The sequence below is a fragment of the Oryctolagus cuniculus genome, chromosome 5 (genome assembly GCF_051225735.1).
Source record: "Oryctolagus cuniculus isolate XC-2025 breed Fujian yellow rabbit chromosome 5, ASM5122573v1, whole genome shotgun sequence".
Taxonomy (NCBI): Eukaryota; Metazoa; Chordata; class Mammalia; order Lagomorpha; family Leporidae; genus Oryctolagus; species Oryctolagus cuniculus.
This window is the reverse complement of record NC_142871.1, coordinates 65,071,958-65,143,857: the sequence shown is the minus strand read 5'-3', so window position 1 is coordinate 65,143,857 and position 71,900 is coordinate 65,071,958. Positions and strand designations below refer to the sequence as shown.

Genomic DNA, 71,900 nt, shown 5'->3' with positions numbered 1-71,900 from the left:
AGAGAGAAAGGTCTTCCATCCACTGGTTCACTCCCCAGATGGCCACAATGGCTGGAGCTGGGTCGATCTAAAGCCAGGAGCCAGGAGTTTCTTCCGGGTCTCCCACATGGGTTCAGGGGCCCAACGACTTGGTCCATCTTCTACTGCTTTCCCAGGCCATAACAGAGAGCTGAATCAGAAGAGGAGCAACCGGGACTAGAACCAGCACCCATATGGGATGCTGGCACTTTAGGCCATGGCTTTAACCCACTGCACCACAGCGCCAGCCCCTAAGAATTCTTTTTTTAAAGATTTATTTTATGTACTTGGAAGGCAGAGTTTCAGAGAGAGAGGGAGACAGAGAGAGAGCTCTTCCATATGCTGGTTCACTCCCCCAAATGGCCACAATAGCTAGGGCTAAGCTAGGCTGAAGCCAGAATCCAGGAGCTTCTTCCAGGTCTCCCACATGGGTGCAGAGGCCCAAGAACTTGGGCCATCTTCTACTGCTTTCCTAGGTACATTATCAGGGAGCTGGATCAGAACTGGAGCAGCTGAGACTCAAACTGGCGCCCATGTGGGATGTGGATGTTGCAGGTGGTGACTTTACAGGCTATGCCACAATGCTGACCCCAATAAACACTTTTACAAAAGGCCATCTATTGGGGGAAAAGGAATCCAGATCACAATGTTTGCCATTTTCAGTTTCAAAGTTATGAGGATTTCTTTGATGGGCTGTGACAGTCTCAATGGGTCCCAATGGAGACTCACCAAAATGGAGAGAGCTGGGCTAGTGAGCCAGGCTCACCATGAGGTACCAAGTGTTTGTGGAGAGGGTGACTCCACACCTGCATGTGGAAGCTCCTCTTGAGCTGCCAGTGTCAACGTCCAAGGTGCCAATTCAGTAACCCATCTAGACCCTGAATAAATGTGTTTAAGGTTTTTTTATTTATTATTTATTTGACAGAGTTGTAGACAGTGAGAGAGAGACAGAGAGAAAGGTCTTCCTTCCATTGGTTCACTCCCCAAATGGCCGCTACAGCTGGTGCTGCACCAATCGGAAGCCAGGAGCCAGGTACCTCTCCTGGTCTCCCATGAGGGTGCAGGGCCCAAGCACTTGGGCCATCCTCCACTGCTCTCCCTGGCCACAGCAGAGAGCTGGACAGGAAGAGGAGCAACCGGGACTAGAACCCGGCGCCCATATGGGATGCCGGCACCGCAGGCAGAGGATTAACCAAGTGAGCCACAGCGCCGGCCCCAGAGTTTAAGTTTTAAAAGAAAATCTTTCGAGCCGGCGCCGTGGCTCAATAGGCTAATCCTCCACCTTGCGGCGCCGGCACACCGGGTTCTAGTCCCGGTCGGGGCGCCGGATTCTGTCCCGGTTGCCCCTCTTCCAGGCCAGCTCTCTGCTATGGCCAGGGAGTGCAGTGGAGGATGGCCCAGGTGCTTGGGCCCTGCACCCCATGGGAGACCAGGAAAAGCACCTGGATCCTGGCTCCTGCCATCGGATCAGCGCGGTGCGCCGGCTGCAGCGGCGGCCATTGGAGGGTGAACCAACGGCAAAGGAAGACCTTTCTCTCTCTGTCTCTCTCTCTCACTGTCCACTCTGCCTGTCAAAAATTAAAAAAAAAAAAAAAAAATCTTTCCCACACTGACTCCTATCTAGTTCCACTCTGAGAGAGACACATCCATAGGCGACTGCTTGAAGTCAAAATCAAAAATTGAAAGGGACAAAGAAACCAACATTTTAATCTAAGTGAAAAACTAGTTCTTAAAAGATTAGCCTGACTTGGCAGGCGCCGCGGCTCACTAGGCTAATCCTCCGCCTTGCAGTGCTGGCACACCGGGTTCTAGTCCCGGTCGGGGCACCGGATTCTGTCCCGGTTGCCTCTCTTCCAGGCCAGCTCTCTGCTGTAGCCCGGGAGTGCAGTGGAGGATGGCCCAAGTGCTTGGTCCCTGCACCCCATGGGAGACCAGGAGGAGCACCTGGCTCCTGGCTTCGGATCAGCGCGGTGCGCCGGCCGTAGCGCGCCAGCCGTGGTGGCCATTGGAGGGTGAACCAACGGCAAAAGGAAGACCTTTCTCTCTGTCTCTCTCTCTCTCACTGTCCACTCTGCCTGTCAAAAAAAAAAAAAAAAAAAAAAAGATTAGCCTGACTTAAGGCTAACTGTTCTTGTGATATTGATAAAATAATTAGCTTTATCTGTAAAGGAAGCTGTGTGGCCTGGTGTTGTGGCACAAAGGGTTAATCCATTGCTTGTAACATCTTCATCCAGTATCTGAGTACCAGTTCAAGTCCTAGCTGCTCCACTTCTGATCCAGCTCCCTGCTGGTGCATCTGGGAAGCAACAGAAGATGGCACAAGTGCTTGGGCCCTTGCTACCCACATGGGAGACGCAGATGGAGTTCCTTGCTCCTGGCTTTGGCCTGGTCCATACCTGGCTATTACAGCCATTTAGGAAGTGAACCAGCAGATGAAAGATCCCTCTCTTTGTATCTCTCTCTTCCTCTCTCTGCCATTCTGTCTGTCAAGTAAACACAAAATAAATTTTTAGATTTTATTATAAGTAATTTTTTTAAGATTTATTTTATTTATGTGAAAGACAGAGCTACAGAGAGAGGCAGAGACAGAGAGAAAGGTCTTCCATCTGTTGGTTCACTCCCCAGATCGCCGCAAAGGCCAGAACTGCGCCAATCCGCAGCCAGGAGCCAGGAACTTCTTCTGGGTCTCCCACGTGGGTGCAGGGGCCCAAGGATCTGGGCCATCCTATACTGCTTTCCCAGGCCACAGTAGAGCTAGATTGGAAGAGGAGCAGCCAAGAGTAGAACCAGATCCCATATGGAATGCCAGCACATCAGGCCAGGGCTTTAACCCGCTGTGCCACAGTGCTGGCCCTATAAGTAAATATTTTAAAGATTTTTGGTTTATCAAATTATAAATACACAATTTTTAAAGATTTATTTTATTGAACCAATAGAAGATCTCTCTCTCTCCCTCTACCTCTCCCACTCCCTCTCCCTCTCCCTCTCTCAAGTAAAAGGCATAGTGATAGAGAGAGAAATCTTCCATCCACTGGTTTACTCCCCAACTGGTCTCAACAGACAGGTCTAGACCAGGCCAAACCCAGGAGCAAGGAACTCCATCTGGGTCTCCCACATGGATGGCAGGGGCTCAAGCACTTGGGCTATCTTCTGTTGCTTTCCCAAGCACATTAGCAGGGAGCTGGATCAGAAGTGGAGCAGCCGGGACTCAACCTAGTACTCCAATATGAGATGCCAGGCTTAACCCCCTACACCACAATGCTGGCTCCATAATTTTTTTAAATGGGTGGACATGAATTTAAAAAAAAATTGGGGGGCCAGCACTGTGGCATAGCAGGTAAGGCCACCGCTGCAGTGCCAGTGTTAGGTAGGAAGTCAGTTATGAGCTTATGTGTGTGTGACATAAAGGCCTAAAGAGAAGACATCTATGTCCAGCATATGCATCTGCTGACAATGTTTCAGGGGCAGCCCGGTATTCACATTCTGCCCTGCCCCCTTCTACCTGATAACCTGCCAGGTGGAGATCCCCCCCACCCTTCTGCCTGACAAATCTTCCACAATCTCCCAGACCGGCATCCCATATGGGTGCCAGTTCAAGTCCCAGCTGTTCCATTTCTGATCCAGCTCCCTGCTATGGCCTGGGAAAGCAGTAGAGGATAGCCCAAGACCTTAGGCCCCTGCACCTGCGTAGGAGACCTGAAAGAAGCTCCTGGCTCCTGGCCTTGGATCAGCGCAGCTCCGGCCATTGTGGTCATCTGGGGAGTGAACCAATGGATGAAGGACCTCTCTCTCTCTCTCTCTCTCTCTCTTTCTTCCTCTGCCTCTCTGTAACTCTTACTTTCAAATAAATAAATAAATCTTTAAAAATAAAATAAAAATTTTAGAAATTAAAATTAAGTTAAAGAAGTTGCCATTCAGAGCGGGAGAGGATAAGGAGGGCTTCTCCCTCCTGGTCCAAACCAGGCATCAAGAGCGGAAAACAGTGGCTGAGACCATGCTTATTTCAACACTGAGCTTTGCAGAGAAACAACACAAGGAGATGGAAGAGACTCTTTTTCTTTCCCCAATTGCCCTGGTGTTGACATTAGGAAGATAACATTTGATTCCAAGTGACCCTAGAATCCACTTATTTGTCATCTTGGAAACAATAGGTTAGCCATTTTCAAAATAACTGAACAACATAAACAAACAGTTGCTTTGACTAATCTGGGATCTACTGCTGCCATGAAGTCACCTTCGGGACATTTTCAAAAAGGGGCATGGGGTTTTTGTTTTTAATCTCCTGACAGCGTGAAAAGCCTTGCCCGAAAATTGACTAGTGTGTAAAAGGAAGCCATCATTCACACTAATGGGGTCCTTCAACTTGTGCTCCAGGGTTGCAAGCTGCCCTAGAGCTGAAATGCGAGGCTTCTGAAACCCAGGGGCCCCAGCTCAAAGAATCTTGCTACCCTTCCAGGCACAGCCTATGAAGATGACTAAAATAAAGCACTCTCTTTCCAAGCACCTGCAAGGTGCTGACATACACACGACTCAAATGAATGGAGTGCTTAATCCTCTGCCCCGTGTCCCCACCTCCAAAAACACACCCCAAAAGCAGCCAGGCGTGCGTGTGTCCAACAATCCATCTTTTATCCACAATGCTGCTCTCAGCTTTTCACTTCAACCACCACAAGCACATGTACAAAATTTGAATCACATCCAAACACTGAAGCAATGCACCAAGAAGATGTTCAACATGTTTTATGTCTCGCCTATTATTTCTCAAATCCGGGAAATCTGGAGTTTTCATGAATTTACCCTGAAGAAGAAAAATTTGCCACAGCCACAGACAGGTTTCATAATCACTCCAAGGAAATGACAAGTTCTTCTTGGGAACGGCTCCTTTTTGCTTTCTGAAATTTGAGGTGAGAAATTTTCATTTGTTTTTCACCAAGCCACAAAAATGGGTGACGTCATTCAGCCACCACAGGAATTGATTCTCTAGGCTCTACCCAGAGACACACGCTCTCTGGTCCAGCACAGATGATGGAGTTATGTGTGGTGGGAGTGAGCAGACAGAGTGAGGGGGAAGCCGTGTCACTGCTATTGGTCTGCAGAACATTGTGTGTTCCTTTCCCCCTTCTGGTATTTTCTTCCTAAGCATGCGCAGGGAATACATGGGGCTTTTCCTGTGTATCATGTTCTCAGGTGGGACTGTTAGTCATCTAACTTGGAACCAAACGCGAGCATGCTGCTTACTGAAAATAAAGATTCCACCTCTGAAATTTCTTTTGCAACAGGGGTTGGGTCTACAGAGATATCACGGAAAACTTGTAGGAGCCACATAAGAACGGACTTGCCTATAAGTCATCTTGGTGCGGGCATTTGGCCAAATGGTTTAAGATGCTGCTTTGGACACCCACATTCCATGTCAGAGTGTCTGGCTCCCGGTACAATTGCTTCCAACTCAAGCATTCTATTAATTTGCATTCCAGGAGGTAGCAGGTGATAGCTCAAGTGGTTCGGCCCCCGCCACTCACGTGGGAGGCTTGGACCAAGTTTTATTTATTTATTTATTTATTTTTATTTTTTTTGACAGGCAGAGTGGACAGTGAGAGAGAGAGACAGAGAGAAAGGTCTTCCTTTGCCGTTGGTTCACCCTCCAATGGCCGCTGCGGCCGGCGCACCGTGCTGATCCGACGGCAGGAGCCAGGAGCCAGGTGCTTTTCCTGGTCTCCCATGGGGCGCAGGGCCCAAGCACCTGGGCCATCCTCCACTGCACTCCCTGGCCACAGCAGAGGGCTGGCCTGGAAGAGAGGCAACCGGGACAGAATCCGGCGCCCCGACCGGGACTAGAACCCGGTGTGCCGGCGCCGCCAGGTGGAGGATTAGCCTAGTGAGCCGCGGCGCCGGCCTGGACCAAGTTTTAAGTAGATGACTTCTGGCTGGCCCAGCCCCAGCTGTGCTGAGCATTTAGGGAGTAAACTAACAGAAGGGAGATAATAAACCTGTTCTAAGTGACATAGCTAGGACACCACCCAAACATGCTGAGTGCACACACTTTCAAATGCATGTGGAGTGGTTACCAAAATTGACCCTGTGTTGGCTCATAAAACAAGTCTCAGCAAATGTTCAAGGATTGAAATCACAAAGCATATGTCTCCCACTACACTGGAATTAAATGAAAAGGCAATAATCGAAAGATTGCCAGCCAGTGGGGCCGGTGCTGTAGTGTAGTGGGTGAAGCCGCGCCTGCAGTGCCAGCATCCCATATAGGCGTCGGTTCAAGTCCCGGCTGCTCCACGTCCGAACCAGCTCTCTCTGCTATGGCCTGGGAAAGCAGCGGAAGACTGCCCAGGGCCTTGGGCCTCTGCACCTACATGGGAGACCCAGAACAAGACCTGGCTCCTGGCTTCGATCGGCCCAGCAACAGCCATTGAGGCCAACTAGGGAGTGAAGCAGCGGATGGAAGACCTCTTTCTCTGCCTTACCTTCTCTTTCTATGTAACTGTGACTTCAACATAAATAAATAAATCTTAAAAAAAAGATTGTCAATAATTTTGAAAATATTTAAGGTTATTAATACACATTTTTAAAAATACAATGACTAGGGGTCTGCGCTGTGGAGTGGCAGGTAAAGCTGTCACCTGCAGTGCCGCCATCACATATAGGTGCCAGTTCGAGACCCAGCTGCTCCATTTCCCATCCAACTCTTTGCTGTGGCCTGGAAAAGCAGCAGAGGATAGCCCAGGGCCTTGGGCCCCTGCACCTACATGGGAGACCTAGAAGAAGGCCTTGCTCCTGGCTTCGGATTAGCCCAGCAACAGCCGTTGAGGCCAATTGGGGAGTGAACCAGCGGATGGAAGACCCCTCTCTCTGGCTCTACCACCCTATGTAACTCCATCTTTCAAATAAATAAAATAAATCTTTTAAAAAAATAAAATCAGTTCTGTATATAAAGAGAATTGAAAATGAATCCTCATGTGAATGGAAGGGGAGAGGGAGTGGGAAAGGGGAGGGTTGCGGGAGGGGACGTTATGGGGGGGAAGCCATTGTAATCCATAAGCCGTACTTTGGAAATTTATATTCATTAAATAAAAGTTAAAAAAAATTTTAAAAAAAAATCAGAGTGCAGCATGCTAGGAGCCAAAGAGATTGCCTCTACCTCATAGACTAGCTAGAAAAATGCTACAGCAAACACCAGAATTCATGGTGAAATGTTGAAAACCTGTCCCTGTGACTGACAGTGAAACAAGGATACCCACTAACTTCACCTCTACTTAACGTGTACCTGTGGTTGTTGTTAGTTCAAAGAAGAAAGAAAACACAACAAACCCCAAAAAAAAAGAGAAGATTTAAAGGTGAATTTACCTATGTACTTATGTACCTAAAAGTCCAAAGAATCCACAAACTATTAAAATTAACTTATATGGATTATTGGATAAAATGTAGTCAACCATATCTCCAAATAAGCAATGAGTAATTGTAAAAGCAACTAAAAGAATAAAATACTAGAAATCTATCAAAGCATGTGTAAGACCTCTAAATGAGAAGCTACAGAATTTTCCTGAAAGTTTAAAAGGCCTGACTAAATGAAAGGACGAGAGATACCCCAGGTTCATATAGCGCAAAGCTCCATCTTATGAAGATGTTGATTCCATTAAACTGGGAAGCAGGAACAGTGCAGCCTCCAACAAAATCCAGTGAGGGTTAGTTTCTGCTTGGTTTTCTCCACTGGAAATCATTCTAGCACAACTCTTTACATAGAAACGTGAAAGGGCAATCTTGAAGGAGAATAAAGTGGGAGAATTCTGGGGCCACTGCTGTGGAGTAGTAGGCTCGGCCTCCACCTGCAGTGCCGGCATCCCATATGGGCGCCAGTTCGAGTCCCGGCTGCTCCTCTTCTGATCCAGCTGTCTGCTATGGCCTGGGAGGGCAGTGGAAGATGGCCCACATGCTTGGGCCCCTGCACCCCCATGGGAGAAGCTCCTGGCTCCTGGCATCAGATCAGCCCAGCTCCAGCCACTTGGGGAGTGAACTGGCAGATGGAGGACCTTTCTCTCTGTCTCTGCCTCTCTGTGTCTGTAACTCTACCTCTCATATAAATAAAATCTTTTAAAAAAAAGAACATAATGATACTTCCAACCCTACCTCCCTTCTCCTTCCTTTCTTATTAAAATAATAAAAAAAAAGTAGGAGAATTCACCAGAAATGAAGACCTAACATAAAGCTACAATAAATGCAAAGAACAATGGACAAGGTGTGCAGAGAAGCAGGGCAGGACGGTTCTGACCATTGACAGTGGGGACTCTGAAATCCTCCCGGCCTCTGTTGGAAACCAGGAATCCAGCGTTTTCCCTTCACAAATGTTTCCATTTGAAGAGACTAAGCTTTCTCCCTCCGTTCTATCCCCCCCCCCCACTCTTTCCCAAGCAGGATGTGCAACTTACTCCATCAGTGATTCAAAGCAGGATCGGAGCCCGCAACACAAGGCGATCTCTTTGGATGCCATCCAGCCCATGGGGAGCACAGCTGAACAAGGGCAGGCTCCCTTGGCAAATCGGCTAAGCCGGGACTGTAGTGAGGACTGAGTTGCAAAGGCTGCTATGTCCTCTGAGTGCTTCAGAACACCACGTGTGAGGGTAATCAGAGATGCCCAGATTTGAAAGGATTTCATGTAAGTCAAAAATATGCTTGGGGGCCAGCGCTGTGGCAAGTGGGTAAAACCGCCGCCTGCAGTGCCGGCATCCCATACAGGCACCAGTTCAAGTCCCAGCTGCTCCACTTCCAATCCAGGTCTCGGCTATGGCCTGGGAAAGCAGTAGAAGATGGCCCAAGTGCTTGGCCCCTGCACCCACCTGGGAGACCCAGAAGAAGCTCCTGGCTCCTGACTTTGGATCAGTGCAGCTCTGGCCGTTGCAGCCATCTGGGGAGTAAGCCAGTGAATGGAGGACCTCTCTCTCTCTCTCTCTCTCTCTCTCTCTCTCTGCCTTTCCCTCTCTGTAACTCTGCCTTCAAATAAATAAATCTTTAAAATATATATATGCTTCTGTTTTATTCAGAACAGAAATAGTGGAAGAATTAAAAAAAAAAAGAAAAATACAAAGCATTGTCAGCCAAAAATCCTAGAGGAAGAGAAAAATTACTTAAAGGAAAGAGTGCAGCTAGAAGACTAGCTAGACAGAATAGGAAAAAAAATAACAGGAGATGTACTCAGATGCAACAACTCTTTGAAAGGGAACTTCAAAAAAGAGATGTAATAAGAAAGACTACTTGGGGCTGGAGGTGTGGTGCACCGGGCTAAGCCTCCATCTACAGCACTGGCATCCCATAAGGGCACCAGCTCAAGTCCTGGCTGCTCCACTTCTGATCCAGCTCTCTGCTGTGGCCTGGGAAGGCAGTGGAGGATGGCCCTGTGCCTGCAGAAGCTCCTGGCTCCTGGCTTCAGATTGGCCCAGCCCCAGCCATTGCAGCCATTTGGTGACTGAACCAGCAGCAGCAGATGGAAGATCTCCCTCTCTCTCTCTCTCTCTCTCCCTCTCTCTCTCTCTCGTACTACCTTTCAAATAAATAAAATAAATCTTTTTAAAAATGTAAGACAGACTAGTTGTACCCAATAACCCAATGGAAGGAAGAAGGCATGATTTCAAGTCTATCCTTCTATGGAAGCAGAGTTGGGTGACTACTGGGTAATGCTCTCTCAGAGTTGCAGATAGAGTCCACACACGCAGCAGCCCTGCGAACATAATGATAGCTCGGGGAGTTCTTCGGGCAGGGACCAGAGGCCGCTGTGCAGTCCTGTGTATCTGTAATGCAGTTAACACACCAGCTGAACCTGTTTCCCGAATGCAGGGTGACCTTTTTGCCCTTTAAAGATGTAAAGAATGCCAGAGACATAAAAAAAGGCCATGGAAGGCACCATCGATGGTTCACTGAGAAATCCCTTGGTGATTTCCATCTGTTTCAGATACTTGTGGGAGAAACACAGCCGTCCACCTCCACAAACTGGGAAAGATGAAGATGAGAATCCAGTCTACAGAAATTATTTTCAACCTTTCCCCAACCAACAGTATTTCAGAAGCTTTGAAAATATCTGGTATCTCCAGAAATGATACTTCAATTCTAATTGTTTACGTTAAAGAGAGAGAAAAACAAATAAATCAGGAACATCTAATATCTCAAGTGGAAGGGCAACAGGTTTCTCTGGAAAATCTTTCTGGAATAACAAAGATTACAGAAATCAAAAAGATACATAAACTGCATAAGAAGAAAGTATCAGGATATTATCAGATGGGATTATTTGTAGAATGTCAACAAAAGATGTTTTGTGAAATGTCAGAAATACCAACAAAAATTTTCAGCATTAACGACAATACTGAATTTTCTTTTCTGATGATTAAATTAAATTATATTAATTGTGTGAGATTTTAAAACACAGAATGGTTTAAAAAGAAAAGAAAGGCTACTCCTATTTGTTTTTCTTTCAAAAGATACTGTTGTTATTGCTTGTTATTGCCGGCTAGCCTTCCATTCCTATTCAAATATTTTATTTTTATATAATTGGAATAAAAACTGCAGCCACCTATTGAACCCTTACAATGTACTAGGTTCTTAATGCAGTAAGTCTCTGGCCAGCACTCCACATCCCTCCCCATTCTGCATGCCCTCCAAGGCCTCTGGATCCTGCTTCTAAGTGTTTTGCATGTAGAATTCATTCACTCCTATCAGAACTTTAAGAGGTAGATACTGCTTTTACCACTGTTTACTTATTTACTTTAATTTGTAATTCTTAGTCTTCTCCTTTATAAAGCAACTACATAAGCAATTATTTACAAAATTATGTTGGTGGCTATATGATGTGTAAAGGTGTAACTTGTGGGGCCAATGCTGTGGCACAGTGAGTTGAGTCCCTGGCCTGCAGAGCCGGCATCCTTGGTGAGTACTTGTTTGAGTCACAGCTGCTCCACTTCCAATCCAGCTCTCTGCTATGACCTGGGAGGGCAGCAGAGGATTGGCCCAAGTCCTTGGGCTCCTGTGCCCATGTGGGTGACCTGGAGGGGGCTCCTGGCTCCTGACTTCAGATCGGCTTAGCTCTGGCCTTTGTAGGTATTTGGGGAGTGAGCCAGCGAAAGGAGGACCTCTCTCACTCTGCCTCTCTCTGTAACTCTTTCAAATGAATGAAGTGAATCTTTAAAAAAAATGTAACTTATATGACAATAACACCATGAAGAGAGTAGTTGGAACCATACTGAACAGAAGTTTTATATTCTATGGAAACTAAGTTAACATTAACCCAAACTAGATTGTTTGAAAATGCTAATTGTAATCCTCAGGCAACCACTAAGAAAAGAACTCAAAAAACATAAAGACTTAAAGTGGCACCCTAAAAAATACCAATTTAACACAAAAGGAAGGCAGTGATGGAGAAGTTAGAGGAAGCAAAGTCAGGAAGACATGAAAAATAGCATGGCAGAAAAAAAACCCACTTTACGAGTTATTACAGTAAGTGTAGAGAGAGACAGCTCTCCTACCTGGAGATAACCACGTGCTGTTTACAAGAAGCATACTTTATGTGCAGAGAAGCAAAGAGATTAAAAATAAAAGGATGGAGGCTAATGGGTACAGTGGGGTAAGCCACACTTGTGACACTACCATCCCATATCAGAGTGCTGATTTGAGTCCCAGCTGTTCCACTTCTGATCCATATTCTTGCTAATGTACCTTGGAAGGCAGTGGAAGACAGTCCAAGAGTTAGGGTCCCTGCTACCCATGTGAGAGACTTGGGTGGAGTTCCTAGCCCCTGGCTTCAGCCTGGCCCAAACCTACCTGTTGTGGCCATTTGAGGAGTGAATTAGCAGATGGAAGACCTCTCTATTTCACTCATATGTGTGTATGTGTGAGTGTGTGTCTGTTACACTGCCTTTCAAATGAATAAATGAATCTTTTTTAAAAAGGAAAAAATATGCAAATAATAATAAGAGAGCTAGAGTGGCCACACTAATATCAGACACAGAAACTGTTGAGACAAAGGACATTTTATAAGACAAGGGCCGTCCAGGAAGAAGACGGAACTATTTTCAATGAACATATGCACCGAATAGGAGGGCCCCAAAATACTTGAAGCAAAAACTTACAGAATTGAAAACAGAAATAGACCATTCAGCAATAATACTTAGAGACTCCAATACTTCACTTTCAATAATGGATAGAACAGACACAAGATCCACAGGGAAATAGAAGATGGGGGTCAGTGCTGTGGCATAGTAGGTTAGGACTCTGCCTGTGGCGCTGGCATCCATATGGGTGCCAATTTGAGTCCCGACTGCTCTTCTGATCCAGCTCTGTTAATGGCCTGGGAAAGTAGAAGATGCCCAAGTGCTTGTGCCCCTGCACCTACGAGGGAGACCTGGAAGAAGCTCCTGGCTTCCGATGGGCCCAGCTCCAGCTGTTGTGGCCATTTGGAGAGTGAACCAGAAGATGGAAGACGTCTCTCCCTCTCCCTCTCTCTGTAACTCTACCTCTCAAATAAATAAATAAAGTCTTTTAAAAAAACATAATGATAGTTTTACCCCCAAAAGTTGGGCATATCTGAGAGGGAAAGTTCAGGAATTTCAGAATAAGACATTCAAAAGATAATGAAGTAACTCTCAGGGTAATACAGTTAGACGAGTACAAAGGTACTGCCTGCCTCCTAAGGAAATGTGCTAGAAAAACTCACGGAACCAGGACGGAAGAACATGCTGGAGAACTGGTGGAAATAAGGATAGCCAGAGCTACAAGGGACCCAAGAACAAAAATAGAGGTTTCATCAAGACCTGAAGCAGGTGTTCATCCGAGTGGTGGGAACATGCAACAAGAAAGATGAGGAAGACACCATGTGTTTGAACAAGAATGCTTTGGAAAGATTCAAAACTTTATGAAGCTTTATGAAACTTTTAGAAGCTTTATGTCTTCTACTACGGGAGAGATTACAAGAGATAAATTATAAAGGAATGTGTACAAACCAATGATCTGATTCATAAAGCATTGCAAAAGTAAAAGGAAAGAAGGGATGCAATTGCAGGACATGGAGCAAACTTAGAGAAGAAGAGGGACCAAAAGGAAAACAGGTTGTTCCAATGAAACTGGAAAAACGACCTCTATACATTCTCCCCTCCACAAAAGCACTTAAGAGGATTGTTGGAATCACTTCTGTAGTTAAATTTATTCCAAAGTACTTTGTGCTCATTGATGTTATCATAGATGGAATTTTTTAAAGATTTATTTAGCTGAAAGGAAGAGAGAGAGAGGGAGAGAAAAAGAGAGTAATCCTCCTTCAGCTGTCACTCCCCAAATGGCTGCAATGGCTGGGGGCTCGGCCAGGCCAAAGCCAGGAGCCTGGAACTCCGTTTGGGTCTCCCATGTGGGTGCATGGACCCCAGTATTTGGGCCATTTTACACAGCTTTCCCAGGTACATGGGAGCTGGATCAGAAGTGGAGCAAGGGCCAGTACTGGGCATAGAGGGTAAAGCCACTGCCTGCAGGTGTCCCATATGGGCGCTGGTTCAAGTACCAGCTATTCCACTTCCAATCCAGCTCCCTCCTAATGTGTCTGGAAAATCCCAAGTGCTTGGGCCCCTGCACCCACACAGGAGACCCGGATAAAGCTCCTGGCTCCTGGCTCCTGGCTTGGGCCTGGCCCAGCCCCAGACATTACAGCCATTTGGGGAGTGAATCAGCTGACAGAAAGTCTCTCTCTCTCTCTTCCTCTCTCTCTCCCTCTCCCTCTCCTTTTCTGTAATGTTGCTTTTAAAATTTAAAAAAAAAAAAAAAAAGAAGAAGAAGGAAGTAGAGCCTCCAGGACATGAACTGATGCTTATATAGGATGCTGGTGTAGCAGGCAGTGGCTTAACATGCTATTCTGTAACGCTGGCCAATAAATGGAATTTTTAAATTTTCGCTTTTGGATTGCTCATTGTAAAGGTACAGAAGCAGTGTTAACTTTTGTATATTGAGTTTGTATCTTGCAAGCTTACTGAACTCATATATAATCTCTATTAGTTAATAGATTTGAGGGTATGTCTTTGGATCTTAGGATCATGTCATCTGGAAGGAGAGATAGATTTCTTTCTTTGAAGTCTGGGTTTCTTTTTATTTATTTATTTATTTTTATTGTTAGCTACACTTTATTGGGGGGGGCTTCATTATTTATTTTTCTTGACTGCCATAGATAGAACGTCCAATATGTTTTTATTTTATTTTTTAAGATTTATTTATTTAGGGCCGGCGCCTCGGCTCACTAGGCTAATCCTCCGCCTAGCGGCGCCGGCACACCGGGTTCTAGTCCCTGTCAGGGCGCCGGATTCTGTCCCAGTTGCCCCTTCCAGGCCAGCTCTCTGCTGTGGCCCGGGAAGGCAGTGGAGGATGGCACAAATCCTTGGGCCCTGCACCCCATGGGAGACCAGGATAAGCACCTGGCTCCTGCCTGCGGATCAGCGCGGTGCGCCGGCCGTAGCGCGCCAGCTGTGGCGGCCATTGGAGGGTGAACCAACGGCAAAAGGAAGACCTTTCTCTCTGTTTCTCTCTCACTATCCACTCTGCCTGTCAAAAAAAAAAAAAAAAAAAATTATTTATTTATTTGAAAGGCAGAGATACAGAGAGAGAAGGAGAGAGAGACTGTCCACTTGCTGGTTCACTCCCTAATTGCCACAACAACCTGGGTTGGGCCAGGCTGAAGCCGAGAGCCAGGAGCTTCTTCCAGGTCTTCCACATGGGTTCAAGGGACCAAGGACTTGGGCCATCTTCCACTGCTTTCCCAGGCATATTAGCAGGGTGCTGGAGCAGTCAGGACTCAAACTTGGTGCCCATATGGGATAATGACGTCACAGGCTTTGGCTTAACCCACTGTGCTACAGCACCAGCCCCTCCAATGTGATTTTGAATAGCAGTGGCAAAGGCAGACATTCTTTTATTTCTGATCTTGTTTCTTTTAACTGATCTTGGAAGGAAAGTCTTCAGTATGCCACCAGTCTATATGACATTAGTGAAGGATTTTCAAAGGTTAAGGTAGTTCCTTCCTGTTCCCAGTCTGTTGAGTGTTTTAGTTTGCTTGTTTGTTTGTTTGTTTGTTTGCTTTTTATCATACAAGGGTACTGAATTTAGTCAAATGCCTGTTCCTGGTCTATTAAGATGCTTGCGTTGTTTTTATCTTTTATTCTATTCATACAGTATATTGCATTGGTTGAACTAGTAATTAAAAAACTTCCCACAAAGAAAAGCCCAGGACCAAATGACTTCAATGGTGAATTCTACTAAATGCTTAAAAAAAGAATTGGCACCCATAGATGGAAGACCTCTCTTTCTCCCTCTCTCTCTCTCTCTCTCTCCCCCTCCCTCTCTGTAACTCTGCCTTTCAAATAAATAAACCTTTAAAAAAAAGAATTAGCACCAATTCATCCCAAACTTCAGAAAAAAATAGAAGAGGGGGGAACACTTTGCAAATGATTCTGTGTGATGAAGATTATCCAATACCAAAATTAGACAAAGACATAACAAGAACAGGAAACCGAAAATACAATTCTTTGTGAATATAGATGCAAAACATTAGCAACCAAGTTCAGCAACATAAAAATGATCATGCACATGGCCAAATGGGCTTTATACAAGGAACACAAAGTTGGTTCAACATATGAAAAATCAGTCAATTCACCTCTGGACAGAAGTTTTCTCGCAGATGAGTTTATTTCATGGGTCATAAAATAGCTGGCATCAAAGGACAGAAATCCTGGAAAGGCTGAAAAGAAAAGAAGTTTTTCCAGAGTCTCTGCCATGCCCTTTGATAAATCCGGGTCCTGGATTCTTGGAACAGAATTTTCCTTGAAATAACTGCCCCAGGCTGAGGATGTGCTTGTGTCCTAAATTTCATGGGTGTTAGCTATTTCTCCGACAATCCTGCACATTCTGCTAATTCTTGCACTCTTGCAAAAAGTAAGGCAGATACATGAGACCTTGCTTTGAGGCCGTGAAGGCTTTGACTGCTGAAGAAGAGAAACCTTTGAGATGAAACCGAGCAAAGAGGGGCCGGCGCCATGGCTCACTAGGTTAATCCTCCACCTGCAGCACCGGCATCCCATATGGGCGCCAGTTCTAGTCCCGGTTGCTTCTCTTCCAGTCCAGCTCTCTGCTGTGGCCCGGGAGTGCAGTGGAGGATGGCCCAAGTGCTTGGGCCCCTGCACCCGCATGGGAGACCAGGAGGAAGCACCTGGCTCCTGGCTTTGGATCGGTGCAGCGCCAGCCATGGCGGCCATTTGGGGGGTGAACCAACAGAAGGAAGACCTCTCTCTCTCTTGCTCTCTCTCTCTCTCTATCTAACTCTATCTGTCAAATAAAAAAAAGCAACTGAGCAAGGAATTAGAGAGGGTGAATTTTGGACGTCATTCCTTTGTACTTTAACCTCTTTCAATTCCAGTTTGTTAGGAAATTTCATCTTTTGGATTTAGATTTATTCCTAAAAGATTGCTAATTAGAGGTTATTTTTATTTAAATGTAAGGCCTCTTACATAAGTGAAATATCTTTATGTGAGAATCTAAGCTTTCTGTAGAATCGCTGTATCAGAGAGATGCACCTGGACATAATTCAAGATGGGTAATAAAATATGAGGTAAACTTTTAGCCTTATGTTATTTGAATTATTATCCATTTTAACCCATTTAAAAGCTATCTGGGGGCAACCATTTGTCACAGTGGTTAAGGTGCTGCATGGGGGCCGACGCTGTGGCTCAATAGGCTAATCCTCCGCCTGCGGCGCTGGCACACCGGGTTCTAGTTCCGGTCAGGGCGCCGGATTCTGTCCCGGTTGCCCCTCTTCCAGGCCAGCTTTCTGCTGTGGCCAGAGAAGTGCAGTGGAGGATGGCCCAAGTGCTTGGGCCCTGCACCCATGGGAGACTAGGATAAGAACCTGGCTCCTGCCATCGGATCAGCGTGGTGCGCTGGCTGCAGCGCGCGGGCCGCGGCGGCCATTGGAGGGTGAACCAATGGCAAAGGAAGACCTTTCTCTCTGTCTCTCTCTCTCACTGTCCACTCTGCCTGTCAAAAATAAATAAATAAATAAAAGATGCTGCATGGGATACCCACATTCATATCAGAGTACCTGGGTTCAAGTCCTACTCCGCTCCGGATTCCAGCTTCCTGACAATATGCAGCTTGGGTGTTACAGCTCAAGTACTTGGGTCTCTGCCACCCACATGGGGGACCTGGATTGAATTCCCAGCTTTCAGCTTTGGCCTGGCCCACTACCTTGTCATTGTAGGCATTTGGAAAGCAAACCAGCAAATGAATTCGCTCTCTCTCTCTCTCTCTCTCTCTCTCTCACATTGCTTCTCATAGAAGTAAAATAAATGTGGTTTTTTTTTTTTTTTTTAATGAGAGCTATCTGGGGGAAATGTTCTATTGCTTATCTGCAGTCCCTGGTAGGTTTGGGGGAGCTGCCCTTCCTCAAAGCCAACCCTACATGATGAAAGGCTGAACAGTAAGGTCACGATGATTAAGCCAGGAACTTGGGCAATGGGTGAGGGTACCACGGAAAGGAACCTCTGGAGAGTGACCTGCGTGGACTTGCTCCCCAGGATTGGCGAGTTTGAGGGAAGAAGCAGGCACACTCTCTTTGGCAAGCAACCACCCAGTAGGAAGCACACTTCTCTGTTCCTTCACTCCTTGAGTGTGACAGGGGTAGAAGCAGTTTTGCAAGCAAACTAGAAAGATGAGAGTTATATTCAGAGAGTGAGAATTTGGATAGCAATTTCAGTTATCCACGTGGGAGAAATTTAGTAATGTTGGAGTAACAGTGGTGTGAGGCAAAGATAGTGTCCAGGGTGTACGGCACTGGGTTGTTGAAGTGAGAGAGGGAGGGACCGCTGGAAGGAAGAAGGGCACAGTCCAAGCCAAGGCCTGGGATCCATCATGCACACGCCTTTAACAGAAGTGGGGGAGTGGTGCAGGGGAAGCCGTGAGCTTGCTGCCTGCATCTTTGATGGAGGAGGAGGAGCTGGGACGTGGCAGATAACGGGAGTGAGGAGGAACAGTGACTCGTGCAGCTTAACACCAGGTGTCTTGGTGGAGCAGGAGCTTTAAGATGCAAGGAAGATCCCCAGCCCCTCCCCCCACACATGAGGGATAAGCATGTGGGGAAGATGGAAGCACCCAGATGAGACTGCAAATGGACAATGGATTTTGCAAGAATGACAGCTGGTGCTAGACCCTGGCTGAGGAATCAGAGTGGAATGTGGGTTTGCATAGCAGACGGCTAGACAGGGATGGGGCTGGGACAACCGTTCTCTGGAGTCAGGCTGAGGGAAAGACTCGGGACCTCCACAGTACAAAGGTATGAACTATAGTCAAATTGTTTTTGTAAGACAGAGAGACAGAGGAAGAACTAGGGAGTGAGCTCTCATCCACTGGTTTGCTCCAGGCTGAAGCCAGGAGCCAGGAACTCCATCCACATGGCTGGCGAGGACTCAGGTTACTGAGGTATCATCTGCTGCCTCTGTGGGTGCACATTTGCGGGAAGCAGAGGAGCCAGGACTGGATCCCAGGCACTCCGACGTGAGACACAGGAACCCAAAGGAGGTCTTTCAATTACTGCCGCAAGCACCCACCCTCATCCTTCCACTTTTAGAAGTAAATATGATTGCAAATCTTGTGGAATAAAAGCAAGAAATGTGTTAGAACTATGTGGCAGCTAAAAAGGAACACAGACAAGGAGTGGGGAGGGGAAGAAAGAGAGTCAAAGCCAGATAGAAACTCAGGTGTGGAGTTTTGTTGGGAGAAAGACAAACATATCAGGCAGGAAAGACCACTGTGCCAAAGGCAACCCCAACACCACTGTCACCTTTCTGACGGCCGAATCTGACCAGGACTGCCACTCTCGAAACCCTCCCAGGATGTCTATGGCTCAGAAGATAAAATCCAAACTCTCCGCTGAGATTTTCCAGACTCGGTTCCTCCCCTACCCGGCTCCACGCCATCTCACTTGTCTCCTGCTCACTTGACAGCACACACCAACAGGACAAGCCAACTCTACATCCTGAGACCTGCAAACTCTCTCCTTCAGCATCAGGGGCTTTGTACCCTCTGCATCCAATATAACTTCCCCCACCTTGTCCCCAAGCCTGGTTTACTCTCTTGTGCTTCAAGTCTTAGTCCTCAGTTTCTTTGAGAAAAATTCCTAATGTGGATTGGTTGGGTCTCCCAAGAATTCCTCCTCTCTGCTGTGTTCTGCTGTCTTATAATTGTGTGTTGAGGTGTCCCATAGCTCCTATGAAGCTGTAAGCTCTCTGAGCACAAATACCACGTGTATATATGCTCTCAGAATTATATCCATTGCACATTGCTCCACATCTGATGTGCTGCAGACAACAGAAGTCTCTGATTAAATGTATTCATCCATTCACATAAAGGCAAATCATTTAAAAATCAGTTAAGGGAATCTAGTTTGAGAAAAACCTGCCTAATGCGAATGACAACCTATATGGAAAAAGGTATGGGTGTTTCATCACAAAATGTCAAAAGTAAAAGGCACACTGTCAAGATCAAAAATTGGGGCCAGCATTGTGGCACAGCAGGTTAAGCTGCCACCTGCAATACCGGCATCCCATATGAGTGCCAGTTCGAGTCCCGGCTGCTCCACTTTCAATGGAGCTCCATGCTAATGAGCCTGGGAAAGCAGCAGAAGACCGCCCAAGTGCTTAGGTCGCTGCCACCCATGTGGGAGACCTAGATGGAGTTCCTGCCTTCAGCCTGGCTCAGCCCCCTGTCCTTGCAGCAATTCAGGAATGAACCAGTGGATGGAAGGTCAATGGATGTCTCTCTTTATATAACTCTGCCTTCCAAAAATAAATAAATAAAATAAATCCAAATGTGATGGAACCTCAGCACTTTGGTTGTAAAATTGGCCTTCAGTGTTTTTAAAATTTCTGTCTACTCTAAGATTATATTGTCTAACATATCCCTCTTTCAATAAATTGTCTCAATTTGATATGCATTATTATTTCAATAAATTGTCTCAGTTTGATTGCATTTTCTTTTCTTTTTTTCTTATGCTACAAAATAGCGATTTCTTTTATCATTTCTCGCCAGTTGAATATTCTATTGACTGCATCTCTGCTCCAGAACTTTCTGGTTCCTTTGTTCCCAGGCTTCAGGAGTCTCGTCAACACACACATCTCATCAACACAGTCTTCTCCAGCAGGTTTGCATGATGATTTCTGGGCCTGGTGTTTCTCCAGCCAGTGTGGCCCTGCCCCCTGCTACTTCACAAAGTGCGGTTCCCAGACCAGCAGCACTGGCATCACTTGGCACTCTTGTTAGAACTGCAGGTTCTCAGGCCCCACCTCAACTACTGAAGCAGAATTTGTGTTTTAATATCTGAGAAGCACTGAGCCAGACATTTAGGAAATGAGAATGTCACCATCAATCCCCAAACCTTCCAAGGGCCTGGTGTTTTGATTTCTTGTAATGTTGATTTTTTTTTCCTTATGATTATGTTTTTGACATAAATTAGTAATTTACCACTAAAAATTAGGAGATACTTGACTTTTGTCTTAGAGACATCAAAGCTTGATAGCCCTTAACCTGAGCTTTTAAAAAACTTGTTTTCTTCAGGGTGTCACACAAAGGAAGCAAGCTGAGCCTGTGCTACCTTGTATTGTCACCTGTTCCTGAATCCCCAGGCAGCAGGCTGAGTTTTATCTCTATTTATAGCTCCAAATCTGAATATATTCAGATGGCGAAGAGCAGTTGACTGCTACCATAAATAGGAGATGGAACCTTGTATCTTTCGTCCTGACCAATTAACTCATGATGCAAAGCTTCTCAATTGCATTATAGAAACATAAAACCAGAATTCCTGCTGAAGTCAGTAAAGGTAAAATCTGTCACTTCCTTTTGCCCTTATCAAGGTAAGAGATAAGGTAATCCAACCAAATTTAAGACCAAGCTGTCTATCACTACCCAGCAAACTCTTCACACGCAGATTGAATCCATTATTACTCCTTTCCCTAGTCACACACTTTTAAGAGAAGGTTTCTACATTTTAGACTCCTTTTCTATTATACAAAAGTTCTTTTTTTTTTTTTTTAAGTTTTTAATGAGTGGAACCAAAACATATCTAAAACCGCAGCTTCTGAAAGAACCACTTGTTCTTGCCGGTCTTGTACCTCTCTTCGAACTTGACCTTAGCCTCTCGTTGGGCCTTGCGTTTAAGAGCGGGGTCCCTGAAGACATCCTTGTTGACCACGGTTTTGTCCAAGGGAATATCCACAGAGTACCTGGTGGGCATGAGGTGATTGTAGTTATAAACTTTCACAAAAGACTTGATCTTCGACCGCTTGGTGATTTTTTTCTTGCCCATGGCGGCTGTCACTTTCCGGGGTAGCGGTCAATTCCGGCCACCAGATCATGGCTGTAGGGGCGGTCCGAGGTGCCATCGTCAATGTTCTTCATGATGACGGCTTTGCGTCCCGAGTAGCGTCCGGCCAGGACCAGCACCACTTTCCCGGGTTTCATGAACTTGCCCATTTCGACGGCAACCACTCCTACAAAAGTTCTTAAAGAGAATCAGTGGCACTGCAATCTTAATCAGCATACCACAAAGTGCTTGTTTTTTGATTTTGTTTTTCCAGAGCAACCAAGATCAGTTTATTTAATGGTCCAAAGGGCAGTTACCTTCTTCACTTTGGTTCCTCTCTACTGACTTCTTTGTGAGCAGTGGAAGAGAGGATCATTCTGAGGAACATGTCCACGGCCCTTGGTGTAGCCCTTTCCTGTCTTCGTAGCCCTTTTCCATCTCTCAGAGGAAAGCACCAACATTTTCCTCTCCTCTGCTCTCTGTTACTGCACTGTGGCTACAGTAGGGTTCTCTGGAATTCGTTTTGGAAAGGCTCTTCTTTCTGCCTGCTGTTCCAGAGTCCACGGGAAAGAATGAAGACAGTATGACTTTTTCAGAATGCTTTTAGACCTGCCTCCTACAAACCTTCAAAGTTTATTGATATTTCTTGATAATCTGTTAATCGGTTCCGTTTTTCTCTAATCTTTTTATAAAAACACATATTCAACATTTTGTTGGAGTCCATGGACTTAATTCTTTTTTCGTATCTTTCTGTTCCTAGCATAAATATCAGCAGATTGGGTGCCGCCAGCGTGAATCCATGTGTAATCAACAGCTAGTTGCTCGATTCTATCTTTAGTTAAGAAGAAACCAAAGATAGCACAGAGTTTTATAAAACACAGAACCAGGGTAACAAATATTTCTCCCCATGAGCATAACTTTCCAATGGATTATATAAGAGATACTTTTCCAAAACATAATCCATTGTGCTGTGGGGTAGTATTCATTTTCTTTTAAAATCCTACTTGTTTCTTTCTTGCCATTTACCACGGAAAGACAAAGCATGTTAATTTTTATAGAGCTGAGATAAATTAGCAGGCTGTCTAAAAACCACTAACATTTACTAGTTTTTAACTGATTTCTCACCACTGTACGCAGAGTCTGTAATTAAAGAAAGACATTAACAAACAGGAACTGACGTTTCACCTTTCTTTTAAAATTCTTGAGCCTGCCTAACCTCCGTCCTAATAGGTGACATTTTATGTGTGTATAAGTGTTCCTAAGAGCCTGGGGATGACTTCCTCACTTCTGTATGCTGTACCACCTTAAATACTTCTACAGATGAGTGTAGATAAATGGAGCCTTATCTGTCGTTCTATCTACAAATTCATGTGCATGCACACGTGCAAGTATTTCCAAAGAATCTTTACTAAAAACTAAGGTAACCATGGACTTACGGCTCAAGTGCTAAGTCCCAGTGCACGTGAGCTCCTCTGCTAGTTACAGTGCCCGAGAGCACGCGCAGTGATTTCGGAGCACTAGGACCGATATCCCACCTCATCATTACTCGTCTTCAAAGACTAGGAGGTCTTCACACCTTTCTTTCTGTTTCCTTTGCCAGGACCAAAAGAGGATACTATAAATGTCGTGGTGCAGAGGATAAAGCACATTTTTATGGACTTGGAAGTTAATTTCGTGTGGAAGCATTTTTATGGACTTTGGAAGCTAAAAAATAAAACCAACTAGGTTTGTAAGATTAAAAACCTTCCTTCCAGGGAGAACCATTGGGGGTTTTTGCCCTGCATGTTCACCATCAGTTTCAGTTTCCTCCAGGTATTTTTCTTCACTCTGAGAGGTACAAGCTGTCAACAATATCTGAATGAGGGCAGCTTTACATCCAGCCTCTCTCTGCTGTAAGCGAATTTCTCACTGTGCATGGGAAACCGTAATGGGAAGTCCTCTCTGCGGATCTATGTTCTTTCTCCTTTGCCAACGAAGCCAAGTTTTTGTTGCGGTATCCACGCTGCCATGAGGAATGGCTGGCCCTGGTCCGAGGAGGGAATGTTACTTAGTCTATGAGCTTTCTGGCCCTACTCATTGCTGTCCCTGTATGAAACTATGACAGCCACTCTACCATTGCTGGGAGAGGGAGGCCGCCCAGATGAAATGTGCTTGGAACTGGATCTCTGGTGACCCTATTGAGCCACTTGAATTAACCAACGTGAAACTGTCCTTCTCCTGAAACTTCTGTAATATAAAATAATAAATGACTCATCTTTCAAGCCCGTGGGATTAGGGGTTTTGATTACTTGCAACTGAACACTGATATTCTGCCTTCATTCTCATAGTCTTTCTGCAGTGGCATAGGGGAGCATTCAACATGCAGAGGGAACTTGTCAATAAGGCGAGAAAGATGACAGAGGACCCGTGCAGGAGCGCTCCGCTCATGTTTTAGCCGTACTGTTTTTTCACAGGGTTCAGTGACTCAGTCTGTGGTCCCTTGTCCTTGTGCACCACTCTCAAGTCCCTGGCATTTCTCTGGGCACTAAGGGTATGGAGGTTAGCATTACACAACCTCACCCTTCAATGGCTCATGGACCATAGAAGAAGACAGAAGTGTCTACCAAGTTTTACCTCAGTGTGATTATACACCACTTGCCACAGAAACCCTAAGTGGCACCCAATTTAACCTGGGATTGAGAGGCTAGTCTTTACTCTGGCTTGAAATAAATGATCCTCTCAGGGATGACTGTAGAACAAATCTTTTTTTTTAACGGAAGCCCCATTCTATTTTTTTGTTTGTTTAAAAGCAGAGAGAACCATCCATTGGTTCACCCCCCAAATACCTGCAATAGCCAGAGCTGGGTCAAGCTGAATCAGGAATCCAGAACTCAATCTGAGTCTCCTCTGTGGGTGGCAGGAGCCCAAGTACTTGAGTTATCACCTGCTGCCTTCCAGGATTCACATTAGCAGGAAGCTGGAATGAGAAGCAGAGCCGGGACTCCAACCCAGGAACTCTGATATGGGATGCGGCTGCCCTAACCACTGCACCAAACACCTGCCTCCAGCAGGAACTTTTTTTTTCCAAGTTATGAAGATCTTTTCCTTTATAGAAATATGGCACCTTCATGAAGTCACTTCTCTCAGAGCAATTCTAAGCTACCTTTGGAGCTGATTTTGAGGAAAGTCAGTCCTCAGCCAAACAGAAGAAGCAGGGAAGGAGCCATCCAAGTAGGGCACAGGGTCCCCAAGGGCACGAGGACTCCAAGTAACCCAGTACAACGGCGCCGAAGTGCACCCGAGGGAGTGGCAGGCAATAGCCCTAGAGAAGCAGTCGCGGCCACACAGTAATCTCCATCCTGCTTAGATCCAAGAGTCCCTGGAGGGGTTCAGGTGATGGAGGGACGTTACCCAATATGCTTCTTTGGAAAACTGCTCTGGCAGTAGAACAGAATGACACTTTTGGAAGGGATGAGGAAAGAGACAGAAAGAGAGACTCTGAGGCTGATAGGGAGATCCAACCCCACAACGGCAAGGACCTGGTCGCTGGCAGAGAGAAAACAGGAACTATGAAGATACTTAAAGCAGAGGGGTCCCTAACCTTGCAAAAGGCAGCTCTCTCTCTCTGGCCTAAGGCAGGGACCTGGAGAGCAGAGTCCTCTTTCCCTCCTGCTCCTCTCCAGCTGAGCCTCCACAAATGGCTGTACCAACATCTCTCTCTCTCCAACATTCCTGGTAGCAAGTAACTGAGGTTGATTTTTCTCTCATCAGCTCCCTAGGAAACACTGGACCGGATGGGTAGGAGTTAGGTGGTAAGGGATGCCTACCACTAATTTTAAAATAATTCGAGGAGAACCTACTGCGAGCAAAGTCCCTGCTGAGCCAGAGTTTCCACCTCCGAGAGGACCACAAGTCTCACGACTAAGCTAAGGTGAAGAGAGCGAGCCATGGCAGCGCTAGAAGCTACAGCGTATGTCCCACATGAAGTGAGGATCGGAGCTGGCTCCGGAAAACGAATGAGCATTCCAAATGAAAGGAACAGTTTGAGCAAAGAAGCGGAGTCCAAAGGAGCGTGGTAGATGCAAGCATGACACCTTCTTTTGGATAACTTCCCTTCGGCGTCTGACGCCACCTGGGTGCCTCCCAAGCGTCTGAGGCTTATCGTCGTTTCTATACAGGCGACTCTTCCAAACTAGAATGCCAAGTCCTGGCGATCTGGGACTTACTCGGACCTTTCTCACCTTTGCACTTCCAGCACAGGATCCCACACTTGGTGCACTACTCGTTTCCAAGGTCACCTTGTTGAAAGCATAGGGTCTGCCTGTGTGTGTCGGTGAAGGTGGTCTTCCATAGCTGGAGCCAGGGAGACTGGGGAGGGGAAGACAAGGGATGAAACCAGAATGGAGCTCAGAGGCGGATCATGAAACACTCCAGCCATAGAAGTAAAGAGTACGGGTGTATAGAGAACAGGAGCTGCTTTCATTGCGAAAGATTGGTGGTGGATAACCTTACAAGAATCTGTAATGATGAGCAAAAGCCCATGGAGACCAAGGAATATGAGAGACAGCATGAGGTAGAGACTCAGCAGCTGCTTAGAGTTCAGTGCCTACCACGTGTTCTCCAGGTGCTATTTACTAAATCCTCACAGTGTTCTAAAGTGGATACTATTATTCCCAATCTAGAATGGAGAACACTGGGGACCCCTGGGAACAAAGCATTCTTTTGAGCCAACAAGTATGTGGAACCAGACAGAAGAAAAACTCCAGAGCTGACCTAGAAGACACATACTATTCCTACAGGGCTGAGGGTGGTCCTACCCTGGGAAGGGTCTCTTAAGGGAAGCCACGGCAGGTGTCCATTGAAACTCACAAAAAATTACATCTTTGCAAAGACTGACCTTATGGGGAAATGTTTGAGATGCCAACTTAAAAATGTGCATAGGCTCATGTTTTTAATTTTGCTTTGTTCTTTTTTTTTAAATGGCAGTTATGGAGCTCTCTTTTAAAAGATATATTTATTTTATTTGAAAGACAGATTACAGAGAGGCACAGGCAGAGAGGGAGAAAGAGAGAGAAGTCTTCCATCTGCTGGTTCTCTCACCAGATGGCCACAACAACTGGAGATGAGCCGATTTGAAGCCAGGAGCTTCTTCTGGATCTCCTATAAGGGTGCAGAGGCCCAAGGACTTGGGCCATCTTCCATTGCTTTCCCAGGCCATAGCAGAGAGCTGGACTGGAAGTGGAGCAGCTGGGACTCCAACTGGTGCCCATATGGGATGCCAGCACTGCAGGCAACGGCTTTACCCTACTATACCACAGCACCGGTCCCTGGAGCTCTTTTTAATTTATCTATTCTTAGTTTATTTGAAAGTCAGACAGACAAAAGGAGATCTTCCATTTGCTGATTCACTCCCTAAATTCCTTCAACAGCCAGGGCTGGGCAGGGCTAAAGCCAGAAGCCCAGAACTCCACCCTGGTATCCCAGGAATATGCAGGAACTGATCTACTTGAGCAATCACCCACGGCCTCCCAGGGTTCACGGTAGTAAGAAGCTGGATCAGAAATGGAGTACCCAGGACTCACACTCAGCCATTCTGATAGGAGATGCATGTGTCAACCTTGGCAGCTCATGACAAGAGCCTCAGGTGATCACTGACATCATAAATAAGAGTGTCTATTATTAAATCAACAACAGGAGTCACTGTGCACTTGCTCCCCATGTAGGACCTCTGTCCTTCATGTGTTGTTCTATGAGAATTAACAATAAAACTAGTCTTCAAACAGTACTTTATACTTGTGTGCCTGTGTGGGTGCAAACTGTTGAAATCTTTACTCAGTGTAGAATTGATCTTCTGTATATAAAGATAATTAAAAATGAATCTTAACGAAGAATGAGATGGGAGAGGGAGTAGGAGATGGGATGGTTTGCGGGTGGGAGTGTGGTTATGGGGGGAAGAACCACTATAATCCAAAAGTTGTACTTTCAAAATTTATATTTATTAAACAAAAGTTTTATATTAAAAAAATATGACTCACTTGGTTAATCCTCCGCCTGCGGCACTGGCATCCCATATGAGCGCCAGTCCAAGTCCCGGCTGCTCCACTTATGATCCGGCTCCCTGCTAATGCACCTAGAAAAGCAGCTGAGGACTGCCCAAGTGCTTGCACCCCTGCACCCATGTGAGGGACCCAGAAGAAGCAACTGGCTCAGTCCTAGAATTGCAGCCATTTGAGGAGTGAACCAGCAGATGGAAGATATCTCCGACTCTCCTCCTTCTCTGTAACTCTACCTTTCAAATAAATAATAAATAAATCTTTAAAAAGAGACAGAGAGATTAGGGCCCACATTGTGATGCAGTAGATTGAGCTGCCACTGCTTGCAATGCTGGCACCCCTTAGTGGCACACTAGCTGGAGTTCCAGCTCCTTGCTCAATGCGTATGGGAAAGCAGTGGAAGACGGCCCAAGTACTGGGCCCCTGCCATCCATGTGGGAGACCCAGATGGAGTCCCGAGCTCCTCCTGGCTTTGGCCTGAAACAGCCTCAGCTGTTGCTATCATTTGGGTAGTGAACCAGAGACTGGAAGGCTGACTCTCTCTCTCTCTCTCTCTCTCTCTCTCTCTCTCTCTCTCTCTCTCTCTCTCTCAGCTCTGCCTTTCCATTAAGTAAATAAATCTTTTTTAAAAAAGAGTCAGAGAAATGAACCCTAAACATCCCCCTCCTCAATCATCTCCTCCTCTTTCTTACCCGTAGAGGGTTGAATGGAGAGGCACTGCTCTAAGCTTAGCCAAGCAAAGCTGTGCACACCACAACAAGATCGCCTCCCACCTCCGCTGTTGACCTTCCTGCCTCCCTTTCGAGGGCACTGTCTACTCCTGGCTCAGAAATTAACTCATCAGTGGAGCATAAAATTCCTTCTTGCCAAGAGCCCACAAAGAAGGTAACTGCCTGTTTTTTGAAATAAAAGAAATTCACTTTCTTGATGTTAAATAGGAAACATGTGTCATCTGAAAACAATGAGTAAGTCGATGTAGTGCTCCAGCAGGGGCTTCCCCTTTATTAAGATTTCATCAATATTGAAACAGACAAGGCTTGAGGAAAAGAAAAAAGTTTAAATTAGCTGTTAAAGCTGAAGGGTGCAGCTGAGACGGGCAATAAGGCATGAGTGAAAACCCAACACATTTGGTTCTCCCAAGGAGAAATGGACGTGAGCGGCTCTCTTGGGTTCTCAGAGGCTTGCATATGGTAAGGCTAAAGTGAACAGCCCTCTGGAGAGGATGCCGACAGCCAGAACCCATTAGCATCAACACAGACAGCAATGAGAAAGCATGTGACTTCGGTAGCGCAGTCCCATAAATAAGAAAATTGCTCAAGTATTCAGAACTGCAAGATGCTGAAAGCTAGGTATATGAAGAAAACGAAAGCACAACAGTAGGAAAGGGTGTAAGTCAGCAACTCTCTCACTTTTCTCTGCAAGATTATTTCACCCCACCAAAACTTACACTCCTCCCTCAACTGCAGGATTGCTGAGGGATGGGGATGAAGAACAATCATCCTTCATTACTCTTCTCCCTAAAGGAGGAGGAGACAGAGACAGAGAGAATTTCTAAATAGGTTGACTACTTTTCTCCCAGGCAACTTTTCTCCAATTGGGAGGAGAGGGGGCGGGGGGGGGGGTGGTTATAAAACAGACACAGGTGAAATCATTTTTTTAAAGTACATGACAGAACAAGATGTTTTTGGAAAACTAAGTAGTAGAACAGATAAGGCGTCAGAGTTATTCGTGTGCATAGGACTCCACGTGGCTCTATGCATGTCCAAGTAAGGAACACATCCTCATGATCTATCAGCATCTACTTTCAGAGTGAGGGGTAAGTATAAGAATGGTAGTGCCCAAACTCATCCATTAAATATTCAAATACAACCAAGAAAGAGGCCCCAGACAACTACAAGCAGCTCTCTTGTTTCGACCAGAATGTCTTCAACAGTTAGCAATGAAGACCCAACTACAGATGGTCTCAACTCTAAGGGAATTTATTTTCTTACGTAACAAAAGCCCAGTAGAAGATCAGTTCCAGAGTTGATTAATTCAGTGGCTCACCACTGTGGTCATCAACCCAGGGTCTTTCCATCTTCCTCCTTCCTCACTGGTCTGTGAGTTAGGTCTTCTCATAATCACAAGACACTTACAACAGCACATCCTCAAACACCAGTGTCCAGAGGCTTGTGTCTCTTTTTAGGAGCTAAGCTGCTTTGTTCAGAAACTCTTTCCCGTCTTCTTATCCAATACTAAATAATGGCCTATGCCTAAGCCATTCATATGAGTCCTCCATGGTCAGCTTGGCTGAGTTCCCATGGGAGAACTCAGGCTTAAGCTCACGGTTCTGGGTAAGCAACTGACAGTGCACACTAGGCTTAAAGAGAGTCCTTGCCACCAGATCCAAAATGGATAGTTTCCATCATTTTTTTCTGTTTCCTATTTTGCTCTTTGAAGAGCCTAATGAATACAAGGTTTGAAGAAATCAACACTATCTGAAACTGATTGATGCTGGGAATCTGATCTTGTTCTAAATGAGCAATATGAAATCTTCTTCCAGGTCACATTGCCCCAAAATACCAGAAAACAGTTGGACTACCTAACTTCCTTATTTAGAAAATACTGTTTTACATGAACAAGTTCCAATCTACGGGATGACAGTCATCAAGTTTTGTCTACTTGGCAGTTTTTTCTGTGGGAAAGCATAAACTCTCACCACCTATGTCATTCTAGTAAACCTGCCAACCATAGTACCCAGGGCAGAGGTAGACACGTGGTGGCCCAGGGCTTGGCAATTAGGGCACTCCAGTCCCCGAATCAGTCAGACACTTAACCCAGGCAGGGACAAAAAAATATCCTCTGAGATGTACTAGGTAGAAGCCAAGAGAATCAGTGTCATACTTTTTTTTTTTTTTTTTTTATCATTTGATGCTTGGATCCTGAGAGCCACAAGAGAAAACAGTCAAAGCAATAAAACACACACTCACACACACACACACACACACACACCCTACAGACAAATACCGGGAGAGAGAAAGAAAGAGGTAAGTGCACCCAACCTGAAGCTGTAAATGTCCCAGTGCTGGCAGATTGCGTGATTGGCCCCAAATTTTGCCTCTGTGTTTGCCATAAGCCTTTCAGTCTTCCCCACTTCCAAAGAAGAGAGTATATTTCCCCACTCCCTGGCATGGGTCTTGGCCAGATGACTGCGAATGGGATATGAGTAGATATGACACAAACAAGGACGTGGATGGGCCTTTGCCAAGACCAGGAGAAGAACATGCCTCAGCTTACCTGCTGGTCTCAGGGAGATAAGAAACACACGGAGCAGACACACGGCTCTGCATCACAGCCTCGGGAGCTTAATCTGCTGATGCATGAGCAAGCTCTGCTGAGATCAGCAGAGCTGGTCCAGCCGTCCCAGATGCGTGAGCTAAATAAATGCTTGCTGTCCCGTGTCACTGAGAGAGATGTGGTTATTTCTTACGCAGAAATGGCTGACTAATATACCAGTTATATGAGCCAATAGATGACCCCCCTTTTCTTCATTTCATATTTCTGTTTCCTTGCTTGTTTTTAGACACCAAAATGGAGGCTAGAAAATGGAAAAGTTTCTTGTCTGTTTTGTTTTCTGTTACATCCCCAAAACCAGTAACAGCGGTTGGGACGTTGTAGGCACTCACCAAGTATGTGATGACTACAGCAAGTTGGACTTGCATATCTATCACTCAAAGGAGAGCCATGGATTGGAACACAAGCCACAACTCAAATGTTTGTTGTCCTTTGATCTCACAACATGTATTTACGTCACAAAAATCACGTCAGTAGAATCCGTCCAGTGGTTTCTCCCACATTTGGAGGATTTTTCAGTGTTAACAAATTGTTGATATATCAAAGACCAACAGGAAAATATGGATGAGTAACTAATGAAGTCAGTCCCCACTCATTTCTTAGCAGAGAAAACACTCATACAGCCCTGAACTCTGCCAGCCGAGGCCACACTGTGCCACAGATTTGCACGTTAGTCCCGTTACTTACACCACTGGTGGTGATTAATTACACCAAGATGGCTTAGTATCATATGGCTGCCATTTGGTTTTGGGTTTTTACTTCTTGTTTCATGCAGAAAAATTGCAAGAATAGAACAAGACTACCATATGCCTTTGACTCAAGTTCACTGATTGTTGGCATTGGCTCCATTTGCTTTATCCTATGCGCACTCTGTTTTATTTTCTCCCTGGAGCGTGAGAGGAAAGGAGAGACAGAGACCCTCCATCCACGGGTTCATCCCTCAAATGGCCACAAAGATTGGTCTCTAATTCTTTTTTAAATGTTGGGTAGAAACCACCAGTGAGGCAGTGATGGTATCGAATTGATTGGGTTGTAGAACGTCCAGATATTTGGCTGAACTTTGGAGATTTTTCTGGATGTGTCTGGAAGGGTGTTCTTAGATGAGTTTCGCATTTGAATTGGTGGACTTGGTCAGGCAGAGTGCCCCTCTCAATGCTCCTGGGTGTCATCCGACCCACAGAGGGACTGAAACTACAGGGAGGATTCACGGGGCCTCCTGTTGGCTGACTCTGGGACACAGATCCTCTCCCACCCTCAGACTGAGATTTACGCCACTGGCTCCTCTGATTCTCAGGGCTTGGGACTTGGATGTCCCAACTTGAACTTCTGAACCTCCACTCACATGAGCTAAAGGCTTGTATTAAAACTCTCTCTATATATTTATTCTTCCCATTGGTTCTCTTTCTCTGGGTAACTCTGAATAAGACAAAAGCCAGCTGGTTCTGGCCTTTGTTGGGAGGTTTTTGATTATTGATTCAATCAATCTCCTTACCAGCTCATTTTGAATTTTCTATTTCTTCATGAAAGTTGAAGTCCTCATAGTTTGTGTGTCTCTAGGAATTCATCTGTTCCACGCAGGTTACCTAAATTGTTGAAGTACAACTGTTGACGGCATTCTCACTCCTTCCATTGCTATGATGCTGACGCGCTGTTCCCCTTTCATTTCTGATTTTGGTGACTTGAGTGTTCTTTTCTTTTTCCTTTCATCAATCTAGCTAAAGGCTTGTCAATTTTGTTGATTTTGTCAAAAATTGTTAATTTCACTGATTTTCTCTGTTGTGTTTTTGTTCTCCATTTTGTTTAAACATTCACATCACCTCCTTCTGCTGGGTTCAGGTTTAGTTTCTTCTTTTTCTAGTTCCCCAATGTGTAAAGTTAGGTTGTTGATTTGAGACCTTCTTCTTTTTCAGGTATTTACAGCTGTAAACACACCTCTTCGAGCTACACCCCACAGGTTTTGGTATGCTGTGATTTCTTATTATTTGGTTCAAGGTATTTTCTAATCAGGCCATCCATCTCTCTAGCCACTGGGAAGGACAGTGGTAGACGGGACAGCAACTACAGCGGCTCCCAGTGCTTTGGCAAAACCTCAGGATGCAGGGCTTTCTGGTGAAGCACCTGCAACTTCACATTGTTGCAGTGTTTGCTGTCTCCTTTTGGGGTTCAGCTCTATAGAAGTTTGCTGTGAGGGGCCGGCACTGTGGCGCAGTGGGTTAATGCCCTGGCCTGAAGTGCTGGCATCCCATATGGGCACCAGTTCTAGTCCTGGCTGCTCCTCTTCCAATCCAGCTCTCTGCTATGGCCTGGGAAAGCAGTACAAGATGGCGCAAGTCCTTGGGCCCCTGCACCTACATGGGAGACCCGGAGGAAGCTCCTGGCTCCTGCCTTCGGATTGGCACAGCTCTGGCTGTTGCAGCCAGTTGGGGATTGAACCACTGGACAGATGACTTTCTCTCTCTCTCTCTCTCTCTCTCTCTGCCTCTCCTTCTCTCTGTGTAACTCTGACTTTCAAATAAATAAATAAATCTTAAAAAAAAAAAAAAGTTTGCTGTAGCTGAACCAAGAAAGAGGGCATATGCAGCCTTCTACAGAAATTATGATTCCGTGAAAGATTTTCAGATGAAGAACCCTGGTGTTTTTCAGAATGCAAAATGATTTGGAGATGTAAAGAATGTCTTTGGATTGAACTCTGTAGAAGTTTGTCACTGACCTGTGTTCCAAAACTAAGAAACATGAGACATGTGGGCTGAGGAATAATTTCTCTTGATAGATAAGTGCTCTGGAAAAAAAAATGTTCTCCAATTTCTCGTGTGATTTCTTCTCTGACTCACTGGAGGTTTCCGAATGTCATTTAATTTCCACAAATCTGTGTGTCTTCCTACTGCTAATAATTTGTAGTTCCATTCTATTGTGATTATAAAAGATTCACTGTAAGATTTCAATCTTGTTAACTTATTCAGATTTATTTTGTGGTCTAACATATGGTATATTCTGGAGAATGTTCCTCACGCCCTTGAGAAAAATGTGTATTCTACTTCGTTGAGTTGAGTTTTCTATATATGTCTTTTAAGTACGATTGGTCTCCAACATTGTTCAGCTTCTTGATACCCTACTGATCTGTCTAGTCATTCTCTCAATTTTTAAGTTCTTTATAAAGATATTAACTCTTCAATATCATATTCTGCAGATATTTTCTTCCTCTTTGTCTTTTGACTGTGCTTATGATGTTTTGTGCAGAGCAAAAAAATCAAAATTAAAACACTTTTAACTGTTTCAGGATTTTGAGATATAGTCTTTCTTGACGCCCAGGGCATGGGGAAATTTATCTATTTTTTTTCTTGAAGTACTTGTAATTTTTTTAAAGATTTATTTATTTATTTGAAAGTCAGAATTACACAGAAAGAAGGAGAGGCAGAGAGAGAGAGAGAGGCCTTCCATCCACTGGTTCACTCCTCAATTGGCTCAACGGCCGGAGCTTTATCTACCCGAAGCCAGGAGCCAGGAGCTTCTTCTGGGTCTCCCACATGGGTGCAGGGGCCCAAGGACTTGGGCCATCTTCTACTGCTTTCCCAGGCCACAGCAGAGAGCTGGATTGGAAGTGGAGCAGCCAGGACTCGAACCGGTGCCATATAGGACACTGGCAATGCAGGCAGCAGCTTTACCCATATACCACAGCGCCAGCCCTGTAATCTTTTATGCTTCAATTTCTATTCACTTGGACTTCATTCCTATATATGGTATGAATTATGGATCTATATTTTTAAGTAGCAATAAGTTATTCCAATAACATGTCCATCCTGGCTCCAGTGATTTGAGATGCCATCTTTATCACATCCATGTGTACTTAGCCCCATTTCCAGACTCCTCATTAATATGTTTATTTTTGTACTAGTACTACACAAGTGCAGCAATAGGGACTCGCATGTCTTGTTTTAATGTCTGACAGGGCTAGTTCCTCCTTGTTGATTTTCCCTCTAGAATCTTCCTAGCTATTCTTCCATCTTTATTTTTCTACAGCACTTTTAGTATTAACTTGTGTCATTCCATTAACAAATCTGTGCATAGTTTTATAAGAATCAGATTAAATCTATAAATTAATCTAGAGAAAAACAATACCCATATGAGGCTCAGTTGTCCTACCCAAGAGCAAAGACCTCTTTGCATTTGTGCAAGTATACTTCATTGTCTCTCAGAAGATTCCTTCCTCTTAACAAAGGAGAAATTCACTTCTAATTGTGGAACCTCATGCTTCATTTGCTGCTAGGAGAACCCCTAACATGCTTCATCCTCAGAAGAACACCAACTATGTAAAACAAAACCATATGGGAGAAGAGTATCTTTTGTGCATTCAGGGACTTGCCTATTAAAGTAAATGAGACATAGCCTGTTCTTCTGCCCTTTAATTAGGAAGGCAAAACAAGTTACAGCAAAAAATAGACACTACCCTCAAAGAACGTTCAAGTTGATTCATTCATTCATTTAGTCAACAGATATGTTCAGGCTTCTGAAAGTTGGGTGAAATTTACATGACTTTTTAACTCTATTTTAACACTATTTTTTCACAAACTTTTTGAAGGTGCCTGGGATTTACTGACAAAATGTTCAGTCTATGGCAAGTGACTCTCTGGCTCTGAGGAAGACAAAGATCTTCTCTTCAGAAGCGTCCCAGTCTGGAGGGGAGACAAGCACTTCACCAGGCAGCCCAGCTACCCCAGACTCCAGGAACAGTGGCTCCTCTGTCGCTTCCTTCCTTTTGCTCAGGAGTGCCCTCTGGACCGTGACGCTCTCACCTACGCTGTCACTATCTTCGTCCTTTTTCCAATCCTACATCAGATTCTTCTTCTGAGAAATCTTTTTTTTTTTTTTAACTGAGAAATCTTTTCTGAACACCTTGTCCAGAATTAACGATCCTGCTCCTTAGAGTGTCTTCTGTTCATGTTGAATCATTTCTGTATGATCCTCTCTCTCCCACTGACCTTAACACAGGGATGATTAGCTGTGTTTTATTCGCTGTTGATTCTTTCACAGTGCCAAGAACAGTAAACTGCTGGGACCAGTGCTGTGGTGTAGCGGGTAAAGCTGCAGCCTGCAATGCCAGCATCCCATATGGGAGCCATTTTGAGTCACAGCTGCTCCATTTCCGATCCAGCTCTCTGCTACGGCCTGGGAAAGCAGTAGAAGATGGCCCAAGTCCTTGGGCCCCTACATCCACATGGGAGACCCTGGGGGAAGCTCCTGGCTCCTGGCTTCAGATCGGACCAGCACTGGCCATTAAGGCCATCCAGGGAGCGAACCTGCAGATAAAAGACTTCTCTCTCTCTCTCTCTCCCTCTCTCTCTCTCTTTCTCTCTGCCTCTGCCTCTCTGTTACTTTGCCTTTCAAATAAATAAACAAATATTTACAAATAATAGTAAAATGCCTTATCAAAAATATTGTTCGTTATGTTGAGATGTCCTTAATCTCAACAGCCTTCCTATATTTCCAATCTTGTGAGTTTTGGTATAAGCAGAAAATGCTGCATACTTCAAAAGCTGAAAATGTCAGAAACTCACTTTACCAAGTCTCCTTGGAAGGAGTGCCTGTTGCTTGATGAAAAGAGCATTAATTAGACCTCCATGGTTGAATCAGGAGCTAGTAACACAAAGAACCAGAAAGAACACGTGTGTCCAGTTGTGATGGTGACTGAAATGGCAGGGGTAGCAAAGGTTATTCCTAGATTCCCACGCAAGAGGAGTTGGCCAGTGGAGGAGACAGGAAACATGAAATGGGACCACAGTATCAGGGTGTGTAAATTTCCCTTAGAATGCCACCTTTTTATAAGTACTGAGAAAACCAAAACACTTCACACAAACAGCCTCGAATTCCTCTAAGAAAAAGCATTTGTCCTCAGACTACTGCTGCTACCTAGGACCCCGGACAGGGACCACTCTAGAGGTTTCAGAGCCACCTAAGGCTTGAATCCACCTCAACTGCTCATTCTCTATCCATGTGTGTATTTATCTTTCCTGTAATTCTGAGCTTTCTCTATACTGTGCTCCCTACTGGGACACTTTTGTCAACACCCTAAAACCTTTCTCCATGTACAAATATGCCAGGAAGAAGAGAAATGTAGATGTAAACACACTGAGACACAATCTCCTATCAGACTGACAAAAAATCCCAACATCTGACGACAGACTCTGTCCGTAAGACTAAGGAAAGACAAATGCTCTCATTTATTGCCAGGGGAAGTGTGTCTGTAACCTCTGGGGAGGGAATTCAGATACACTGATCCTTCAATGCATTTATATGATTCTATCCAAAGATGGATTTTGAAAGGAGAAAAAGAATAGGAAGTGGAAGAGGAGGGGTGAAAGAAAGAAGAATTTGTGTTTCCATAATTCACGTGGCATTACCCATAAAAGCAAAGGACTATAAGGGAGCCATATTTTCATCAGTGGGAACTGGCTGAATGGAGTACTATACAGACATAAAAAGAATGAGGAAAATATCTGTATATTGATATGGGTATCCCATATATATCATTTAACTATACATTATATGCAATGAATAATATTATTGCTTTTTCAGTAACAATATGTATCAAATATAATTTATATTACACATAAGTTAGGATATATTGTTAAGTTTTAGAGCAAGAAAATTATTAGATGCTTTATTTTTGTAAGAAAGGATAGCAAATTTAAATATATAATTTAAATACATATATATAATATACATATTTACTTATATGCCCAAAAGGAAATGATGCAAGGACAAATAGGTATTAATGAAAATGGTTACCATAGAGGGGGATAGACAGGCAATAGCAATGGAAGGAAAACACCTATGAAGGTATTTTTACATAGTTTTTACTTCAGAGCCATTGCAAAAGCTTTACATAACTATAAACCTAAAATTAAAAAGAAAAGACCCTTTAAAACAAATAGAAACAAAACATCTTGACTGCTTAATTGTATACCAAGTTAGTGACATAGCTACTTAGAGAAAAAACTACTTCAAGAACTTCTAAAACATAGTATTTTGATAAAAATTCCAAGTGGGTTATACTTTAAGACTAAAGTCAAAGAACTATAAATAAATTTTAAACTGCATTAGTGTAACACTGTCAGTAGTACTGGTGTTTAGAAATTATTACGACTATAAGACAGGGTATAGTAACTGAGTAATTGTGTTCATTTTTTTGGGACTCAAGATTTCCAGCACAAGGGAAAAGATATGGAACCATAAAATGAAGGTAGTTTAAGGGAAAATCCTGTATTTTAAACTTGCACTAGAAATCTTAATATAAATAATTTCTTGAATCCCCAGTGATGACCAATGGATTCGCCTGTGTTTTCTAGCTATTTTAACCTGGGAAAGCAGCAGAAGATGGCCAAGTGCCTGGGCTCCTGCCACCTACGTGGGAGACCTAGATGATAGTTCCAGACTCTGGGTTTCAGCCTGGCCTAGCGGTGGCCACTGTGGTCATTTGGAGACTGAACCAACAGATGGATGATCTCTCTCTCTCTCCCTCCCTCCCTCCCTCCCTTCCTCTCTTTCACTCTTTCTCTCCTTCTTTCTCTGTCACTCTGCCTTTCAAATTAAAAGAAAACCTTCATCACTTAAAGCAACATTCTGAAGTATTTACTAGCAAAACAACATAGAAGCTGGGATTTGCTTTAAAACACTCAAGAAAAAAATTAAAAAGAGGGAACAGATAAAATAAGAACAACATAAAGGTAGACAATACATATAGAAGTCCATTATAGTATTTTGTGTTTTCATATACATTTGACATTTTCTATCAGACAGAACAAAACTTAACAGAATAAACAAATAATGGCAAAAAAAGAAAAACACACAACCACAATAAAATCCCGGACACGGAACAGCACTGGAGCCACCAGAGGGTGGGTGTCCTCATTATATACTTGCTGTGAATTTGCCACTCCAGGGTTCTGGGCCTCACTTCCTCTATTTGCAAAGGGAGAAGCTGGATTGTGACTTCTGAAGATGCTTCCAATGCTAACGTGTTGTGAGTAGGTTACTTACTCTGAAATCCCCATCTCTGGCTCCTTCCTAAGAACCTTTCCCAACCAAGTTGCTGTAAACAAGGCAGAAGTTCCAAGAATACTTTCTCTTAGACATAGCTTGCATAGCTTACTTTCTATTCTCTCCTGCACAGAAAGCACCAGAATTAATTCCTGTATATCTGAATCAGTCAGCACTTCTGCACACACACACACACACACACACCCCACATCTGCTTCTGTTACATGTGTGTGTCCCTGTTGTATGTCAGACTGTAAACTAAGACACTGTCAACCCAGCATATGGGTGTTGGCTTTAATCATACTGATGACTTAGCACATTGTCAACATGCAGCAAATGTATAACACCATAGCACTAGGGTATAAATAGTGAACTTTCTTGGCAGTCTTGCAGCTGGCTTAACTGTCCACGGTCAGGGTACAAAGCCCTGTGTTTTCAGCTCTAATTTGCTGTTCCTTGTCCTGCCCTACACGGCTCATCTTCATCTGGTGGATGGTATTTCCAGGCACACACAGAGGAGTTTGCTGCAAAATCAACCTCATCCACAGGGTTTCGCTTTTCCCTCCTCGATAAAGACAGGACTGCCTTTTCTGTGTGAACAACATAAATTTCACAATAAACTATCTACTCATCACCATACATTTTATTGCCTTTTCTCCTACAATTTTGTCCAAAATCTGCAAGTTCATCATTCAGACACCTGATCCAAAACGGGAGTCTGGGTGTGGCAGTGATGTTTGGCATTTGTCATGAGTTCAAATCAATGCTGCTGGTTTGCGTCCTGAGATGTTGCTTTTTACCCAGCAGTGACCACATGCAAGCTTATGGATTTCTTTTCTTTCTATTTTTGGAGATTGGGGTGAGTGGAGGTTTTACTTTGAAATGTTTGATCAACTCCCATCGCATCCACATACTTTGTGCATGTGTAAAAGTCGTTTAACCCATTTTCTAAACTCTAGAAGGACCTGGTCTAAGGCTCGTAAACAATGCAGGTAGATGAATTTCATATAACTCCTGAGGCAGTATTGGCAAAAAACAAACAAACAAAAAAAAAACTTTAATCTTTAAAAAAAAAAAACTTTAATCCTTAAAAAAAAAAAAAGAATATGCCCAAGAATGGGTGATTAGCCTAGTAGTTAAGACGCCTACATCCTGTTCTATATCAGAGTACTTGGGTTTTATTCTGGACTCCAGTGGCTGATTCCAGCTTCCTGCCAAAACAGACCCTGGGAGACAGAGCAATGATGGCTCAAGTAATTGGGTTCCTGCCACCCTTATAGGATGGGAGACCTGGATAAAATTCCTGGCTCTCCAGTGCTGTGGCGTAGCAGGTAAAGCCGCCACCTGCAGTGCCAGCATCCCATATGGGTGCCTGTTCAAGTTTCAGCTGCTCCACTTCCAATTCAGCTCTCTGCTATGGCCTGGAAGGGCAGTGGAAGATGGCCCAGTGCTTGGGCCCCTGCACCCATGTGGCAGACTCAGAGGAAGCTCCTGGCTTCTGGCTTGGGATTGGCACAGCTCCGGCCATTGAGCCAATTGGGGAGTGAACCACCAGATGGAAGATCTCTCTCTCTCTCTCTCTGACTCTACCTCTCTGTTACTCTGTTTCAAATAAATAAATAAATCTATAAAAAAAATAATGCCTGCATCTCAGGCCAAGCCCTGGAGTTGTGGCCATTTAGGGAATGAACCAGCAGATCCCTCTCTCTCCCTCTCTCACACTCCCTCTCTCGCTCTCCCCCTCCCTTCCTCCCTCCTTTGTTCCCTCCCCTATCTCAAATAAACAAAAAGAAAATTGTAATGTGTCCAGAAATTTCTATCAGAGGTGTTTTTTTTTTTTTTTTTTAAAAAAAAGGACTTCCCTGCTGTTGCAAGTGACCTCACACAACTCGGCTGTCCCGTCCTTGATTGAAAACGACAGGACTGTGTATCCCGAGTGACCAGGAAACCCTTCAGCCAATGCTCTACACATAGGGCAGAGACAGCGCCCACAACTCTGGGAAGAAGAACATAAAGCGCTTAACACAGTGTCTGGCAGCCAGAGGCACACGAGAGAGTTCCTTCTGAACACTCCTTACATCCTTTGAAGTCCCTGCACACAGTATATTTTGCAATAAATATTTGTTGGATAAATACATTGAATGGTCTAACGAGAAAAATAAGTTATCCCATAGCCATGAACGCCTTAGCATGCCAATGTAATTTGTGGAGGACTTTTACACAGGGTGTTAAGCTACAGAATGCCCAACACAGACTTCTTACGCTGATTTTAAAAATTTAACAAGAAAAGAGCTCATCAAGGGAAGGTGCATTTACTCAGATGAATCAAAGACAGATCTAGAGGCAATCATGTTTCATTTGTACAGGGTCCTTCTTGAATCAAAGCACTCACCACCTATCTCATTAACCCTTACAACACCCACAGAGGCAGGGAGATGGCCAAGACCATGGCCTTGGACTGCAGGAGAGAGCCCCAGGCCCCGGACGGTGAAGAGGCTTGTCAGCCGCCACATCAAGTGAGTGACTAATGGAGTGAGCAGCGGAACTCATTCTACACTTCACCGTCCCATCTTACCACAAGGCTGCCAAACCACTTGATGGTTTTTTACTCCAAAATCCAATTTAAAATCAACCCTCCTTTTAAAAGAAATCAGCCAAGAGTAGAAGATTCGGTAACTAAGATGGGGGGAGGGGATCAGCTGGGGTTTTGGTTTTTTGGGTTGTTTTGTTTTTGTGATTCCACGGTTATCACTCCGAACGTCTGGGGGAGACAACAAAAGCCAATCACCATTGAGGAGCCAGCGTCCGCACAGGCAAATCGCTACATTTCCAAGCCACCAAACTGGACTCTAATTTGTATTTGAAAACCCAACGGCTTGGTTCTGAGTTTCCACCCAGGGCGGTGGCCGCTGAGCGGGTTTCTTCCTCGGTTTTTCGCATGCTGCTGCTTGCAGGAGGTGATGGGTTACCAAATTGTCTTTTTTTTTTTTTAATTGTATCCTCAGAATAGGGGTTACCAGAATTTTCTTATATTTCAACCTCTTAATTTCCCCCCAGAAGCCTTCAGGGTGGGTTGCAAGCCGTGAGTGTTCCTGGACTGGAAAACCAATTGCACAAACGCCCAAATGACCCAAGGCTCCCAGGAGTTCGGTGACACCGCAGTATCTGTTGCCCCGAAGTCTAAAACCCGTCTCACTGCAAAGACACGGTGGGACCGACTCTCCCGGAGGAGGGGGAAGGGCCGGGCCCGTGGACGCGGCGCTCGCCCGGTCTCCGCAAGGATGGAGTGCACCGGCTCCGGGACGAGCCCTCACAAGCCCGGGTGTCTTTAACGCCAAGCGCCTGCCGCGCGCTCCCGCTCCCGCACGTGGGCCCCGCGCCCCGTCCCCGCAGGCGCTGACCGCGCGCTCGCGCCGCAGCTTCCCGGCCAACTCCCGGCTTCCCAGAGCCTCAGCTCGGGTTTTCTACCTCCCTGGCCGACGGGCTCTTCCCGCTTCCCGTTTTCCTGCCCTGTTGGGGATCGGAGAGTGGCCGAGTCGCCGGCTTGGAAAATCCTGCGCCCGCGCGGGTCTGCGTCCGCCCGGCCCTCGCAGCCCCACGGGCTCGGGCTGCTCCGCGTCACCAAATGGGCTGACTGCCCGAGCGCGCCAGGCCGCGCTCCGGGGGCCGCTCGGCGGTGGTGGGGACACCAAGGGATTCTGCGATGGCGCCTCTCAGCCTTCCGGGCTCCCGGGGTTCAGCCCGCCGAACCCGATGCTGGGGGCCTCTTTCTTCACTCCTTCCCTAGGAAGGCTGAGGCTCGGGCCCTGGATCCCGACTCACGGGACGCTGGCCTTCCTTCCACCATCTGCCAGCTGCTGGGCCACCCTGGGCAGGTGACTTGCCCTCGCTGGCCTGGGCTTTCTCTGAAAGTGGGGCGGCGGCGGGGGGGGGGGGGTGATTGTAACACCTACCAAGGAGGACTGTAGGGAGAACAGGACAGGATGCCTTCCACGTGCCCGCGCCCAGGGATTTTTTAAGTCATGGCAGGGGCTGTTGGGCAGAATTGGATAGACTTTGCTAAATCCTGCTGCCCTTTTTCCCCCTATGCGCGCACATACACATGCACAGGCACACAGGTTCACACGTGGTGTGAGGACTCCCGATGCAGAGCAACCCAAGGAAACAGAGGAGGTAGCTGAAGGGAAACCCTGTGCTAGTGCTACTGCCAGCCCATGGTGGGTTTTTTTTTTTTATTTTTACTTTTTAAAGATTTATTTTTTAATTTATTTGAAAGGCAGAGTTGCAGAAAGAAAGGGAGAGGGGCCAGCGCTGTGGCGCAGTGGATTAGGGCCTCAGCCTGCAGTGCCAGTATCCCATATGAGTCCCTCTTCCAATCCAGCTCTCTGCTATGGCCTGGGAAAGCAATAGAAGATGGCCTGGGTCCTTGGGCCACTGAACCTGCGTGGGGGACCCGGAGGAGGCTCTTGGCTCTTGGCTTTGGATCAGCTCAGCTCAGCTCAGCTCTGCCCATTGCGGTCATTTGAGGCGTGAACCAGCGGAATGGAGGACCTCTCTCTCTCTGGCTCTACCTTTCTCTGTAACTCTTTCAAATAAATAAAATAAATCTTAAAAAATAAAAAACAAAAAGGGAGAGACAGAGAGATCTTCCAGCAGCTGGTTCACTCCCCAAAATGGCCACAACTCCAGGAGCCTGGAACTCCATCTGGGTCTCCCATGTGGGTGGCAGGAACCCAAGTGCTTGGACCAGTGCTTGTGCAAACACATCAGCAGGGAGCTGGATCAGAAGTGGAGCAGTGGAGACTCGAACCTGGGCTCACCTAGGATGTCACATGGCCAGCTCCTTGTGATGGTTTAAGTGCACTCCAGCCCACACCCAGTAGCCCCAACCTCGTAGGTATTCAGAGGAATTTCCCGAGAAAGGGGACTGGGCAGGAAGGAAAAGCCGCCTAAGGGCACAGGAAGGCAGCCACCTGCAAGCCAAGCAGATTGGCCTCAGGATAAACCAAACCTGCTGACACCTTGATCTTGAACTTCCTGACGTCAGAACTATGAGAAAGTAAATTTCTGTTCATTAAGCTACATTATTTTTAAAAAGAATGTTCCTTATTGAGTCATAAAGGACGATAACTCATTTGTTCAAGGAATCTGACTTCCTCTTCCCCTTTTCCATGGAAGATGATGATAAGGGTAGGTGACTGTGCAGACACAAACCAAGCAAAAAATGGTTTTCAGACCTTCTTTGGAAGGAGTTTTCTCTCTACTGTCAGCAGTAGCCATGCCCACAACACTTCTGAGATGCCAATGAAGAAATATCAATAACAAACCATCTGAACCGGATGCTACAGTCTAACAGACTCTAACAAATGACTTCTTCCATGTCCCCCATGTGGGTGCAGGGGCCCAAGCACTTGCGTCATCTCCCACTACTTTTCCCAGCTGGGAGCTGGATCAGAAGTGGAGCAGCCAGGACTTGAACCTGTGTCCACATGGCATGCCTGTGCTGCTGGCCAGGGCTTTAACCCACTGTCACTCTGCCTATCAAATAAAAAACTTGAAAAAAAAATAATTTTCCAAGGTCATGGAGCTATTATACAGCAGAGACATTCCTGTCCTCCCCTTGTATTGTGGATTAGTTCATGACAAAATATTTATTTGATTGCTTTCCATGTGGTAGGGACTCTTCGAGTCACTGAGAATACTGCAGTTTAAAAATAAAAAAATCCCTTCCTTATTATCTATAAATGTTCTTTAAAAAAAAGTTTGTGGGGGCTGGTGCTGTGGCATAGTGGATAAAGCCACCACCTGTGCTGCTAGTATCCCATATGGGTGCCTGTTTGTGCACCAAGTGCTCCTTTTGTGATTCAGCTCCCAGTTAATATACCTAGGAAATCAACAGAAGATGGCCCAAGTACTTGAGCCCCTGAACCCCTGTGGGAGACCTGGACAAAGCTGATTTCGGCCTGGCTTAGCCCTGGCTGTTACAGCCATTTGAGGAGTGAACCAGCAGATGGAAGACCCCTCTCTCTCTGTCTCTCCCTCTCTATATATAATTCTTTCAAATAAATACATCGTTAAAAAAAAAACTAAAAAAGTGAAAAAGTTTATGGAACATGTGTGTTACAAAAAAAATCTTTTGGAATTTCAAAAATGTTGCATTTTCAAAAGAAATTTATCTTTTAATTCATTTTTTTCCATGAGCTTTTTGAGGTACCCTCATATTGCTTTTCATTCTTGTGGACGCAGTAAAAGGAGGAAGAAAAGGAAAGCAAAAAAATACATATATATAAAAAAGAAGAAGAGGAAAGGGGGAAAAAAGGAAAGGGGAGAGGAAACAGGAAGGGACGAAGTTGTGTTGTGAATTAAATGGCCAGGAAAACTTCACCCAGAAGATTACACTGAGCTAAGAGCTGAAACCAACCTCTGCCTACCTGGGAAACCACACCCCGGGCAGAGGCAACAGTGAGTGCAAAGACCCTAAGGGTGGAACAGCAGGAAGGCTGGTGTGCAGGACAGTGGGCTTGGGCAAAGGGGGAAGGAGAAGGGTCAGAGCTGGAGGGGTCACTTCGGGGATGTAAACTCTGAAGGGCACAGGCCCTCACTCTCAATGCAGGGGGGCATCCCTGGGATTCCCTGAGCTCCCAGGAACACTCTGGCAGCTGTGCCAAGAATGCACAGGAAGGCAGCAAGGTGGGAGCAGGCAGACCAGCTAGGCAGCTGTGATGGTACCCTATGCGAGAGGCAATAGTGATGTGGGCCCACGTGTTATCGCAGTGGTCTTAAGGACCAGGGGCTGGTGTTGCCACCGCATGTTGTATTGGAACACCCGCTCAAGTCCTGGCTGCTCCACTTCCAATCCAGCTCTCTGCTGGTGTGCATGGGAAAGCAGCTTCAGATAGCCCAAGAATCTGAACCCCTGCCATCCAACATAGGAGACCACGATGGTTCCTAGCTTTAGCCTGGCTAAAGCTGTTGTAGCCATCTGGGGAGTGAACCAGTGGATGGAAGATCGCTCGCTTGTGCTCTCTCTCCTGACTCTGTTTTTTTCAGATAAATAAGTAAATCTTTAAATAATAATAAATAGGAATGGTCAACTTCTGTACTTACAGGGAAAATAGAAACACAGCACTTGCCATGGGCTCCCTTGGAGTGGGAATCTGGGCTGCTCCATGGTTTTTGACCTGAGCAAATCTTGGGGGAAAATAATGGCTTTTTTTCTTTTAAGATTTTTATTTATTTATTTTAGAGGCAGAGCTACAGAGAGAGAGGTGGGGGGGGGGGGGTCTAGTTCACTCCCCAAATGGCCACAACGACCCGGGCTGGGCCAGGCCAGAAGCCAGGGGCTTCTTCCAGGTCTTCTACGCAGCTGCAGGGGTCCAAGCACTTGGGTCATCTTCTACTGCTTTCTCAGGTGCAGTAGCAGGAACTGGATCAGAAGTGGAGCAGGGGCTGACGCTGTTGCATAGCAGGTAAAACCGCTGTCTGTAGTGTCAGCATCCCATATGGGTGCCAGTTCAAATCCCGGCTGCTCCACTTCCTGTTCAGCTCTCTGCTATGGCCTGGGAAAGCAGTAAAAGGTGGCCCAAATCCTTGGGCCCCTGCACCCACATGGGAGACCTGGAAGAAGCTCTTGGCTCCAGGCCTTGGATCGGCCCAGCTCTGGCCACTGGAGCCATTTAGGGAGTGAACCAGCAGATGGAAGACTTTCTCTCTCTTTGCCTCCACCTCTCTTTAGCTCTGCCTTTCAAATAAATAAATAAATAAATCTTAAAAAAAAAAAAAAAAGTGGAGCAGCCGGGATGCCAGTTGGTGCCCATATGGGATGCCTGTGCTACAGGTGGTGGCTTTACCTGCTACACCATAGTGCTGGCCCCAAAACAGCGGCTCTTCATCTCAAGGGGGGAGCAGGTTAGGGGCAAAGCTTCTAGCAAATTAAATTTGGGGGCCTTTTAAAATTTTAAGTAGACATAGATACCAGGTAGGCAAGCAAATAACAAAACTAGAGGCTAGAATTTGAAGATGTTCAAGGAGAAAGTATTTTTTAATGCGGGGTTGGGGGCAGTCAGGCCAACAGTGCTGATGGCAGCAAGAGAGGGGTGAAGGGTGATGGAGAGGCCAGGCTAGTTTCCCCCACTTCACTGGGATAAGAGTGAGTGGGAAGGGCACCAGGTTGTGTTGCTTCCACCGTTAGACCCTGGCCTCCTGTCCAGGGCAGTGAATCCTCTCCACCAGTGGAAGCTGGGAGGAAGCAGGAGTTTGGTGTGGCAAGCTTGGCATTAGTCAGTCAGTGCTCCAGCGCCATGCCAGTCACTTCATCTCTCTGGGAGTCAGTATTCCCCTCTATGAAATGGGCGCACTAACAGCGCCTCACACAATGGTAACCTTGTTTCAGAGTAAGAAAGGAGGTCACAAAGTCAGCTCTGCTACCTCTTCCTGTAGTTGAGGGTTCCCTGGGTCCCATCCACCTCCCTGCAGCCTCCCTTTTTCACACCAGCCTCCCACCCCCAGGGCCAGACGCCCCCGGACAAGGCAGCCAAGATCAGCGGCGGAATTCCAGGCCGGCAGGGAGCTCGGTCATCCCATCCAGCCTTTTCACCGCGTCACCACCGCAGACCCGCAATGCCAGGGGCAGGAGCCCCACAGACCCCACAGCGAGCACCCTCTCCTGACCGCCAGCGTTGCGGGGCTCCCCGGCGTTACGCCGGGGAAGGTGCTGCTGCCCGGGCGCAGGCGAGACAGGGGCCCGAGGGGCTGCGGGGCTGCGCATCTCGGCCCCCGCGCGGTGCCTGCCTGCCCTGGCCACGAAACAGCGCGGCGGAGGAAAAGCAGCTACTGTCTCTACTGTCATCGCTCAGTCTTAAAAGGGGTGGGGGGTGGGCTCTTTCCCCTTTCCCCTCTACCACAGTCGCTCATTCGTGAGGGAAGGACGAGCCCAGGTTTCTGAGAGACAGATCGTGCAAGGGACAACATGGAGAGAAACCGCCCTTGCACCCGGCCCGCGCCTCGGGACAATTGTCCGCGCCCGCCGGGCTGTCCCGTGCGGGAGGTCGCACATTGTTGCAGAAATTCGTCTCCCAGAGACTTGAGGCTAGCAAACACCTGCGTCCCGCAGCGAGGGAGGCACCCCCTGGAAGTCCTGGGTGTTAGCTACTCACCCCCAGGGCGCCATCCGCCTGTGCAAATATGGGGCACGAGCTATGGAACACAGCCCAGAAAACACACCACATTGTGGGGGTATGCATTCAGCATTACAGGAACACACACACACACACACACCCTCCCTCCTCTGTCACACGTCGAGATCTCTGCAGGGAAGCAAATGAACATAACATCAAGTCAGTTTCCCAGGGTTCCTTGCAATGGTTGATTTTTGCCCTGGGTAACAAGTAGACAGGGTTCATCAAGGGATGGAGTGAGTTCCGTGGGTATGGAGGGACACAGACCTCCTGGGAAAAGAAGATGCCATCAGAATGAAATCGTCCTGTTGGCTGGCCCAGCCTCTCCAAACTACCAACAAGAAAATGTGATCAGGGTTAAAATGTCCTTAAGTCTGGGTACCAGGAAGATTTCCTTAAACGTAAGGATGAGAGTTCAGTAATTTCGCCCATTTGCCAAGAAATTTCTGTTACAAGAAGGAAACTTTTGATGGTCCAAGAGACACGGCACAGCCACTGGTGTGTGTGTATGGATGTGTGTGTGGCTGTGTGTATATGGGTGTGTATGTGTGTATGGGTTTGTCTGCGGGTGTGTGTATGGATGTGTGTGTAGGTGTGTGTGGGTATGTATGGATAAATGTGGGTGTGTGTGGGTGTTTGGATGGATATGTGTGTATGGGTGTGTGTGTGTATGGGGGTACGGGGTGGGGTGTGGAGGTGTATGTATGGCTGTGTGTATGTATGGGTGTGGGTGTGAGTGTGGATGTGTGTATATGGGTGTGGGGGGTGTGTATAGTGTGTGTGTATGTGGGGGGTATGGGGGTGGGGTGTGGGAGGTGTGTATATGGGTGTGGGCGTGTATGGGGGTGTGGGGGGTGTGTATGTATGGGTGTGTGTGTTTGTGGGGGTGTATGTATATGTGTTGGGGGGTCTGTTTAGGGGGACAGGGACAGCAGCTCTCCAGCATGGAACTGGCTGGCTGGTGGTAGTTTTCCGTAATAGTACAGGATAACACATTTGCCTTATTTTATTTCACCAGATGGAGAAAATGCTACAATATTTTTTGAGAAAAAAAATCACTTTCTGTCTTTTTGTTCTTAACATTTAAAAAGTACTTTATGACTTTTTTTCCTAGCATAATTTTTTCTTCCTCTGAGGCCTTAAAGCATCGATTGCCCCGGAATCCTTGAATCCTCACCATATTCCAATCTTTCTCTGTAGCCAAGCTCTGCCGGGCTTGCTCCATTAGGGAACCTCATGTTTTATAAGCTGTAGATGTTGACTGCAATCTCTGAACTCCCTGGGTTTTGTTTTGTGCTTTCTTTCTTTTTTTTCAGGGAAAATTTTAAACTTAAAAACACTTAGTATTTATGGGCCATTGATTTTTTTTTATGACCCATTTAACCATGTCTTTTCTTTGACGCTTGTCCAGAGGGACTCACATCACCCGTGGCTAGATCAGAGAAACCCGAAGGAAAGCTCTCCATCATCTCTAATCTCCATCTCTCACCTCCCTCCAAAGCAGTTACAATAAAGAGAACTCACTCCCACATCCTGATCCCTGCTCTTCTTTGATCTTCCCCATCATTTTCTTATTAAAAACAACTGCTCTGTTGCCACCACCACCAGTTTCAAGTTGTCTGAGTAACTATTTTCATCCTTCAATTTTTAATTTTGAAAATCAAGTCATCTATTAGGGTTATTATGGTGGCAAATACAATATCCCCACTTGAAAAACAAGGGAAATCTGTCAAGAACAACCTATTAATTTTCCACCAGCTAGAAAGCACTAAACTGCTACTCTCTGAGTCTCTCTTTGCTTTTCCACGCTGGCTTCTTCCTGTCTCAGTCACGCCACCTTTCCTGGTTTCCTGGGCTATTTCTTCCATTGAAATTTAGTGTAATCAAAAGTGAACAAATGCTAAATTTCATTCCCATCAGCATAATATTTTTAAAAACTGCATTCTCCCACAAGTTACTAAAGTCTGGCCAATGATGCAACACACCACTAAATTCCAGCAGAAGAAAATAATAAGCCCTTGATTTTCACAGTTTTGGAATTTAGTAACTCCTAACACAGACATATTTCATTATCGCTTTATAAATGAATGGGCCACATAACTTAACAAATACAAATGTAAAAACAAAGGTGAAAAATGTTTATAGTTCAGATTCTATACATTAAGACTACAATCACATTTAGAAAAAGAAATCTTAGCAGAAGCTGAAGGAAAAAAATGCATACAACAAAGATATAACAAGATTATGTTGGTTTTTCTGTAATTCCTGGGAAGTAAACCAGTGGATGGAAGCTCATTCATGGCTCTCTCCCTTCTTTCCCTCTCTCTCTCTCCCTCTTTCAAATGAATAAATAAATAAATTTTTGTATAAAAAAGTACTTAATAAGCTGGGGGCAGGTATTTTGCCTAGTGATTAAGCCACCAACATCCTGTATCACACACCTGAGTTTGAGTCTTGGCTCCAGCTGACAATTTCAGCTTCTTATTAGTGCAGATTCTGGAAGGCAGCCATGATGGCTCAAGTAATTAGATTCCAGCCTCCCACATAAGAGACTTGGTTTGTGTTCCTGGCTTTCGCCCTGCCCAATCCTGATCATTACAAGATTTCTGGAGAATGATCAAGCAGAAAAAAAAAAAAAAAAGAATCAACACATACTACACCTGACATGTGTAGGCACTCTACAAACAAACGCTGTCATCATTCATTCATCCACTGAACAGTTGAGGTCCTGCAATGGGCACTGGGGATTCAAATATGAACATGGTAAACCAAAACCCTTCCTTGAGACCTGAATCTCTTAAGTATCAAGGCAAATACAAGGACAGAGATGATCAAAAGAAGTAACTGAAGCAACAACTCAGCTGAAGAGAGAGGTATACACCAGAGAACAGCACAGGATTGAAGATTTGAGGCCTGAACACCACGGCAGGTGGAGGAGAGTGTGTCCACAAGTAGTCAGCTCCCCATGACTACAAAACAAGCCTACCACTTAATACAGGGGTAATGAGACCCTGCCCCAATGACACTTAGCACTCCCTGCTTTCTTTCTGCCCTGTCTCACACTACCGGTTGAGTAGCTCACATCTGAAATGTCTTGGAAGCTTTTGGATTTTCAGGTATTTTCAAACATGGAGAGGGGCCAACGCTGTGGCATAGCAGGTAAAGCTGATGCCTGCAGTGCTGGCATCCCATATGGGCACCGGTTTGAGTCCCAGCTGCTCCACTTCCTATCCAGCTCTCTGCTATGCCCTGGGAAAGCAGTAGAAGATGGCCCAAGTCCTTGGGCCCCTGCACTGTGTGGGAGACCCAAAAGAAGCTCCTGGCTCCTGGCTTTACATAGGCCCTGCTCCAGCCGTTTCAGCCAACTAGGGAGTGAACCACTGGATGGAAGAGCTCTCTCACTCTCTCTGCCTCTCCTTCTCTCCGTGTGTAACTCTGATTTTCAAATAAATAAATAAATCTTTTTAAAAAAAAAAAAAGAAAATTGGGGGTATTTGCGCATACATCATGACAGAAGTGGGGGATGGAACCCAAGTCTAAATAAGAAATTATGTTTCATCCCCACCTTATTCACAGAGCCAGAGCTGGTCATATACAATGTTTTTATCACACCTACATTTTGAATGCAGTGTTACATGAGGTCAGATGTGGAATTTTCCATTTGCAGTGTCCTGCTGGCACTCAAGAAGTTTCAGATTTTGGATTTTGCATTTTCTGATGGGACACATTCATTCTGTGCCCTTCTACACCCCACTGTCTCAACCTCTCTCCTTTCTTGATGTGCAGGCTCACTCCTGCCTCAAGATGTTCAACTGCCGGTGTACCCTGCCTAGGTGATCACCCTGTTCCTTCCCACAGCTCACTCTCTTGCCTCCTTCCATGCCCCTTTACCCAGTTACCTTTTCAGCCTATCTGAAATTACCCCCCCCCACACACACTAAATGTGCTTATTTAGCTTCTCTCTCTCTCCCTTTCTCTCTCTCTCTCTCTCTCTCTCCAGTCACAGGTCTTGGTTTTGGTTCCTCAAGTAGCCAGGTGCCTAGGACCACGGCCCACGGCTGGCACACAGTAGCATAGAATGAATGGATGAAGTGGGGCTGGAATGTATGGTCAGGGCAGGAAGTGGGGGAGGGGAGATAGACATGGAGAGGCTCTGACTGCTGTGGTGAAGAGCTCAGATTCTTATCTGTTAGGTAATGGGAAGCCTTTAAAAGTGAGTGGCATGTCAGATCTGCTGTTCAGATAAGTCACTCAAGAAAAGGATTTGAAGAGAATGATAATGGCAGCGAGTGAGCTGGGAGCAGGAGGCATGAGAGAGGGGAAGAGACAGAGCGGGAGGCATCGTTAGGAGGTTCAGGCAGGCAGGATTCGAGTGAGGTTTGCAGTAGGGGTGACCCGGAGAACGAAGTGAGATCTAGAATGAGCAGATGGAGACAGGCAGGGCAGGTGATGCATGTAGCTCCATAGACAGCTGTCACCCTGTATCCCTCAGGGATTGATTCCCGGGCTCTGCTCCTCGCCCAGGTCAAGTCAATCTACAGATGCCCACATCCCCTATATAAAATAGTGTAGTGTTTGCACACAGCCTACACACAGCCTGCTGGATACTTTACATCATCTCCAGATGACTTATAACACCTAGCAAAATGCAAATGCTATGTCCAGTTTTTAGGGACATAATGACAAGGAAAAATAGTGTGTATGTAGATACAATATTTTTTTCTGAATATCTGATTGGCAGTTGGTTAAATCCAGGGATGCAGAATTCATAGATGACCGATTATTAATCTGTGGTTCCAGTGTCATTTGTGGAAGAGGGACTTTGGAGCCCAGGAGTTAGACCAGAGATATTCTTTCTACTTAACAATACTTCATCCTAATTTTAAAGGGAAAACAACTTTTCAGCTCAAACATCCAAATTTGCTTCCAAAAGCAGGGATTAAAATACAGCAGTTACTTTTTATTTGTTGAACTTTTTGTTTACTGGAGCATTAAACCTTTGACTATAATGTACACTGAAAGAAAGTTATCTCAAGAAATAATAAACTATTGAAAGTACAGCTGGATTTTAATTAACATCTGATATATCTGCTCTATGTATTCTTTCCAGATAGTAAAAAGAACACGATTTCTTGGGTGATTTAATTAATTCTTATTCTGGACCTCACTTTTTGGTAGGCGATTTTCAGCTAACTGCCTAGAGAACATAATAATCTCTTACTCCCAAGGAGCCACCATGTTTGGTTGTGAAATAACCAGTGGTATGAAACCAGACCCTTTCATTTCCTAAAAGTATACGGGAGAAGTTAAAGAAATTCAAAGGCAATATTATATATTCAGAACAAATTTGAGGAAATACTTTCGAAATGACATGTAATTAGTTAGTGGAAGTTACTATCGCAACATACAATTGAAGCAAATTGCTTCATGCCCTTTCTCTTCTTCCTAATCAAACTTCTGTATAAAAATAAAGCGTGGAAGAGGGGACCATACGACGTGGTCGCCAAGACCACAGAGGAAGTGCACTGTTTAACTTCGATATTAACAACTGTTTGCTTTGTGCCAGGCGCCGTGCTAGGCAATTATCCACCCTTTACCTGGTTTCCACTCACCTTTGAAGTGCAGGAATGGTAAGCAAACAAATAACAAAAACAAAAAAAAAACAAACACCGGGGCTTAGTAGAGCAATGTGCTAAAGGTCATTTTACTATCATCTGTTTTGAGAGGAGAGGAAAAGAGCTGCTCTCTTTCCAAGATCCAATTATTTGCTGTCACCTGGCCCGAGTGGTTACAGGTGAGCACAGCAAGAGCACCGCACGCGCCCAAGTCTGGGGCGCAGGTCGAGCATCAGAAACCGTCCGACACGGCACGTAAACGGCCGAGCCAGTGAGCGAACCGAGCCCATCCCTGCTGCAGATCTGGAGCGTTTTCCCTCTCGAGGGACCCGCATTATTTGGGATCCCGGAAGCATGCTTCCGACAGCAGCGGCGAGAACAGATGCCTGGCGATAACGCCGAGGCGCGCACGTGGCGCCGCCGGCCGCGCCCGGGTCCAGCCCCGCGCTCCTGCTACACCCACTGCCGTCCAGTCCCCTGGGACTGGAGGTAAGACGGCAGCCTTCGCGAGCTTATTTTGTAAACGAGCGCAGTTTCCCGGTCCACCCTCCCCACCGCCCCGCACAAACAAGCGACCAAGGCAGCGCTCGGAGGGCGCAGCCGCCACTGCTTTGTACTGCGATCCTGGAGACGCCAGTCATTTCGCGGAGTGCGGCGTGGAACCACAAGCTCCCGGGAAATGGGGGGCAACACCCATGTCTCCCATCCTGCCCTTCCCCGACAGCGGACCTGGAGTCAGGCCCCCCTCTTGCCCTCCACTTCCTCGGTCCTCGGCCCCCACATAAACACGTGGAACTCTTATGTCTTTAGAATGCCTGCCTCCAGCATCGCTCCCTTCAAAACACCTAACGAAAAAAGACCCCGCGGCTCTCGCGCAGGTGTGATTTTCCCCAGCGCAGAAAGTGAAAGCGGGCGCCGGGCCCGCCTGGCAGCGCGCCGGGGCCGGGGCGGGGCGCGAGGGCGCCGCGCGCCGGTCATGTGACACGCGGCCGCCCAATCCCAGCGGCCCCGCGGCGCGCGCGGGCCGGGCCTGGGAAGCTGCCGCTGCTCAATGAGAAGAGCGGGTTATCCGATGCCAAAGCGCGGGCTCTCGTACGTGGGGCTTGGCGCTGCGTCCCCCGGCCTGCCCACTTCGAGTCGGGCGCCTCTGTGCACACCCACCTTCACTAGCCCGCCTGTTTGGGCGGGAACGGGTTCATCTTGTTAGGTCTGAGTGCCCAGGTGGGCCGGGAAAGGATGTGGCCTCGGTCCTCTCTGGCTGGTTCGCCGGGGCTGCTAGTCTGCCCGCACACGGGAGCGCACAGCGGTGCCTGGCGGGAGGCTGCCAACACCTTGGTCCCACGCCACAAACCCAGGAGTCCCGCTGCGGTCTCGTTTCCTCGCGTGGCAGAGGGGCCGGAAGTACACCTGCGCTCCTGGGCTGTTGCGCGCAGACGTGCGCCCTGCGTCCTCAGAATTAACGCGGGTCCGTGGGACTCTGGGTCGCGCATGGGCCCCTTTATGTTTCGTTTCCCATCGTAAGGAACCCAAGTCGTCCTCACTTGAGGTTAGGTTTTGTCCTTTCAGCAACTCCTGGGAGGCGTTACGGCAGCACTTCGATTCTAACCCCCCCCCCCCCAAAGCCACCGGGAGACTAGCTAAATAACCCTGGTTTAAGTCACCTCGGAGCCCTCCTAGCCCCCAAAGCCAGCCGTCCCACACGATCCTGGCCCGGGGCTGTACGTGTGGCCAGCCGGAGGGCCTGGCGTGCGTTGCCAGCCGTCGCTGGCTTTCCCAGTTCCTCGAGGCGCGCAGTGCAGGGACCCTGGAAGGCTGCAGCAGGGGCCCCGGCGTCCCGGAGGGAGCTGGCGCCGCGCAGGTGCGCCGGGGAGATGAGGGCGGGCAGGGAGTGTCGGGGGGCTTTGAAACGCCAGGTTGATTGTGTTTGGAAACAGATTTTGAAGGAATCGAGGCTACGGGAAGAAAAACGCTTCTGGCTAGGATTTTTAGGGAGAAGGACTCCCAAGGTTAGGGATTTGGGGCCGTGTCATCACCTAACCCGTGAACATTGGCAGGGCGTGCAGATCGGGCGATCCTTCGGTTTTTGTAAAACGGGGTGGAAAGAGAGGGGCGTTAGGCTGGGTCACCGCGGTGGGTGTTCGAAGAGTGGGGTTCCGTGTCCCTACGGGGGGCGGGGGAGCGACACAGAGCCGGCTCTTCCCTGCTTGGGAACGCAAGCTTGCTGTGCGGCGAATACGCGGAAGGGCACGGGGAGCAAGTCTGTGGACATTCGTGGAACCCGGGCAGGGGCACTGATTCCCCGAACGTCACATACGAGCTGCGCCGGGAGTGTCCCAAAGCGCGACCGCTGTGGCGAGGGAGGCGGAGAGCCCGCGCGGCTCCAGGGATGGGACCCCGGGCAGAGGCGCACGGGGTCGGCGCCGGGGTCGCCCACCCTTCCGAGGCGCCTGAGGAGGTGACGTCCAGGTAAGACGCCGCTGCGGGGGCGGTCGGGGACAGGACTCCGGCCCGCCCCCAGGGTCGCTGTGGAAGAGGCAGATTCCACGGGGCAATCTGCTGAGCCCAGCGAGCACGCAGCAAGCGGCTCTCGATTGGATTGCAGCCGCCTAAATTGCGTAATTAAAAAAAAAAAGCCAGGAGTCCTGCAGGGACGCTTCCGCTCCAGGATGAGCGGCGGGTCCGAGGTGGCCTCTCCGTTAGGCACCACTGCCTCGGAGCCCGAGAGCTTTTTTAAAGTGGCTCGCACCAAAAAAAGAAGGGGGAAAGGGAATCGCGCCCACAATTGCTTTCTCTTGGATAAGATGGGAGGAGTGACCCTGGAGGTGGGCTCGGACGCCGGGGTTTGGTCCTGAGTTGCGCGGGGTCTCGGCAAGAGTGGGCTGGGCAAAACCGGCTCGCAGGCAAGTCCTCGCCCAGGGGGCCCCTGCCTCCGGGGACTTCCTAAGTCGAGCGGATTCCGCGGCCGGGTTTGCGAATTTCACACCAGTCCATCGGCGCGGTCCGCCCCGGCCGGCCGCCAGCCCCACCACCCTCCGCAGGCCCCACTCCCGGCATCCCGGCTCGCTGGGGATCCCTGGTTGAGTGAATGGGAGCGTGCGTTTCCCTGCGGCGCACTCCGCCTAACGCCGTCGTAGGCGCGCACTTCCCTCTCGCCGAGTCCAAAAGCCGCGCGGAGTAGCCGAACTCCAGCCCGAGCTGCGGGCCGGGCCTCAGCCTCTCCTCACCCCAGGGCCTCGGTCCGTGGCCAGTGTACAGGAAAGGCTTGGGCCCGGGAGCGTCTGGACAGGTGCCAGCCCCGTGCGCCTATCCCGCCGTGGTCCTGTTGGCTCTGGGCTCAGGGAGCCGCCTGCTGCCTCTCTTTCCCTGCCCGGGCTTGATGCGTTATTAACTCAGCCTTGTCGGCCGCCTGCGGGACGTGCCCGCAAGATTTCTGCTTCTTTTAATTCCTTTCCATTTTGAACGGTGCCTTCTAGGAATTTTTTGTTAACTTTTTAAGTAGTGAGATACGTATAGAAACAGTTAATAAAATTCCAAAACAGCAACGAAAGGAAAAGGTCCTACTTGAGGGGTGTTTTCTTTAGCAGTCGATACTGAAGCTGGTGAAGCGAGGTGGTTAAGGAAAACCTTTAGCTGCAATAGAATAAACAAGACCCAGCAGGTGGGAAAAATAAGCAGATGTACAAGTAGATACGCGGTGCCCACGACGGAGAACCTCTGTTCCCACTGCCAGCCTTCCTTCCAGGAAGAACATTTGTGGAGGAAAATGGGTTATTTTCACAGTAGGACTTCTCCCTTTGAATTAAGCTTTTTTTTTTCCAGTCAGTCAGCTACTCTTGGTCCTTTAATTAGGAGGCCAAATGAAGTTTCTAACAGATGTTGTCAGCCACAAACTCTGATCCAAAATAATAAGTGTAATTAATTTTTGGAGACATCTTTAGTTTATAAGGCTTGAAATTAAAATGTGATGTTTTGAAACATTGTGGTACAACAAAATACCGGGAAACATTTGTTCCAGCGCCATGGAGTGGCACCATTTCCGCCATCTGTTCTGGAAAAGCCTTCTGTGGGCTCGGGCCCCTCTGCTTGCTCCCTCCAGCCCCTCTTCTAACTTGATTGCTGTCTGATTTAGGACATTCCACTGAAAACATAGTTCCTGATTTTAAGAAGTCGGCAAAGCAGTGTGAAATCCTTAAACTATAACACGGTCCTCATCAGATCAGCTAACTCCTTCTTTATCTCATCATCTGGGCTTATCAAGAATATGCTTCAGCAGCTATTCTTCTTAACATCGCTTTGTAATGTGTGCAATTTAATCTGAATTAGTGGTATCCACCTTCTAGTACCCAGAAATACAGCACAGAAAATGGGATTCTCTCTAATAATTTTCAGATCTGTGTCATAAACATTGGTTCTGCCTGGTGCAGGAAAAGTTCATTAGTAAGCATTTCTAAATCGAATAGACAACATTAAGACAAAATATTGAGCGGAATGCCCACCCAATATATAATATCCATTCACTTTGTAATTCTTAGACCGTATGTGATGTGTTAAAGATTTGTCATTGTAAATTATCTGTTTCCTACACATTAGAAAGAAGCTGAGCATGGACATGGTTTCTATAGCACTCAACCCCTCCCCCATCGAAAAACAGTCCCATTTGGTCTGTATTTTAATGTATACCATGTTTGAAATCTGTTTGGCTTTGAACAAACTCAAGACTCTATACAAGAACAACCTATAGTCCTTCAGTCGGTCTTTATGGCTATTTATTTTATTTTATTTGTTTACTTGAAAAGCAAAGAGGCAGATAGAGCTGGTCGGCCCATCAAATGCCTGTAATGACTGGGGCTGGGCCAGGCTAAAGCAGGGAGCCAGGAGCCCAATCCAGTTGTCTCCCACATGGGTGGCAGGGACCCAGAGGAGGGTGTCCCAAGCAGCTTCTTAACCCCTTCGGCCAAATGCCTACCTCCATTACGGCTATTTTAACTTTAACAAAATATATGTAAACAAATATCAAGGAAGAATATAACAAAGTGAGATCTGTATCTCCTTGGGACTGTGTGTCCCTTTGAGTCACTGGGCTCCTGGGGCTTTGCATTCTCTTGGTGATAACATCTCTGGAGGCTGATGTGACATCTTCTTCTGGGAGAGGGGACCCAGGATTCTATGTTTCTGACACAAGTTAAATATTGTTTCTGCCAAGGACGCTGCCTCCTGGGTTGGAGTCACATCACCACAATTTTGGTTTGCCACATCTAAGTAAATAAAAAAACAAATGCTGGCCTTGCAAAAGCTCCTGCTTTTTTCTCTGCTGCTTTTATGGCTGTAGGATTTGTTCACTCAGCTACGCTGCACTCTACTTCCAGGCTCCTAGAGTCCTGAGCAGTAAAAATCTTCTAGATAGGACATCTAATTTCAATGACACATGGTATTGAGCACATGCTAGAAAGATGGAGTAAAAAGTGCAAGGTGAGGAATTTAGAATTCACAGATTACAAAGATGTCACCCGTAAACATGAGGCACTAGGATTGACTCAAGTTAACTTTCCTGCAAATTCTTTCAATAGTGATATTTTCCCTTTGGTACTGAATAGCCTTTACTGGCTGTCTAAAGAGTTCTAGAACTTCATGTGTCACGGCAAACAGAAAAGTCCAGACTGGGATTATAGTTTTTATTTTTAATAATTTCAGTTTCTGCTCGCATTTTGTTCGCACTAGAATATTTGCTTAGTTGTTGGTGCAGTTTTAGTCCTTTCTCGACAAGATACTTTGTCCTGCTTTGAAGTTAGTGATACTCTGCTCAGCCAGTGTGATGATACTGCACTCAACACTGGCAGTTCCCTGTCCCCAGTTGGCACTTCACTGAGCAGCCGCTCTTGAAGGGAGAGTTGGAAGGGTGGTCCTCAGAGAGGGCCCATCCCTGTGCAAGAAATGAGATTTTCCAAGAATTTCTTTACCTTTGGAAACTATAACATCAGAAGGCATAGAAATTACTGGTAAAAAGGAGAGATCTGCGGGCATTATGTTGGCATTTCAGAATATGTATTGAAAAAAGAAAATACACCTTGTATTTCAGCAGTATTTTATTGTTTGGTAGCTAGATCTTAAATATGTTGGTTTCTTACTCTTCCAACACGTACCTGAATTTGAAGATTTTTTTTTCTTTCGAGATTTTAGCCACATTTGTTCATAATTTTTAAAGAGATCCAGAAACAAAACTTGAATAAGCAGTAGAAGGTTTTTGTGCACCATGCAGAACGTCTTTCAACAGTTGCCTGAGTGAAATATGTGTGAGGTTTCCCCTAATGAAATTTTAAATATGGTTCTAGGAATTCTAATGCAATCTGTGGATAATATATGAACAAAAGCGTGTGTGTTAAACATTACCAGTGCAGAAGAAAAATATTTGTTTCTTTTGACTGGAATACTTTAAACTTCGGTAATGATGAGCATCACTGCTTGAAAGAAAGAAAAGATCACTTTGTGGAGGATTTATTCACATCTGACAGCTGAGAGTCAATGTTTTGTAACTAATTCACTTAGTAAAATGGTATTGTATGCTTAAGCAGAATTAAAAAGTAAACTGGTTATTAGAGTTTAGAAATGCTCTGTTGGAAAACTCTGTGTTTGGTTTCTATTTCGTATTAACATATGTAATAACGAAGTACAACGAGTTTGAATACATGAATTTTAAATATTTTTAGTACAAATTTAATTTACTTCTAATCATGGTTTACTAGCAAGTTTGTTCTTACAGATTAACATTGAGGTCTGTCACAGGTTTTCCTACTTGAAATACCTGTGTATTTTGGGTATCAAACTGAAAACTAGTGGCCCTTTTTTCTTTTTTTTTTTTTAATTAAGATTTATTTATTTGTTTGAAAGGCAGAGTTACAGAGAGGCAGAGAGAGAGAGAGAGAGAGAGAGAGAGAGAGAGAGAGAGAGAGAGAGAGAGATTTTCCATCTGCTGCTTTACTCTCCAAATGGCCACAACAGCCGGAGCTGGACCGATGTGAGGCCAGGAACCAAGAGCTTCTTCCAGGTCTCCCACATGGGTACAGGGGCCCAGGGGCTTGGGCCATCTTCCACTGCTTTCCCAGGCCATAGCAGAGAGCTGGATCAGAAGTGGAGCAACCAGAACTCAAACTGGCACTCATATGGGGTGCCGGCACTGCAGGTGGCAGCTTTACCCACTACGCCACAACGTTGGCCTCAGTAACCCTTTATTTATTTTGTAAATTAAAAATAAATATTAGAGACATACTTAAAAATCCTATTTAGCACACTGTGAATTTGATAATATTTTCTATCCCTAACATACATTAATCTAAACAGAGCAACGTTTGTTTGATAGGCAGTGTAGACTGTAAATACAGCCAGAGGTCAAATGAATACACTTGGTTTCCCTCCACACATTTGATAGTTAATTTTACTTCACTTAGATTTTTCTGTCTCCCAGGATTCCATTCTCAAATACTCTTTCCTTGAGTTGGATTCGGGGAAGCCAGTTCACCTAGTTTAAAGTAAAATGGCGGGGCCGATGCTGTGGCATAGCGGGTAAAGCCACCGCCTACAGTGCTGATGTCCCATGTGGGCGCTGGTTCAAGTTCCGGCTGCTCCACTTCCAATCCAGCTCTCTGCTGTGGCCCGGGAAAGCAGCAGAGGATGGCCCAGGTCCTTGGGCCCCTGCACCCACTTCAGAGACCCGGAAGAAGCTCCTGGCTCCTGGCTTCGGATTGGCACAGCTCCGGCTGTTGCAGCCAATTGGAGAGTGAACCAGCAGATAGAAGACCTCTCTCTCTCTCTCTCTCTCTCTGCCTCTCCTTCTTTCTCTGTGTAACTCTTTCAAATAAATAAATCTTTAAAAAATAATAAATAAAAAATAAAGTAAAATGGCATTAATTCTCAGTTTCTCCTTGGAATTTCTTTTCATCGGCTCTCATCTTTTGTCAGTCCAAGCACAGGCAGTCAAGTGTCATCAAAAGGAAAATTCTTCTTATTTATATCTGTGAGGCTGGTCATACCATCTTCCCTTATTGAAACCTGGCTAGGGTTTCACATTTGGGATTTTCAAAAGATAGTAAAATGAACTTTTCCATTCGAATTTGGGAAATCCATCATGATCCGTTAGAACAACATTTGGATAACAAAATGACACATAACTCCTGTGTTTTCGTTACACTGGAGCAAGACACCAGCTTCCAGAATGTTCTGGCGACCTAAATCACTGGTGATGAGGTAGACTCCCGAACCTCAGAATGAGAGTGCATTGGTGCCCCCCATACACAGGCGGACCAGTTGCCTTCCAATTGCTTCCTGTACAGAGCTGGCTCTGTGAGGTCTCTCTCCTCACTCTGTTCATCCCAGTCCTATCTGCTCATGATGTGTGGCGCTGACTCTGTGTCATAGAAGACATTTGCTCCACCATCAGCATCCCACCCATGAGCTCTGTTGACTCTGCTAAGCACTTGTGTTTCCGACCTCTCAAGCTTGTGTGTCCCTGTGCTGGGTCACGTGTTTCTAAGCACGCAAGCACGCCTTCCGGTTGCTGCTCTCGGTCATGTGCCACCAGCTCAGGGCCCTGCGTGCGCTAGAAACCAACTTAGACCCAGCGTTCTTAGAGAACCTTTGCCTTACTAACTGCAGTACCTTGGTTTCCCTGTGGGTTAAATATAGGTTGTTGAGATTTGAGAAAATGTCTTAGATTTCAGAGTAGCTTAACGTATGTCATTTTGAAGGTTAAAAAAAGTTCGTTTGGCCTGGAGGACAAGTTGCTACTCAAGACGCTCACGTCCCCTATGGTGTGTCTGTGTTCAAGTCTGGGTTCTGTCTCCCTGTCCCAGCTTCCTGCTAATGCACACCCTAAGAGGCAGCAGGTGATGGCTCAGTAATTGGGTCCCTGCCACCCATGTGGGAGACCTGCATTGAATTCTCAGCTCCCAGTTTTGGCCTTGGTCCAGCCCTGGTCCAGCGCTGGTCCAGCCCTGGTCCAGCCTCATCTGTTGGTATCAGAGGAGTGAACCAGCAGATGACAGCTTCCCTCAGTCTGTCTGTGTCTGTCTGTCTTGTCTCTGCATCACAAAAAAAAAAAAAAAAAACCTTTAAAAATTTAGTTCATGGAAATTTCATATTGTGAAAAATTATGCATAAACTTTTTAAACTTTTGTACCAAAGTAAGTTTATCTTTTAATTCCATTTTCCACTTATTTGAAGTCCCTCATATATTCAACTCTAGCAAAAGCTATAGAGGATATGCTGATTTCTATGTACCTATCTCCAAGACACATCAAAACCATCTTTGCCTCAGCTTTTATTTATTTTTTAAAGATATATTTCTTTCTTTATCATTTGAAAGGTAAAGCGATAGAGATAGGGGGCAATACAGAAAGAAAGGAACAGCTCTCCCATGCCTGAAACAGCAGGAGCGGGGCCTAAACAAAGCCAGGAGCCAGAAACTCCATCCCAGTCTCCCATGTGGGTGCAGGGGCCCAAGCACTTCCCATGTACATTAGCAGGAGTTGGATGAGAAATGGAGCAGTCTAATGGAGTGCTGACTTCATATGCAGCGACTAAACCCTCTGTGCCACAATGCTGGCCCTGTCTTCAGTTTTTAAAAATAAACAATTACTTTATGGTAAAGTCTCCTAAATACTCTTTCTACCTCTTTTCTCCTGTCTTTCATCATCACCAAGGTTATTTCCATGCCTGGTTTTTAGACTTTCATTATTATATTTGTATGTGTTCATAGTATTATTTGACTTATTAACAAATCTGACTCGGGGCCCATGTGCAGTGGGTGAAGCTGCTACTTGGAATTCCAGCATCTCATTTTGTCACCGATTTGCTGCCAGCGACAGCTCCACATTTCATTCAGCTTCTGCTGATGTATCTGGGAGGGCAGCAGAGGGTGGCCCACATGCTTGGACCCCTGCCACCCATGAGAGACCTGGTCAGAGTTCGTGGCTTCTAGCTTTAGCCTGGCCCACACTTGGCCACTGAGGCTATTTGGGGAGTGAACCGGCAATGGAAGGTCTCTCTCTCCCTCTCTCTCTCTTTCTCTGACACTTTGCCCTTCAAATAAATGAATACGTTTTTTTAAAAAATGACATGAGGACAGCACTGTGGCTCAGTGGGTTGAACTAGTACTTCTAATATACCAGCATACCCTCATATCCACAATGCCTGGTTTGTGTCCTGGCTACTCCACTTCCGATCCAGCTCCCTGCTAATGCTCCTGGGAAACTGGACGATGGCCTGAATGCTTGGGCCCCTGCCACCCATGTGGGAGACCCAAATAAGCTCCTGGCTCCTGGCTTTGGCCTGGCCCAGCCCCAGCCGTTGAGGCCATTTGGAGAGTGAAACAGTGTATGAAAGAATCTCTCTCTCCTCTCTCTGTATCTCTGTTTTTCAAATAAGTAAATTTTTCACAAAAAACTTGGATCAATCTCACAAAATTGTCTCTCAAGTTGTTGGCACAAATTGTCACTACCAATAGAAGTAGGTGAGAGTTCACTAACATTTGATGAGTTCAAACTTTGAAATATTTTCCCACTTCAGATAGCATAAAATGGTGACTCATTATTTTAAGCCATCTTTTCCTGAATACCAGGGAAGTTAAGCATCTTTTCAGCTTATTGGACATCTGCCTTTCCTCTGTTGTGAATTGCTTGTTCTTATCCTTTGCTTATTTTTTGTTTGGAGAGACTCATTTTTTTTTTTTTTAAATTCCTGACATCCTTTGATGTCTATTCTGGATTCTAATTCTGTATTGGTATGTTTATTATAAAAATATTTTCCTAATCTGTGACCTAAGCTTGCATTGTTTATGATGTCTTGAAAAATGCAGAAGCTTTATTTTAGTTAATTAATTAGTTTGAAAGGCAAAGAGAGAGCAAGGGAGCTCCTCTCTGCTAATTCACTCAGAAACAGCTAGGAGTGGGCCAGGCTGAAGCCAGGAACGGGGAACTTCACCCAGGCCTCTTTCCTGGGTGGCAGGGACCCCAGTCCTTGCCCTGCTGCCTCCCAGGCTATGCATTAGTGGAAAGTGAGTTGGAAGAGGAGGCAGAGCTCCAGCCAGGCACTCTGATATGGGATGTTGGCTTCCTGAGCAGCAACTTAACTGCTGCACCAAACTTCCATCCTCGAAGTTTAGTATAATGAAACATAATTTCCCTGTAGCGTTTCCTTCAGAATCTTCCATACCTTTCTTCCAGGTTTGTGCTTTTGTTTCTCCTTTAAGAAATTTCTCATCCTGAAGTTACAGGTATACGTATCCATATTTTCCTCTAAAGGTTTTGTAAAATTTGACTTTGTCTTCAGTTTACCTAAAATGCACTTCTGTGTTTGTTGCTAGGTAGAAATACATTTTTTTCCTAAACGAATGTTTAACTATCCAAGCATCATTAATTCAGTAGCCCACCTCCACCACATACCCATTTCACATAGGCTTAGGTAGGTTCTTTGCTTTTCATGGGTCTGTTTGTCTATCCTTATTCCTCTAGGTGGGGTTAATTATGTTTCCACATTGGATACAATGAGTTCCCCAACTGTGGTTTTCAAAGTTGTCTTGGTTATTCGTACTATTTCTCTCTTCCTTGTGAATTTTGGGCCAATATTTTTTCCAAAGTGAGAAAATATTACAAAATTTTTTTCTTGGATACTCATAGCTACAAATTACTGATTTTCAACTGGGAAATATTTATATAATACTTTCTCTGTGTAATTCGTGGATCTTTATTGATATGCCTTGTGTAATTGATCCTAAACTAACTTCAAACCTGCTGCCAATTTGACTGGTCTGAATTTCGATGCATGAACACAATTGGAAAAATAAATTTTGTTTCCACCCTCCCCCCTACCCCAGGAAAAGAAGAAGAAAAATCTAGAGTTTGACTAAGCTGCTGGGTGTTGGGTTGCAAAAGTGAGGTTTTTTTTGTTTTCTTGAGCAGTATTTGAATTGAGATGTGGAGGTGAGACCAGGTAATCGCTTTCTTTTCTCCTTTTGTCATGAAGCAGGGATAGAACAATGGGTGTTATTTGAAAACTGCCCTTCTAACCTTTGCTGCTCTTAAAATGCCTTCAGGTCATCGCAAGGTTCTTAGCAGCGTTTTAATTTTTTGATTTAATATTTAACTTCTGAGAGAATTGCTTAGAAACATTTACCTTATTGATGCTGTGGGACAGAAGTGGTTAGATAATGGTGACTCTTGGTGACAATAAGGGATTTTACAGCATATTTGGGGAAGTGATTAAAAATGGGATTGTCATAGTTCACCTGGAAAACTTTTAAAATTCTTTCATCTTTAAAACATCTAATGTTGGAAGTATATTTTAGCGTTAAAGATAGGAATTTGTCTGGAGCTTTGATTTGTGAAATGCATTCTGCTTTATACAAACTTATAGAACACTTTGGATTATTATCATCCAGTGTGAATGTACATCACAGTTGTTTCATAAATATTTTAAGATTCTCTTCTTAATTGCCTGTGTCTACTAGAAAAGGAATCATATTTAAGGCATTCAATTCAAGCCATACCATAACTTACTAAAACATGGTCCTGGATGCTTCTGTGTGTACCTGGAGAGTGCACAGTCACCGGTTCACAGTGCTGATTTTTCTCAATTTCTCATCCTTGTCAGGTCTCAGCTTTGCTCGGCCAGGTTCTTCAGCTGAGTGTGGCAAAGAGAAAAGGAGCGGAGCTGGCCATTCTCTGGCGCATTCAGCAGGATTCCATATTGTGGTATTGGGGAGTCTACTTTGTTATAGGGCGATGAAATTAGTTTGTGGCTATTTTTTGTTCTTTCTGTTTTTGAGTCAGTTGATCCATTCCAAGTTGGGAAAGAGCAAGGTATGCATAGTCAGAGAATCCCTTTACGGATGCACAGAGGATCATGTGTATAGACTGTATTTACATATTATGAGCCAAGTGGCCACATAATTTATTGTCCAAAGCAGGGGTCTTCTGAGGGTGAAAGGGAGCAGTAGGAACAGTTTCACCTGGACAAGAACACAAACCAGGACCTCCCCCGCAGGTGCTGACTGCTGTGTGTCGTGCTCCCTACAGTCAGGAAGTGTTTAATAATTTCACTAACTCGGGATGGAAAAGCAAGGGAAAGAGTTGATTAGAAGGAAGCACGAGGCTTCTGGGTAGACAGTACGCCTATTAATAAAACCCAAACCCCCAAGACTTCCGGTTTATTGGGTGCTAAGTGTGCCCTGGTGTTGTCTCTTGCCTCATTTCATGCACATGCCCCATCTTGGTCCTGTTTTTGTAGGAATTGTGGCCCTGACTTTCTTCCTTATTATCCTGAGATTTTTTTTTAACTATCTTTAGCTTCTTCATCCCTTATAAAATTTTCTTTTGTTACAGTTAGAGGAATTGGAGTTCCAGACCATTCTGTAGGCCAAACGGGCAAGCGGTTTCCTCTGACCACTTGGGAAGAAGGCCTGCTGGTAGCGTGTGTGTGTTTTATTCCTGTTCCCTCTCTGATTTTGTAAGTGGTTTATGTGGATGATAAAGAATCTGTGAGAACAGACTTGCCCTTCCCTGCAGGATCTTCCTGACATTTGGACATGGGTGCACCTGGCGTGCAAAGCAACACGGCCTGTGTGCCCTGGGTCCCAGCACTGCTGCTTGCCTTGCAGGTTGTGCCTTCTCCAAAGGGGCGAATGGTGGGGGAGTCGCAGGGAGGGGTGGCTGACGCAGGAAGGGGCTGCCTTTCCGGTGCGGGACAGTTACACCAAGAACCATTTTGTTTCTGTGGGCAATGCTTTCCCCTCTTTATTTATTTATTTTTTTTTTTAGAAGATGTATTTACCTGTTCATTTGCAAGACAGAGTGACACAGAGAGAGAAGGTGAGACAGAGAGACAGACATCTTCCATCTGCTGGTTTGTTTCCCCCAAATACCTGTTGTTCCCAGGTTTGAGCCAGGCCAAAGCCAGGAGCCAGGAGCTCCATCCTGGCCCCTCCATTTAGATGACAGGGTCCCAGGTACTTGAGACATCATCTGCTGCCTTCCCAGGCACTTAGCAGCAAGCTAGATTGAAGGCAGAGCAGCAGGGACGCGAACCAGCGCTCCGATGTGGGATGCTGGATGCTGGCATCACTGGAGCTGCATTGGCCCTTCCCTCCCTCCCTTTTCTGAACTCTATACCTGCCAATGCAAAATATGGGAGTGTGTGTTTGCTGATAGTCAGATCAAAGGTTCGCAGAGGGGCTAAACTACCAGAGAAGCCACAGGGGGTCTGGCGCTGTCTGCAGCCTGACCTCTGCATTCATTGTAACAAGTTACTGCTCAGCTCTGGAGCCAGAGCTGCTGGGTGAGGGCCCAGGTGCCTCTGAGCTGGAATGCGTGTACCCCTGTGGGCCGGGGCACTGTGAAGGTAGAAAAAGAGACATTGATGCCAACACAGATTGTTAGCGGATTGTTCATCTTTCACCCCAGCCCCTAAGCTTAGAATCCTTTTGTTTGGAATTAATGAATGTAACTATTGACTCATATTGTTTAAAAGACTGATATTTGTGGCAGTAAAGATAAGCATAACCTGAGTAACTTCTTGACACTTTGTAAATATTTGTGGGCTGAGAGAATCTGGTTTGACAAAAGAGCGAGATGATTTTGTAGACTGACTTTCTGTTTTTCCTGCAGTTCAGAAGATAACTTACTTTGGAAAAGAAAGGAAAGGTTTTGCTAGTGAGGGTGTAATACATTATTCTTAAGCGCATTCTTTTCCTTTAAGGATTATGATTAATGATTGGTGATTGGTTTTTGGTTTTGAGTTGTTGGAAACACAAAATCGGGACAGATTTTATTTTATTTTATTTTATTTTATTAAGGAGGAAGAGGATGCTGCGGTGGTAATGGTATGGCACATCTTGCTATAAATGTAGGCATTAAAGCATTTACAACTATTAAAGCCATCAAAGATTACATCCACTTCCGTTGGGTACATCTTGGCTCTGTGATTAAAATATTCTTGGCATGCAACTGCTTTTTCTTAGAGTAGGTGTTTAATTTAACATGTATCATTATAAGCTTATCAAAACATATGTTTGGGAAAGGGGTAACAACTGTCCCCCCAAAAAAGTATTTTTCCAGAAACAGTGAACTCCGCTTAGGTTTCCTTTTCCGGTACCTAGTTTCTCTTGTAATGTTGTTAAGTTTACAACACAGCAGATACCCTTCATTCCCCAGTCCTTTTGTACAGTTAAGTACTGGCTGGAATCTTCTTAAGGCTGAAAGAATGACACATTCAAGAAGTCTTTGACAGTGTTTAAACACCTCTTATCAAAACTTAATTTCCATGAATGATTGATTTTGGCACTTGATGGAAGGCTGAAGAATGTTCAATTACCCTATTTTCATGTGCTAATGAAGCCGAAAGTGACTTAAGGGGATTTCTTTACTCTGTGGCCGCCTGTTTGGATATGCACATGACTTCTTAGGTTTCTCTCCCAGGGTTTGTCTCTACTAAATGGTGTCTTATTGAGTAACTGTGGCTAATCTGTCTGCTTGCCCACAGGCCTTGGCCTTCCTCTGTGGGGTGGACAGTAATTAGTGAAGCTGTCAAACCAGGTGTTTAATTTCAAGAGGTCTTATTTTGTATATATCCTTCAATAACTTGCAAAATCAATGCCGCTTAGATTTCCTGCTTATTCACAGGCACCCCCCTTGGATTTCAGGTTTTGAGTAAAGCCAATCCAGAAAACATTTTGAATTGGGGGAAAAAGCAACTTGCCATTCCAAACTTTGGGTTTGCAAGTTAGACTATTAGATTCAATTTCTCACAGACACCCCTAGAATTTTTCTGCAAATATTTAGTGCAAGTTTGTTTTGAAATATAAGGATAAGTATAAAACTGGAAAATGTCCTTGTCCCATTTTTTGAGGGGCGTTGAATGAAGGAGAAGAAAAATTTGGACCATAGGAAAATATATAAGATACTCTCTCACTAAAATATGTGTTCTTCATGGATTTAAGTCTGGATAATTTTAATACTGGGAACTAGAGAAATTTAGGTTAGGATATCCTTTTTTTTTTTAATTTTTATTTATTTGACAGAAAGAGTTAGTGAGAGAGACAGAGAGAAAGGTCTTCCTTCAGTTGATTCACCCCCCAAATGGCCACTCTGGCCGGCGCTGCGCTGATCCAAAGCCAGGAGCCAGGTGCTTCCTCCTAGTCTCCCATTTGGGTGCAGGGGCCCTTGGGCCATCTTCCACTGCCTACCTGGGCAACAGCAGAGAGCTGGACTGGAAAAGGAGAAACCAGGACTAGAACCCGGCTCTTCCTTCTTTATTTATTTATTTATTTATTTATTTATTTATTTGAAAGGCAGAGAGAGAGAGAGAGAGAGAGGTCTTCCATCTGATGGTTCACTCCCTAATTGGCCACAATGGCCAGAGCTGTGCTAATCCGAAACCAGGAGCCAGGAGCTTCTTCCGGGTCTCCCACGTGGGTGCTGGGGCTCAAGGACTTGCGCCATCTTCTACTGCTCTCCCAGACCGTAGCAGAGAGCTGGATTAGAAGTGGAGTGGCCGGGTCTCGAATTGGCACCCACACGGGATGCCGGTGCTTCAGGCCAGGGTGTTAACCCACTGCGCCACAGCGCCAGCCCAGGATAGCCTTCTGGATTGGAATTCCAGTGGAGTTTCTAATTCTGTGGAGTGCTTCCTGCTTCCTGTGGTTTCTCTGTCTAGAAGTAAGGCAGCAGATTGGTTTTGTGACCCCAGATGAGCCTCTTCAAGCCTCTTAAATTCTAAAGGTCAGTCCTCACCCAAAATGCTTGTTACCTCCTCACAGCTTTCACTTCTTCCTGGGGAAGGTGTGTGATTCCTCCAAGCCTGGGAAGAGCTGTATTCTGGGGAGGGCTCAGCCTTGTCTGCACTGAGGCATGCCTGCTGTGTGCCCACGCTTTCTGAGTGTGTTTGAATGGCCACTGTCCGAGCAATGGGTATCTTTTTTCTTCCTTCCAGGGATGGTAGCAGTGGCTTCTCTAGACCACCAAGTGGTTGAGTAGTGGCTTACGGCAAATCTTTGCTTTTGTAGCAAAGGGGAAAAACATGTCCCGAGAAAGAAGCAACTCTACTTCCTCAAAGAACGCCAGCTCATAATTTTGAGAACTTAAATACATTTGCTTTGTGGGGTGAACCTGAACTCTGATGAAAATGAAGCTCAAGATTCTTTTAAACATCATGTAGCTTCTAATCTAATTCTAATCTTTTAAACATCATTTGGCTTCTCATTATTTTCTAATCTTCCTATGTAACCTTCCCTTTTCTTCTACCCTCCTACAATTTATCCCCACTCGCTTTTTCCCACCAGAAATATAAAAATTTAAAAATCAATGGAAGAGGGGCCGGTGTTGTGGCATAGTGGATAAAGCTACCACCTGTGACACTAGCATCCCAGATGGGCGCCAGTTCGTTTCCTGGCTCCTCCACTTCAGATCCAGCGCCCTGCCAATGGCCTGGGAAAAGTGATGCAAGATGGCCTAAGTGCTTGGGCCCCTGTCACCCATGTGAGAGACCCAAATGAAACTCCTGGCTCCTGACTTCAGTGTGGCCCAGGGCTGGCTGTTGTAGCCATCTGGGGGAGTGAATCAGCAGATGGAAGATCTCTCTCCTTGTTTCTCCCTCTCTCTTTATAATTCTGACTTTCAAATAAATACATCTTTAAAAAAAAAAGTACATAAACTTTAAAAAAAATCAGCGTAAGAAGGTAAGACCATTGTCAGATATCCCCACAGTACTCTCAGGGTTCGGGTGGTACATGTACTGGAGATCTCACTCCCTTCTTTTCGGCTCTGCGACTTCCCAGCCAGGGCTTAGTGCCAGCTACTCCCAGCCGCCCATCCAGGCTGCTGCTCTGCTCCCTGCTCAGGCCCTGGCTGTAGTAAGAAGGGAGTGTTCAAGGAAGGTGGGAATCCTTCTGGCTACTCTGCTCAGAAGAGTCATCTGTTTCTCTTTGGCCTGGGTATCTCACAGCAAGTTTAAGAGCACTGCAGGTTTCTTCTAACACTCCAGCCCGGTGTAGCCCATGCCACTGGCGTATGATTTGGAAGATGCCCTAACAGGCCGTAACACAGCGCACTCAAGTTAATACTGATTATTTTATAAGTGTCCTCAGTGCATTTTTAATAATAGTACTCTTGACTTTTTAAATTATTTACTTTTATTTATTTGAAAGGAGAGAAAGAGAGAGATCTTGTGTCGGCTAGGTCACTCTCCAAATCCTGAGTCTCAGAGCAGTACTGCACAGGGGATGCGGGCACTCCAAGCACACTCTTACCTGCTAGACCAAACCCCCAGCTCAGAGGCACCGTTTTTATTA

The 71,900-nt window shown here is 45.8% G+C and overlaps 3 pseudogenes; 2 read left to right on the top strand and 1 right to left on the bottom strand.

Moving 5' to 3' along the window:
• The first annotated feature begins 9,808 nt into the window (after positions 1 to 9,808).
• LOC100357652 (EKC/KEOPS complex subunit TPRKB pseudogene) lies at positions 9,809 to 10,328 on the top strand (annotated as a pseudogene).
• Positions 10,329 to 21,094: 10,766 nt separating this feature from the next.
• Positions 21,095 to 21,568, bottom strand: LOC100358691 (large ribosomal subunit protein eL27 pseudogene; annotated as a pseudogene).
• Positions 21,569 to 25,778: 4,210 nt separating this feature from the next.
• LOC149126538 (cytochrome c oxidase subunit 6C pseudogene) lies at positions 25,779 to 33,399 on the top strand (annotated as a pseudogene).
• The last annotated feature ends 38,501 nt before the right edge of the window (positions 33,400 to 71,900 follow it).